Raw genomic sequence first — 54730 nt, 5'->3', positions numbered from 1 at the left:
ATCCATAATCTTAGAACTTTACATCACTTCGTCCCAGATTCACGGAGACATGAACCCACTATCGAGCATAAATACTCCCTCTTGGAGTTACTAGCATCAACTTGGCCGAGCCTCTACTAATAACGGAGAGCATGCAAGATCATAAACAACACATAGGTAATAACTTGATAATTAACATAACATAGTATTCTCTATCCATCGGATCCCGATAAACACAACATATAGTATTACAGATAGATGATCTTGATCATGTTAGGCAGCTCACAAGATCCAACAATGAAGCACAATGAGGAGAAGACAACCATCTAGCTACTGCTGTGGACCCATAGTCCAGGGGTGAACTACTCACTCATCACTCCGGAGGCGACCATGGCAGCGTAGAGTCCTCCGGGAGATGAATCCCCTCTCCGGCAGGGTGCCGGAGGAGATCTCCAGAATCCCCCGAGATGGGATTGGCGGCGGCGGCGTCTCAGTAAGGTTTTCCGTATCGTGGCTCTCGGTACTGGGGGTTTCGCGACGGAGGCTATTTGTAGGCGGAAGGGCAGGTCAAGAGGCGGCACGAGGGGCCCACACCACAGGCCGGCGCGGCCAGGGCCTGGGTCGCGCCGCCACTGTAGTCCGGCCACCTCGTGGCCCCACCGTCTCCTCTTCGGTCTCCTGGAAGCTTCGTGGCAAAATAGGACCCCAGGCGTTGATTTCATCCAATTCCGAGAATATTTCTTTACTAGGATTTCTGAAACCAAAAACAACGAGAAAACGAAGCGGCACTTCGGCATCTTGTTAATAGGTTAGTTCCGGAAAATGCACGAATATGACATAAAGTGTGCATAAAACATGTAGATATTATCAATAATGTGGCATGGAACACAAGAAATTATCGATACGTCGAGACGTATCAGCATCCCCAAGCTTAGTTACTGCTCGTCCCGAGCGAGGTAAAATGATAATAAAGATAATTTACTGGAGTGACATGCCATCATAACCTTGATCATACTATTTGTAAACATATGTAATGAATGCAGCGATCAAAACAATGGAAATGACATGAGTAAACAAGTGAATCATAAAGCAAAGACTTTTCATGAATAGTACTTCAAGACAAGCATCAATAAGTCTTGCATAAGAGTTAACTCATAAAGCAATAAATCAAAGTAAAGGTATTGAAGCAACACATAAGAAGATTAAGTTTCAGCGGTTGCTTTCAACTTGTAACATGTATATCTCATGGATAATTGTCAACATAGAGTAATATAATAAGTGCAATATGCAAGTATGTAGGAATCAATGCACAGTTCACACAAGTGTTTGCTTCTTGAGGTGGAGAGAAATAGGTGAAGCTGACTCAACAATAAAAGTAAAAGAATGGTCCTCCATAGAGGAAAAGCATCGATTGCTATATTTGTGCTAGAGCTTTTATTTTGAAAACATGAAACAATTTTGTCAACGGTAGTAATAAAGCATATGAGTTATGTAAATTATATCTTACAAGTTGCAAGCCTCATGCATAGTATACTAATAGTGCCCGCACCTTGTCCTAATTAGCTTGGACTACCGGATCATCGCAATACACATGTTTTAACCAAGTGTCACAATGGGGTACCTCCATGCCGCCTGTACAAAGGTCTAAGGAGAAAGCTCGCATTTTGGATTTCTCGCTTTTGATTATTCTCAACTTAGACATCCATACCGGGACAACATGGACAACGAGATAATGGACTCCTCTTTAATGCATAAGCATGTGGCAACAATTATTATTCTCATATGAGATTGAGGATATATGTCCAAAACTGAAACTTCCACCATGGATCATGGCTTTAGTTAGCGGCCCAATGTTCTTCTCTAACAATATGTATGCTCCAACCATTAAGGTGGTAGATCTCTCTTACTTCAGACAAGACGGACATGCATAGCAACTCACATGATATTCAACAAAGAATAGTTGATGGCGTCCCCAGAAACATGGTTATCGGCTTATCGCACAACAAGCAACTTAATAAGAGATAAAGTGCATAAGTACATATTCAATACCACAATAGTTTTTAAGCTATTTGTCCCATGAGCTATATATTGCAAAGGTGAATGATGGAATTTTAAAGGTAGCACTCAAGCAATTTTCTTTAGAATGGCGAAGAAATACCATGTAGTAGGTAGGTATGGTGGACACAAATGGCATAGTGGTTGGCTCAAGGATTTTGGATGCATGAGAAGTATTCCCTCTCGATACAAGGTTTAGGCTAGCAAGGTTATTTGAAACAAACACAAGGATGAAGCGGTGCATCAAAACTCACATAAAAGACATATTGTAAACATTATAAGAATCTACACCGTCTTCCTTGTTGTTCAAAACTCAATACTAGATATTATCTAGACTTTAGAGAGACCAAATATGCAAACCAAATTTTAGCATGCTCTATGTATTTATTCATTAATGGGTGCAAAGTATATGATGCAAGAGCTTAAACATGAGCACAACAATTGCCAAGTATCACATTATCCAAGACATTATAGCAATTTACTACATGTATCATTTTCCAATTCCAACCATATAACAATTTAACGAAGAAGAAACTTCGCCATGAATATTATGAGTAGAGCCTAAGGACATACTTGTCCATATGCAACAGCGGAGCGTGTCTCTCTCCCATACAGTGAATGATAGGATCCATTTATTCAAACAAAAACAAAAACAAAAACAAACCGACGCTCCAAGCAAAGCACATAAGATGTGATGGAATAAAAATATAGTTTCAGGGGAGGAACCTGATAATGTTGTCGATGAAGAAGGGGATGCCTTGGGCATCCCCAAGCTTAGATGCTTGAGTCTTCTTAGAATATGCAGAACCACCGGGGCATCCCCAAGCTTAGAGCTTTCACTCTCCTTGATCATATTGCATCATACTCCTCTCTTGATCCTTGAAAACTTCCTCCACACCAAACTCGAAACAACTCATTAGAGGGTTAGTGCACAATAAAAATTAACATGTTCAGAGGTGACACAATCATTCTTAAAACTTCTGGACATTGCATAAAGCTACTGGACATTAATGGATCAAAGAAATTCATCCAACATAGCAAAAGAGGCAATGCGAAATAAAAAGCAGAATCTGTCAAAACAGAACTGTTCGTATTGACGAATTTTAAAATGGCAACATACTTGCTCAAATGAAAATGTCCAAATTGAATGAAAGTTGCGTACATATCTGAGGATCACGCACGTAAATTGGCATATTTTTCTGAGCTACCTACAGGGAGGCAGGTCGAAATTCGTGACAGCAAAGAAATCTGAAACTGTGCAATAATCCAAATCTAGTATTGACTTTACTATCAACGACTTTACTTGGCACAACAAAACACTAAACTAAGATAAGGAGAGGTTGCTACAGTAGTAAACAACTTCCAAGACATAAAATAAAAACAAAGTACTGTAGTAAAAACCATGGGTTGTCTCCCATAAGCGCTTTTCTTTAACGCCTTTCAGCTAGGCGCAGAAAGTGTAAATCAAGTAACATCAAGAGACGAAGCATCAACATCATAATTTGTTCTAATAATAGAATCATAAGGAAACTTCATTCTCTTTCTAGGGAAGTGTTCCATACCTTTCTTGAGAGGAAACTGATATTTAATATTACCTTCCTTCATATCAATAGTAGCACCAACGGTTCGAAGAAAAGGTCTTCCCAATATAATGGGGCAAGATGCATTGCATTCAATATCCAAGACAACAAAATCAACGGGGACAAGGTTATTGTTAACCATAATATGAACATTATCAACTCTCCCCAAAGGTTTCTTTTTAGCATTATCAGCGAGATTAACATCCAAATAACAATTTTTCAATGGTGGCAAGTCAAGCATATCATAGACTTTCTTAGGCATAACGGAAATACTTGCACCAAGATCACATAAAGCATTACAATCAAAATCTTTAACCGTCATATTAATGATGGGCTCCCAACCATCCTCTAGCTTTCTAGGAATAGAAGTTTCAAGTTTTAGTTTCTCTTCTCTAGCTTTTATGAGAGCATTTGTAATATGTTTTGTGAAAGCCAAATTTATAGCACTAGCATTAGGACTTTTAGCAAGTTTTTGTAAGAACTTTATAACTTCAGAGATGTGGCAATCATCAAAATCTAAATCATTATGAGCTACAGCAATGGGATCATCATCCCCAAGGTTGGAAAAAATTTCAGCAGTTTTATCACAAGCAATTTTAGCAGTTTTAGCAGTTTCAGGCAGTTTCTGCGCTTTGCATTAGAAGTGGAAACATTGCTAACACCAATTCTTTTATTAGTAATAGTAGGAGGTGCAGCAACTTGTGTAGCATTAGCATTACTAGTGGTGGTAATAGTCCAAACTTTAGCTACATTCTTCTCTTTAGCTAGTTTTTCATTTTCTTCTCTATCCCACCTAGCACGCAATTCAGCCATTAATCTTATATTCTCATTAATTCTAACTTGGATGGCATTTGTTGTAGTAACAATTTTGTTTTCAATGTCCCTATTAGGCATAACTTTCGATTTCAAAAGATCAACATCAGAGGCAAGACTATCAACCTTAGAAGCGAGAATATCAATTTTATTGAGTTTTTCCTCAACGATTTGTTAAAGGCAGTTTGTGTACTAATAAATTCTTTAAGCATAGCTTCAAGTCCAGGGGGTGTGTTCCTATTATTATTGTAAGAATTCCCATAAGAATTAGCATAACCGTTACCATTATTATAAGGATATGGCCTATAGTTATTACTAGAATTGTTCCGATAAGCATTGTTGTTGAAATTATTATTTTTAATGAAGTTTACATCAACATGTTCTTCTTGGGCAACCAATGAAGCTAACGGAACATTATTAGGATCAACATTAGTCCAATCATTCACAAGCATAGACATAATAGCATCAATCTTATCACTCAAGGAGGAGGTTTCTTCGACAGAATTTACCTTCTTACCTTGTGGAGCTCTTTCCGTGTGCCATTCAGAGTAATTAATCATCATATTATCAAGAAGATTTGTTGCTTCGCCAAGAGTAATGGACATAAAGGTACCTCCAGCAGCTGAATCCAATAAATTCCGCGAAGAAAAATTTAGTCCTGCATAGAAGGTTTGGATGATCATCCAAGTAGTCGATCCATGGGTTGGGCAATTTTTAACCAAAGATTTCATTCTTTCCCATGCTTGTGCAACATGCTCAGTATCTAATTGTTTAAAATTCATTATGCTACTCCTCAAAGATATAATTTTAGCAGGGGGATAATGTCTACCAATAAAAGCATCCTTGCATTTAGTCCAGGAATCAATACTATTCTTAGGCAGAGATAGCAACCAATCTTTAGCTCTTCCTCTTAATGAGAAAGGGAACAATTTTAATTTTATAATGTCACCATCTACATCCTTATACTTTTGCATTTCACACAATTCAACAAAATTATTAAGATGGGCAGCAGCATCATCAGAACTAACACCAGAAAATTGCTCTCTCATAACAAGATTCAGTAAAGCAGGTTTAATTTCAAAGAATTCTGCTGTAGTAGCAGGTGGAGCAATAGGTGTGCATAGGAAATCATTATTATTTGTGGTTGTGAAGTCACACAACTTAGTATTTTCAGGAGTACCCATTTTAGCAACAGTAAATAAAGCGAACTAGATAAAGTAAATGCAAGTAACTAATTTTTTTGTGTTTTTGATATAGCAAACGAGATAGCAAATAAAGTAAAACTAGCAACTAATTTTTTGTATTTTGATTTAGTGTAGCAAACAAAGTAGTAAATAAAATAAAGCAAGACAAAAACAAAGTAAAGAGATTGAGAAGTGGAGACTCCCCTTGCAGTGTGTCTTGATCTCCCCGGCAACGGCGCCAGAAAAAGATGATGGCGTGTAGTTGACGTGGGAGTCAGAGATCTTTGTGATGTAACTTTTATTCAGATTCCCTGGCAACGGCGCCAGAAAAAGAGCTTGATGGCGTGTAACTCACACGTTCGTTGGGAATCCCAAGAGGAAGGTATGATGCGCACTGCAGCAAGTTTTCCCTCAGAAAGAAACCAAGGTTTACCGAACTAGGAGGAGCCAAGAAGCACGTTGAAGGTTGATGGCGGCGGGATGTAGTGCGGCGCAACACCAGAGATTCCGGCGCCAACGTGGAACCTGCACAACACAAACCAAGTACTTTGCCCCAACGAAACAGTGAGGTTGTCAATCTCACCGGCTTGCTGTAACAAAGGATTAACCATATTGTGTGGAAGATGATTGTTTGCAGAAAACAGTAAAACAAGTATTGCAGTAGATTGTATGCGATGTAAAGAATAGGACCGGGGTCCACAGTTCACTAGAGGTGTCTCTCCCATAAGATAAAAGCATGTTGGGTGAACAAATTACAGTCGGGCAATTGACAAATAGAGAGAGCATAACAATGCACATACATGTCATGATAAATATAGTGAGATTTAATTGGGCATTACGACAAAGTACATAGACCGCTATCCAGCATGCATCTATGCCTAAAAAGTCCACCTTCAGGTTATCATCCGAACCCCCTCTAGTATTAAGTTGCTAACAACAGACAATTGCATTAAGTATTGCGTGTAATGTAATCAATAACTACATCCTTAGACATAGCATCAATGTTTTATCCCTAGTGGCAACAGCACATCCATAATCTTAGAACTTTCTGTCATCGTCCCGGATTCACGGAGACATGAACCCACTATCGAGCATAAATACTCCCTCTTGGAGTTACTAGCATCAACTTGGCCGAGCCTCTACTAATAACGGAGAGCATGCAAGATCATAAACAACACATAGGTAATAACTTGATAATTAACATAACATAGTATTCTCTATCCATCGGATCCCGACAAACACAACATATAGTATTACGGATAGATGATCTTGATCATGTTAGGCAGCTCACAAGATCCAACAATGAAGCACAATGAGGAGAAGACAACCATCTAGCTACTGCTATGGACCCATAGTCCAGGGGTGAACTACTCACTCATCACTCCGGAGGCGACCATGGTGGCGTAGAGTCCTCCGGGAGATGAATCCCTCTCCGGCGGGGTGCCGGAGGAGATCTCCGGAACCCCCGAGATGGGATTGGCGGCGGCGGCGTCTCAGTAAGGTTTTCCGTATCGTGGCTCTCGGTACTGGGGGTTTCGCGACGGAGGCTATTTGTAGGCGGAAGGGCAGGTCAAGAGGCGGCACGAGGGGCCCACACTACAGGCCGGCACGGCCAGGGCTTGGGCCGCGCCGCCCTGTAGTCTGGCCACCTCGTGGCCCCACTTCGTCTCCTCTTCGGTCTCCTGGAAGCTTCGTGGCAAAATAGGACCCTGGGCGTTGATTTCGTCCAATTCCGAGAATATTTCTTTACTAGGATTTCTGAAACCAAAAACAGCAGAAAACAGCAATTGGCACTTCGGCATCTTGTTAATAGGTTAGTTCCAGAAAATGCACGAATATGACATAAAGTGTGCATAAAACATGTAGATATTATCAATAATGTGGCATGGAACACAAGAAATTATCGATACGTCGGAGACGTATCACCCCTAACAGGTCAATCGGATTTACTCCGTTTTTCCTGGTATAAGGATCCGAAGCCGTGCTCCCCTCCGACATCATCCACGATTCGCCGCGAGTCTTCGCCTACGATGAAGAAACTGTTGATGAGGCTCGACAGCTTTCTGTGGACCTGATCGAAGAAGCTCGGAATTTAGCTGACCAACACTCCACCATCTACAAGCAGAAACTACGACGCTATCATAGCCGTCGAGTTCGGAATCGCTCGTTCATGGCCGGAGACCTAGTCCTCCGCCTTCGTCAGGTGAAAGGCCACAAGTTGCAATCTCCATGGGAAGGACCCTTTGTCATCAGCAAAGTGCTTCACAACGGATTGTACTACCTCGTCGATTTCCGGGAGTTAAAGGATAGACCTGCTAACTAGTACCGGAAACGCAAGCGAGAGGATCCGGATGACATATACGATGAAACAGACCGTCCCTGGAATATAGCACAGCTACGTCCTTTCCACACTTAGCAAAATTCGCATTACATACCTTGTAATATCTATGATACATGATCAATGAAATAAAGCATCTGGTTCACTCTTTGAGTATTTTACCTCCTTTACTTGTTCATTTTTGGACCGTGTATGTTTTCCGACTAAAACCGCAGAGCTGGATCTTTCCGCCTAGGCGTGTATGCAAGTTGTGATTTTTCAAAATCGTCCTTTAGGACGTGAGCTTAAGTTTTCTGGCGGAAATGTTTTTTGTTGCGAACTCCTGGATTCCTGGTAGCGACTTCCGGCACCTACGCTGGGGGCTTGTTTCCGTGGTTTTTGACGGATCGCCATTGGGCTTCGTCGCGCTGGCGAGCGTCTCCGGCTAAAGGTCCTCCGGCCTTCGTGGAAGGTCAAATGAGCAAGCCGGAAAACATAAAACCAGCACTTGCTTTCAACAAACGAAACATGCAAATAAAATTTAAACGGATAGCAGGATAAGTTTTTTCCACCCATGCATAAGTGTTTCGTCCCTAGCTACTTAAGAATTTAAGTTATATTACAAACCCACTCCGGTGCCAAAATGATACATCTGTTTAATTGTTCGATAGGGTTCACTCGGAGGACTGATCCTCATCAGAAGCAACGTAGGCGGAGCCATCGCCAGAGTCGTCGCCGGAGCCCTCCTTGGAATGATCAGCGCTTGACCCGAAGTCTTCCTCGTTGCCCTCCTCAACACCTTCCTCTTCTTCATCCTCCGCGTAAGAGAAACCCTCGGGAAGATTGTGCTTGTTATACCAGAACGAGTGGTTAACTTGTCCGACAAACAGTCGATCATATCCTCGGGTCTCTGCGATAATGGCTCTCATGTTGGTGCCGTTGGGAGCTCCGCGCGCAACATCCGCAAATTTCATGGTTGGGAAGTGCGCTTTGCACGTCGCCAACACGAGGGAAGCAACTCCGCGGGCGGAAGACTCCTGCCAATCCTTGATGAGTTCCGGCACCTGCCACATCAGCTTGGACATGGTGTCGATCACCGTGGTTCCGGCTCTCTTCAGGGACAGCGATTTGGCAACCCCGCGACATGCCTCGAAGAGGTCATCAATTGAATTCCGCGCCTCATCATACGCTTCAGTCCTTTTGAGGGTCGACTCTTTGGTCCATTCAAAGCCAAGGCTCGCTGCGAAAAGCATGGTCAGTTTCTTCCACGGACAAAGTAAAATATGAGGAAGCCGGAGTTAAACAAAAAGGTCCTTACGGAAAATCATCTGGTCAATAGCCTCCGCCTCCGCTTCATGACTCTTATTCTTCGCCGCCAAGGTCTGGACCCTCTGCTGGCTCTTTTTAAGCTTATCAGCAAGATCCGCCATGTCTTGATCATGTTTCTCCAAGAGTTCCTTCTTCTTCTTGGCTTCCTCCTCGGAGGATTCTTTCAGGAAGTTCTTGAGAGACTCATTCTCAGCCTACAAAACTTCGATCTTGGCGGAAAGGGTGTCGATGGAGGGGCGCTTGGCAATTTCTTCTGTAAGGTGGAAAACCACACAATTATACACTATGTTTGTTCATGATAAGACACGCGTTGATAAGCTTAAAGGGCAACCCGGAGTTCTTACCTTCGTAATTTTTTACGCGGGTCTCCAGGATTGATATAGCTTTCTGGCTATCCGCGGTGTTCTGGCGCAGCCCTTCAATCTCTGTCATTTGCTCCAGCACATGGACGCGTAGATCTTCGTGCAGTTTTCGCGTGTTCTGAGAAGCAGGCAGCAGTTAGCCGGAAATTCAAAATTCTGGGGGCTGGCGAGAAGTTTAAATCCTTAGGTTGAAAAAACTCTAAATTTCCGCTAAGGTGCGCATTTAAAAGCATCGGCTCACACATGTTACTCGGAAAAATGTCCAACCCAATGCTTGGGGGCTAGTGTTACCTGGCGCACGTGCTTGTGCTTGGCAAAGAAGACCTTGACCTCGCACTCGAGCTTTGTCAAAATTTGCTCTTATGTATCCGGGCTTCCCCACACCTCGCTCATCAGACGAGACATTTCCGCGTGGCGTTGAGAGAGGGGAACCTTTTGGAGAGTCGGAAACAGATGTGGGTGCGTCTGGGGTGTACTACTTGCACCACTTAGCAGCAGTTTTTGTTTGGCATCATTAGCCGTAGATTCAGCCGAAGTAATATCTGGTTGCTCGGGTGCAGGATGAGTTGAGGACGCTTCTTTTTCAGATTCACCCTTGCCGGAGCTGCCATGGCCAGATTCGCCCTTGCCGGAGCCGCCAGGGCCAGATTCAGTAGCGGGATCTTCGGGAAGGTCATCCACATTGATGACGTCCTTCCGATTGGATGCAGTAGAGAAGAAGGCTTTGGCGGAGCCTCCGCTTGAGGGGTAACAGGCATCGAAGCCGGAGACGGCTTGGCTTTCTTCTTGGGGATCTTGGGGGGCTGGCTTCCGGAGCTTTTGTTGCAAAATAAAGGAGGCATAACATTTAGCATATGCTGATTCACAGTAGCAAAAGAATTTTCAGACGGAAATCAGGCGCTTACCCGAATGACATGAAAAATTGGTGGATGTTGGGTTGAGCTCGGTTGCTGGTGTCGATGAGTTTGAGGCGCTTCTTCTCCGCCTCCGCCTTTCGGGTAGCCGCGGTGCTAAGCACTTCGCGGGCACGTTTAGCAGCTGGGCCGGAGGAAGCACCCCTTTTTCCTTTTGGAGGGACGCGGAGCTTCGGGAACTTCCGCGTCGGACGCGACCTCTGGGTCGGTGTTGCCCGCGTGAGGGACTCGGAGGAGAGTTCCGAGATCTTTTTCCTCGAGGGCCTCAAGCTAAGTTACCCAGCCAACACTTAGACAAATTTAGCAAAAACTGAAAAGGAATCAACGGTTGAGTCAAGGTAACATACCGCAGTCCTGGAGCCGTTAGTGTGAATATCCATATTGCACACGTGGATCCGGAGATCACGTGGAATTTTGATCAGCACCCGGAGCCGCCTGTCCAAGGCGTCGGCGGAGAGGTTGTCCTTAGAGGCGCGCGTGATATCGTCACGCCCCGTGTACTGGAACAGCAAGCGGTCCCGATGTTGTAGGGGCTGGATCCGCTTAGTGAACCAGGACATAGTGAGGTCTTTCCCCGACAAGCCCTCGCCCGTTAGCTTGCAGATCCGCCTAACTGCCCGAGTCAAATGAGGTGACTCGGATAGATGCGGACATTGAGTCCAGGCCGGAGTCTCACTGGGGGGGGCCGTCCTTGAAATCTGGCAGCACCTTTGGGGAAGCCGGATCAGTCACGTCCTTCAAGTAGAAGAAGTTGCCGAACCAGTACCGCACAGACTCATGGCGATCTATATGCGGATACACGCGCCCGGGGCGGAGCTTGAAGGTGATGCCACCGCAGGTGGCCAGCGTGGAAGTCTGTGAAACTTTCTCCTTTTTGACGGAGAAGTAGTACTGGAAGAGGGAAAGTTCCGGGGTTATCCGGAGGTGGCCTTCACACAGCGTTGTGTGGTTGCTGATGGCCAAGATGCTGTTCGGAGAAATGTGGTGAGGTTGAAGCTCGTACGCCTTCAGGATTTCCGAGAAGAAATCGCTGGGCGGGAGAGAGAAGCCACGCTCAACGAGTGCCTTGGTCACCACCCACTCACCGGCTTCGGGAGCCGGACACAGGGCGCCTGGGATCGTACGCCAAGATCCGGGTTTCAGAAAACCTTCCCCCTCGAGGTTGCGGAGTTCGGTCTCCGTGGTGAAGCTGTTGTGGTCAGAAACCCACCGGCGAGCAATGACGGGCAACACAGTAGAGCCGGGAGGCTCCCAGGACTGCGGCTGGCCCTGGTCCCTCGAGCGACGGCCCGCAAAGACTCGGCACGCACGTCCAATGCTGGTGCAAGGGCGTGCCACCTGACCTATACCTGGTCAGGAAGGTGATGGATTTGCTTCGCTTAGTTTCCTGCATGGCATACACGTAAACATTAAATACGAGCCTCGATCGGCTCTCGAGTTATCCTGTGAATCGGCTCAAGGAGCCGATCCACCCATGATTCGTATGAGGTCTACGATCACATGGTGGTCCTGCTTGATCAATATAAAGCTAAAATGACCTACGACGATTTAGGGTTTTCACCACATAATCGGAACATCCTACGCGTGATTGAGCCTGGCAGCCACGCACGGTGATAATAAACCAACCCTAAACAAGGCCTAAAAACCAACATGAAGTTGATCCCCGGAACATCTTATCTAGGCTAGCAAACTACACCCTACGTGCTACTGGATCCTTCAACCCGTTTGCAAGGCCTAACTATGCAGATATTAAACTAATCCTTGAAGAACAAGGAGCAATCATAACGGATCGGATCTACTAAATAATGATCAAGCGAGGTGCCGCCCTTACACCTAAGATAGGTGTAAAGGCGGCTAGACGTCTAAGGGTTGCATGGACAAAAGCATGTGACACGATGAAACAATGCTAACCCTAACACATCTATGATAACTACGTTGCTCGCCATCAACAAGGCTTCAACACGAGCAACGCATGAACAACGAATAAACGTGTATCGCCTAGATCGCAAGATGCGATCTAGGCAGCATGATGCTTACCCGGAAGAAACCCTCGAAACAAGGGGTTGGCGATGCGCCTAGATTGGTTTGTGATGAACGTAATTGTTGTTTTTCTCAATAACCCTAGATACATATTTATAGTCCGTAGACTTTCTAACGTGGGAATAATCCCAACCGTGCACGAGCCAAATTCTATCTAACCGACACGTATCCTACTATATTTACAGATACATGGGCAAACTAGCCCAAACTTTGTATACAAGGCCGATTCATGTATATCTTCTGTGTATATTCTTCAAGCCCATCTTAATCGCGGCCCACCTCTGATCCGGTCAAATTCTGGTGATAACACATGCCCCCTGGTTTTGGAAATGATAATTCCAAAATCACTCTGCTTTTTCTTCGTCGGGTCATGTCGTGGCAGAGCAGAACCGTCGCAGTACCCTTCATCATGATGCCTTGCCTTCTCAACTTCTCCGTGTGACCTGGCAATTTTTTTTTTCTTTGGGCACCACTTCCTCGGAAACTGCTGTAGCATTGAATCTCCACTATATCCCCTTTATTTAACCGCATCGAGCAGTTTGCTTCTTCATCCCCTCCTCATCCTCTGTTCCTCTGTAGTACTCGAAAACCCTTCTTCCACCATGGACTCCTCCTCCTCTTCCTCCTCTGGTCTTTCCTTCCGGTCTTCCTCCTCCCACGAGCCGACGCCGGAGGACATAAGCGCCCCGGAGCGATGGGATGAGGCGGACTGGGACTTCTCCGTCTGGTCAGAGGATGACGAATCCCTGACCGATGGGGAAGACAACCTCCATTTCCTCATTAATGGGGATTCGGAGGAGGAGGGCGATGATGATTCTCTCTGGGGCTAAGACATCTCTTCCGATGAGGAGGATGAGGAAGCGGAGGAGGACACCTCCTCCGACGAGTACCCGCCGACGAAGCGCTTCCACGCCGGGTCGGATGATGATGACGACGACGATGACGAGGAGGAGTACGGGGTCCCTGCCGAAGGCTACGGCAGCAGCGACGAGGAGCTCGCCGGCAGCAGCGCCGACGGCAGCCACGACAGCACCGACAAGGGCAGCAACGGCCCTTAGACTAGGACTAGTAGCATAGGACTAGTAGTAGTAGTGCATTAGGCATCGGATGATCCTTTTGAGAGCCATTGGCTCTTTCTTGTAAAGCCGTCCCTTTGAATCAATAAGAACTGTTCTTCCAATTTGACTCTCCATTTACCCAATTTCAAGTCTTCCATTTGCCGCGCCAAGAACCGATAGCAACATATCGGACCTTTCCCCTCAAACGCCCATGAGGCCAAACTCAAATACCAATTTAGACAGTCATCCAAGCACCCCTCAAATTCAGACTGTAATTTAATATCTGACCATATCATCGGCTGTTTTGAAAATCCAGTCTCCTTCAGGTTAGATAGTTTTGCCGATGATTTCCCTTCATCTCCTTGCAGCAACAGGACGGTCCAGACCCTGTAGATGATGACGGCTCCCCTTTCGCATTCCTCCCAGCAGCTCCAGTGGCCCTCTTCTGCAAAAACTCGCCACCCTTGAAGAAGGTTGTGATGCAGAGCCAGCCGATGACACCCAAATCGGCTTCCAAAAGCAGAGTGTCTACTAGGTCAGCTGCCCCCCGAGCCTCAGTCAAGGCGAGAACAACGGTGAGGAAAGTAGCTGCCAGGAAGACCCTGAAGCGCCAAAGCCCTACTCCAGCTGAAGAAGGCTCGCACGTAAATTTCGCCCATGCTTTGACTGATTTCATTCATCCTTCTAGGCTTCTGCATCATACTTGTATTTCTTCTACGAACTTCCACTGAAGAAAACTCTAGTGAGGACACACGGTCCAGTCGAAGGGACTCGAGCTCGGGCACTTCTGAGAAAACCACCACGCAAAGCCAGCCAGACTTGCCACCGTCGGCTTCCAAGAAAAGGTCAGCCCCTGAACCTGTCGTTTCCCAAACTCCCATCAAAGCGGGGCAGGGCAGCCTACACACCAAGAACCGAAGCATCAAGAGAGATTGCAAGGAACCACAAGCCTCTCCATCAAACCAGGAGATATCAAACGTAACTCCATCCTCTCCTCGGCTCGCCTTGCATGCTGACCCCTTGTCGTTCTTATCGGCTAACCTCTCCCTCTGCAGACTGATGACACCTCCAGTGGGGAAGTAGAGGAGGTACCCATGCCATCCGCCACTCTGGACCTAGCAACTTCTACGAGTGTAGTTTGAGAAGGTGGACAACTTGGCCCAACCGACAGCAGAAACACCAGAGCCGATCACCTCTTCTGCCGTTGAAAGCCGATATTGCAGACAAATGCCAACGGCTTAATGAGAAAAAGGCTGCCTTGGATGCCAAAACTGACACATCTGACAGCACTGCTGAACTGGCGACCTTGCGCAAAGAGTTGGAGGTTGCCTTGAACACGCAGCTGGTAGACCCTGTGTAATTTGTACTAGAGTCGATGGCTGTGCATCGGCTTTTTACATTCTGAAGTCGATGTCTTTGCATCGGCTGTACTTGTATACTGTTGTCTTCGCATATTTTCTCAAGTCGATGTCTGTGCATCGGCTGTGACTTGCATGTACTTTTTTTTACTGGCCGATTTTTCTATCGGCCCCCAATATTTCACTGCCCATGTATCGCACATGTTCATCGCACATGTTCATCTGATTAGGTGCCCCCCGAGCCGAATCTGTCAGGTAAGTGCAGATATCGGCTCTGTAGTTAGCCAAGGCAGTGTACTTGAACGTCGGCTCCATCTGGACCAATGTTGACTTCTTCTAACTCATCAGCCGATGTAAACCCATACCCTAGCTTTCCGTCACCTGTGAGATCGACACTGAATACAGGGAAAACCGTATGGTAAGAATAATATGGGCCGATTGCTAGAATCGGCCCCCATTTTGATTGTATTGCTCAATGAAGGTTTATGTCTTGGACTTGCTTTACTATAACTACGTGACATGTTTGAGACAAGATTATCCCTTTTTATTTTTTGGGGCCGATCACAAGGATCGGCCTTGCCACGTACGTCCATAGATTTTGCTCTTGTTATACGGTCAGGCCGGTGGATAAGACCAGCCTCACCCCGTCTTTTGTCACGTCGATGCGCTCGCATTCGTCCAAAGTGATGCCTGAGAGTGGCTCTTGGCCTGTCGTCTCCCAAACGTTCATGCCAGCCGTTGAAATCTCGACTGAGTCATCTGCGTGGACGACCTCTACTTCATCTCCATCCCACTGTATTAAACATTGGTGCATCGTGGATGGAATGCAACAGTTGGCGTGGATCCAATCTCTCCCTAGCAGGACAGCATAGGTGCTCTTGCTATCGACAATAAAGAACGTCGTAGGGATGGTTTTTCTTCCTACGGTCGGATCCACGTTCGAACACCTTGTGCTTCGGATGCTTGGCCGTTGAAATCGCTCGGTGTAACGTTGGTCCCGATCAGATCCGAGCTAGAGCGTCCCACCCGACGTAGCATGGAGTATGGCATAATGTTGACTCGCTGCTCCGGTGTCCACCGAGCATCTTGTTGACAGGCTGCCCATTGATATAACCTCGTAAGTACGGGGCCTTCAGGTGTCCGTAGCTCCTTTCTCGTGGCTTCTCAAAGATAATCGGCCGTGGGCCGCAGTCAAGTTGTGCCACAGGTGCTTCGTCTAATCCTGGAGCACAAAACTCCGCTGGAAGGATGAACACCATGTTTGTGCCAGTCGATGTCTCATCATCGGCTTTCCTTTGTTTGGGGCGCCACTCTTTCTTTTGTGGCCGACCCTCTTCGTCCAGAGTTCGCTGAATTTTCGCGGCCAGATCAGGCCGCGCCTTCCTTAACGTGTGCAGGTACAACCTTTCGGCTTCCTCCAAACCACGTAGTCGCTGAACCCTACGCTTTTGGGAACGGCTGAGTCCATCAGGGCACCACCTTGGCCGATGGTACTTATCTTCTTCTTCTTCATCGTTGTCTTCTAACTCCTCGAGATCTTCCACCCGAGAGGACTCAGCGTGCTTGTTCCGAGATGGGAGAGGCCCTAGACGTTTGAATACTGACACGTCTCCTGCACCCTTCTTCTTCTATCTACATTCTGGGCAGTTGCCGATTGTAGGCAATCGGCTCATTCCTGAATCCCAGCAGTGTCTGAAGAAGAGACTGTCCCAGTGTCTATCCACGTCGTCTTGCTCTCTTGACTTTTCCTTGGCATGGCGCTCATATCTTTCCTCGTCACGATCATGCCGACGATGTCTCCTAGCATCCCTGCTAGCCAGATGATCTCTTTCGTCATCGTCGTCGTATCGTCGGCGTTGGTCGTATTGACTCACGTATTTGTTGAGGAGGTGATTAGAGAGAGGTCGCTGATATCGCACATTCTTCACTTCTCCCTCTGTGATGTAGCGCTTGCCATCGTGCCGGAGCCAATCGCGTGGAACGGCTTCCTCTTTGTCCTTGTTATGAGAGCAGCTGCCCTCGTCTCTGTCGTTGCCAGAGTGGTGCCCAGGTCCTACCATGTTGATGCTGAACGAGAAATCTGGCTGGCACCTCCCAGGGTAAGTGCACTCCACCATGTTAACGGCGGGGAAAGGGTGTGTGTCGACTTTCATGGCGTACTGGCTGAAAATTAGACGCCCTTGTTCTATCGCCATTTGGATCTGCTGATGCCACACCCTGCAGTCGTTGGTGGTATGGGTGAACGTGTTATGCCACTTGCAGTATGGCTTTCCGTTCAGCTCCTGTGCCGTGGGGATTTTGTGGCCTTCGGGTACCTTTAGCTGCTTCTCCTTAAGTAAGAGGTCGAAAATTTGCTCAGCTTTGGTCACATCGAAGTCAAACCCTCTTGGAGGACCTTGTGGCTTAACCCATTTGCAGGACACGGGGCTTGCCCCCCGAGTCCATTCAGCCACTACTACCTCTTGATCTCCCGCAGAGCCTTCATCTTCATCTGCCTCAACCAGGACTACTGCACGCTTGAATTTATCCTGGTACAACTCTGGGTGGCGCTGTTCATATAATGACAGCTTCTGAACCATATGCGCCAGCGAAGGGTAGTCTGCTTGGGAAGCCATATCCTTGATCGGTGATGCGAGACCCACCACCGCCAACTCGACTGCTTCTTTTTCGATCAAACGAGCCGAATAGCATCCGTTCCTAACGGTCCTGAAGCGCTCGGATGTACTCGACACTCGTTTCTCCGCGCTTCGTCGTACTTGTGCTAGATCGGCAATGCCAGCCTCGGAAGCCTTTGAGTGATACTGCATGTGGAACTGTTCTTCCAACTGCTTCCAAGTCCGGATTGAGTCTGGTGGCAGCGATGTGTACCACCCGAAAGCCAATCCTGTGAGGGACTGTGCGAAGAACCTCACACGTAGTTCATCTGATGCTGAGATCGTGCCCAGCTGCGCCAAATATCGGCTCACATGCTCGATTGAACTGGAGCCATCCGACCCACTAAACTTGGAGAATTCGGGGAGCCGATATTTGGGTGGTAGTGGGATCAAATCGTACTCGTTGGGGTACGGCTTGGAATAGCCGATTGCCCTCCTTTTCGGCACCATGCCGAACTGGTCTCTCAAGATTGTACTGATCTGATCTGCGGTGTTGGCTGCAGGAGTCGAGCTCTGAAGATTCGCTGGAGTGGCGTACTTAGCCAGCCACGCCCGCTTCTCAAGCTCTGAGCCAGCTGCAGGAGTTGAGCTCTGGAGGTTCGTCGGAGTGGCATACTTAGCTAGCCACGTCTGCTTCTCAAGATCTGATCCAGAAGCTCCTCCTGCGGTCCCAGAAGTCCCTGCTGTCGCAGTCTGGTTCGTGAGTGCCCAGTTACTGCAGTCTGGCACGTAAGTGCATGTGTACCCGTGAGGGATCTCCTTAGGCGCCTCATACAAGAACTGGTAATCACTAGGGTCACCACCGATCTTGTAGACGACGAATGCCGGTGAACTCGGCACTTCTGGTGCTGCCAACGCGAACGGCAGCGGTGGTCGGGACTGGAGTGGTATCTCTCCTCGGTGAGTCCCTAGAGCAGGTCCTGACGGAGAGTACTGATGCCTCATGATCTCCTGGATCACCCGAAGGGCGACACGCTCCAAAGTGTTCACCAGGTTCTCAGAATGGCGGTGCAGCGAATGAGCTACCATGAAATTAATCTCCTGGCGCAGAGACCAGGTGCGTTCTTCTGAAGGGGTGGACAAGTCCACTCCATCGAGCGCGCCTTCAGGTGAGAACCCTTTCCACCTAATGCCGTGTCAGCGGGTCCTCTGGAAAGAGCCGATGAGGTCGGCTTCGAGGATAGCTTTGACCTCGTCATACTTCTTCTTGAGCTCCTCGGCCGGATCTTCGTACGTGACCGGAGTACCTTCCGCCATCTCGGACGTAGATGGCGATGCGGTTGATGTCGAAGACTGTCCCACCGGGCGTGCCGGAATGTGTTGCGGTCGAAACCCACCGGCGAGCAACGACGGGCAACACGAGTAGAGCCGGGAGGCTCCCGGGATCTGCGGCTGGCCCTCGGTCCCTCGAGCGACGGCCCGCAAAGACTCGGCACGCACGTCCGATGCTCGGTGCAAGGGCGTGCCACCCGACCTATACCTGGTCGGGAAGGTGATGGATTTGCTTCGCTTAGTTTCCTGCATGGCATACACGTAAACATTAAATACGAGCCTCGATCGGCTCTCAGGTTATCCTGTGAATCGGCTCAAGGAGCCGATCCACCCATGATTCGTATGAGGTCTACGATCACATGGTGGTCCTGCTTGATCAATATAAAGCTAAAACGACCTACGACGATTTAGGGTTTTCACCACATAATCGGAACATCCTACGCGTGATTGAGCCTGGCAGCCACGCACGGTGATAATAAACCAACCCTAAACAAGGCCTAAAAACCAACATGAAGTTGATCCCCGGAACATCTTATCTAGGGCTAGCAAACTACACCCTACGTGCTACTGGATCCTTCAACCTGTTTGCAAGGCCTAACTATGCAGATATTAAACTAATCCTTGAAGAACAAGGAGCAATCATAACGGATCGGATCTACTAAATAATGATCAAGCGAGGTGCCGCCCTTACACCTAAGATAGGTGTAAAGGCGGCTAGACGTCTAAGGGTTGCATGGACAAAAGCATGTGACACGATGAAACAATGCTAACCCTAACACATCTATGATAACTACGTTGCTCGCCATCAACAAGGCTTCAGCACGAGCAACGCATGAACAACGAATAAACGTGTACTCGCCTAGATCGCAAGATGCGATCTAGGCAGCATGATGCTTACCCGGAAGAAACCCTCGAAACAAGGGGTTGGCGATGCGCCTAGATTGGTTTGTGATGAACGTGATTGTTGTTTTTCTCAATAACCCTAGATACATATTTATAGTCCGTAGACTTTCTAACGTGGGAATAATCCCAACCGTGCACGAGTCAAATTCTATCTAACCGACACGTATCCTACTATATTTACAGATACATGGGCAAACTAGCCCAAACTTTGTATACAAGGCCGATTCATGTATATCTTCCGTGTATATTCTTCAAGCCCATCTTAATCGCGGCCCACCTCTGATCCGGTCAAATTCTGGTGATAACAGAAGCAGGGCCACCATTTTCCCTTGGCCTCGCTATCTCGCGTGCGAGCCTTTGATTTCTTGGTGGTTGTTCCTCCACCTTCTTTTCCACTTGTTCAGCACCCGCAGTTTTCTCCGGGTTGGCTGATGATCCTTCTGTTCTTGTCGGAGTCTTTTTGAGGCTCCAGATGAACTGGGACGAGGGGAGGAGGGGCGGAGGAGATTGGAGTCGCCATGATCGGCTCGGACGAGGGAGGCGGAGTAGAAGAAAACATCTACAAAGAAAATGCAAGTTGGTTAAACTTAGTCGGATCCAATGTTAAATACCCTAGTCATCCCTACCGACTACGGCGAGAAGGCAAAGCTCGAAGAGTTTACCGGAATGGATTCCGCGGTGGTCGGAGTCGCCGGCGGTGAGGTTTCGCTGCGGTGGCTCGCCTAACTTAAGAACACGAAGAACAGCACGCGGCGGCGATGATGCTCCGGCGGACTCCGGTGCGGCGGAGGAGGAGCTCGGAGGCGGCGCTGTGCAAAGAGGTGAAAGGGGGGGCGAATGGGGTGATTTAGGGTTGAACGACGGATATTTATAGGCTGAGGGGAAGAGATTCGTGCTCCGCATCCTGTGGTCGGAACGCAAGCGTCGCGCCGTTGGATGGTTGACACGTGTCGAAAACCCTAAGCGGTAAAAATGGCTAAGGATAAGTTACCGCTCAAATCGCCTGAAAATGGCGCCAAAATTGGCGGAACCGTTTGAACCCTTCGAGGTTCCGGGTAAGAATTTAGTTGTTGACCGTTATGTCAGCAGAGAAGTAATCCGGAGACGCGTTGTAATAATGATGTCGATGGATGAAGTCCCGCGGGATAAAGGTATTTTCCGACTAAGAGTTGGGAAGGAAGAAAATATGAAGTTGGAGTTCTTCAAGTTTCCCCAAGTTACCAGGATTGTCGGAAGCTATAAAGTTTTAGCAAGGCGGAAACAAGAGGTGAATCTCGGAGAACTCTGGGGGCTACTGTTGTGGGTATACTTCATGGGTGTACCATCGACAGTGCCTAGATCCGGCAAGCCCGGGTGGTCCACAGACGGTGATGTGGCATGTGGCCCATCGGGCGGCCCAGTTGCTGTTGATCATAAAGGATGAAGTCCGGCCCAGGATCAGGAAGCCGGATCCTAACCGACCTTCGGATGAAGCCGGATACGTGAAGGCCCATGAGGGACCCGGATCCAGTACGACGTAGATGGAAGGCGGATCCTTGACGTACACGGCAAGATATTGTACCGTAGTTAGGCAACCTGTAATCCGGGTAGGACTCTCCATGTAAACCCTAGATCCGTGCGCCTTTATAAACCGGATCCCGGGAGCCCTAGAGGCACAACCACAACTCATTGTAACAACGCGAAAGCGCCCAGATAATTCCAGACAAGTAGCAGTAGGCCTTGCCATCGTGCAGGTGGTCCGAAGCTGGGTAATCGCGTACCACCGTCCCGAGGACTCTCCGCCCAATGGCCCCTACTTATTCTCCCCTCCATGAGGATCCCTCCTCTGGAGTACCGTCGGATAGGCAACGACAGGAACCACCAAGCAAACCTTACAACATCTCACGTGTGCCTTCACACCAAAAATCACAGGTGGTCATTACAAAAATAATGAGTATATGCAACATCGAAAATTTCGAGAGAATTCACCATGAAAACCTTACAACATCTCATGTATGCCTTCACAACAAAACCCGTAGGTGTTTGTTACAAAAATAATTAGAGTATACATCATCGATAATTTTGAGAGAAAATGAACTTGTAGAAAACGCACAGAAAAACCTTACAAGTTACAACATCTGGAGCATTATTTCACAAAAAAATTCATATATGCGTGTTACAAAAGTAAAGAACATATACAACATCAGAGAGTTAACGAAAAAACTTTCTTGGTTGTATCATCTTCCATGGCAGATTTTTTTGTTGATTTGGCATCGCTGACCAAGTGTCTGGCTTGCCATACAAGATTTGTTTATATAGAACGTAGCGACCTCATAGCATCGACACAACCTCCTAAAGGTTCAGTGTCGGTTTGCATCGTTCCGACTTGAGTAGCGACGCCAACTTTGGGCTGACGACACCAAGTTCAAGAGACATGGCACATGCTGCTCATGGAGTACCTAAGAATGTAAAAGTAGAACGTGTGGACATAGCACAAATCAACACTACTACATGCATAGGGTACATTGGTTAGTAGGTCAGTGCAATTCCTCCTTCGGAGCTTATTCTTCTCCAGTGCAGTGCAACAGTTTGGTATATGGCAAACTTTTTCCTCTTAGTTCATCTTGAAAACAGAGTACTTTAGATAGGCTCATACATCACTGAAAGTCCTCCGTCACAGTTCATTCTTCTCCAATGTTGTGTAGCCCAGTAGGAGTTCAGGGTATGAGTATATGATACACTTTCTTTTAGTGAAAACAGATAGTTCTTTTAGTGGGTTCATATGCCAGCTCATTATTCTCCTATGTTCTATAACAATTTGGGGTATGGCAACTGCTCTTTCCTTTCTAAGTTTTTTTGCCTAGGTTTGATTTCTTCGATGGTATATCCATATATGAGACTTCAACTGTAGCTAACAAGGACTTGGCTGTGCAAGATAATGGACACTTTCATACAGGTGAATAAACAAAAGTTCATTCTGAAGTCACTTTCAGGCAGTCGAGTGTCCATCCCTCGAGATACATATAGTACATAATTTTCACAGTGGTCTTACTCGCGTTCGTATCTTCACAGGTCATCACATAGAAGTGGTTTTTTTTCTTTCTAATAACCAGATATCATTATATCAGAGCAGTATATTCAGCTTTTGGTGTATTTTGGATTAATCATCACATAGATGAGAGTTGTCAACTGAGAGCATGCTCATGTTCATCGTGAGGAGTGAGGCAGCTAGACAGTTTTTCATATATTCGAAGAACTGCATCTTTACATATTGCAGATTTTGCATCACTTGGGCTGTAGACTTTCACCACATGCATGCAACTGCTGCAAGGACTTAGTTTCTACCAGCAGTCAGCTGTTACAACTTGACTCACCTTTTAGTTTTTTTATGTCCTAACAAAATACCATTTCTGCACCAACATTTTGCCTATTCATAAAGAAATACTTTATGTCCATGGAGAATGGAAACGACATTGTCATTTTCGAATTTAACCAATGATGTGACTCAAGTACCTTCAATTGAATCATTGTCTTAGTATATATGCAGATATGTAAGTTCAGTACAGATGTACCTTCATTTTTCGCGCTGGAAAGGTCTTTGGCAAAAAGGTTGTTTATTCAAATTCATTTCAAGTAACTAAACTTCAAGATAGCTAAACTGCCGCACTCGTCACCATGGGCCCTTCCTGTTTGTTTGGCTCCACCACTAATCTATACTACTCCCTCCATCCTCAAATAAGTGGACATCTAGCTCTAAACTTTGTTCACAAAAGAGTGTACTTCTATCTTCCCAATGTACTTTAATTTCTTCTCTCTCATCGCACAAAAATCAAACGCAATAATATTAAGGACATATCCTTCGTGTTTTGTACATGCACTTAGCTTATTGAAGGTGAAAAAATTAAAGAGGAGAGATGCATGTTCCCAATGTATTTTTTACTACATTTCATAATTTGTCTTGGAAAATCCGCGTGTACACTTATTTATGGACGGGGAAGTACACTTTTCTGACCCAATATACATGTAGCATTTGGTTTATCCGTTTGACGAGTTTTATCTCCTTTATCTTTTGGAGCTCATTGTAGGTTTTAGACCGCAACCTGTACCGAATGACTTTATTTGTTGAATTGTATTCCCATTTTTGTGTGCAAATATTGAATCCTATTTTCTAACAGATGTATTCATTTGTATCTATTCAAACTCCTCTACATAGTACACTTCTTTTTTCTCCTCAAAACTATTTATGCTGATTTCGCATAGTTATTGCTCTTTATGTCCGCTGCAACGCGCGGGGCATCATCTAATTACAATAATAGTTTGAAGCAAATAGAACATGAATAAGTGGCAGCTTCATCTTCATTTGGTAATGACGGAGGTAGTAGTGTGGTAGGGATGCCCTCATCATCTCCCCCCTTTCAAAAGGCGTCGACCTCGACGCTCCAAGGTCTTCTCCGTCATATGGTGTCAAATCAGCAACATTGAAAGAATTACTGACACCAAACTCATCAAGTGGAAGATCTATCGAGTATGCATTATCATTGATCTTGGCAAGCACTTTGTAAGGACCAGCACCACGAGGAAGCAACTTGGACTTCCGCAGCTTCAAGAACGTATCCTTGCGAAAATGTACCCAGACCATATCATCAGGCTTGAACAACATCTCCTTGCGCTTCTTGTTCATCCTTGCAGCATCGCTCTTGCCTTTCTTTTCTATCAACTCTTTAGTCTTCACATGTATCTTACGTACAAAATTTGCCCTCTTTGATGCCTCCATATTGACTCTCTCATGTATGGACAAAGGAAACAAGCCAAGTGGAGTAATGGGTTTGAAACCATACACCACCTCAAAAGGACACAGCTCCGTGGTAGAATGTACCGCCCTGTTGTAAGCAAACTCTACATGCGGCAAACACTCTTCCCACTCCTTCAGGTTCTTCTTGATCATGGATCTCAACGGTTGTGACAAGGTTCGATTCACCACCTCAGTTTGACCATCAGTTTGGGGATGACAAGTAGTACTGAAAAGTAGCTTTGTCCCTAGCTTTCCCCAAAGTGTCTTCCAGAAGTAGCTCATGAACTTCACATCACGATCAGAAACAATAGTCTTCGGGACTCCATGTAGTCGTACAATCTCCCTAAAAAACAGGTTAGCAATATGCGACGCATCGTCGCTCTTGTGGCAGGCAATAAAGTGTGACATCTTAGAAAATCTATCCACTACCACAAATATAGAATCATGGCCTCTCTTAGTATGCGCTAAACCCAACACAAAATCCATACTTATATCCTCCCATGGTGTAGTAGGTGCCGGTAACGGAGTATACAAACCGTGAGGCTTCAGCTTGGACTTGGACTTGTTGCAAGTAATGCACCTTTTCACATACCTGTCCACATCCCGCCTCATCTTTGGCCAATAAAAGTGATCAGCGAGCATGAGTAGCGTCTTCTCACGCCCAAAGTGACCCATCAAACCTCCAGCATGTGATTCCTGCAATAAGAGCAAACACACAAACGATTCTGGAACACATAGTTTGTTAGCTCGAAACAAGAACCCATCATGTGTGTGATATTTTTTCCATGATTTACCAACAGCACACAAGCGATATGGTTCAGCAAAATCATGATCAGTAGCATACAAATCACATAGCACTTCTAATCCAGGAATTTTAACATCAAGTTGAGTTAATAGCATATTCTTCCTAGATAGAGCATCAGCAACAATATTATTTTTTCCCTTCTTATGCTTAATAATATATGGAAAATATTCAATGAACTCAACCCACTTAGCAAGACGCTTATGCAAAGTAGACTGAGCTTTCAGGTATTTTAAAGCTTCATGATCAGAATGTATGATAAATTCTTTTGGCCACAAGTAATGTTGCCAAACCTCAAGAACTCTAATTAAAGCATACAATTCTTTATCATATACTATAGGATTGTTCAACTTAGCACCAGACAGTTTCTCAGAAAAATATGCAATTGGGCGACCCTCTTGCATCAACACACCACCAATTCCAATACCACTAGCATCACATTCAATCTCAAATTGTTTATTGAAATCAGGAAGTGCAAGCAACGGTGCAGAAGTTAACAATCTCTTCAGTTCATCAAAAGCATGATCTTGGGCTGCGCCCCACTCAAATATTACACCCTTTTTAGTTAAGTCTTTCAAAGGTGCAACAATAGTACTAAAGTTGGGCACAAATGTTCTATAAAACCCAGCTAGACCATGAAAACTTCTTACTTGACTCACATTCATGGGAGTAGGACAATTTTGAATTGCTTCAATTTTAGACACATCTACTTCTACTCCATGCTCAGAGACAACATAACCCAGAAATATGACCTTATCTTTGCAAAATGTGCACTTCTCAAGATTACCATAGAGTTTATTATCACGCAACACTTGCAAAACATGTCGAATATGTATAGTATGATCAGATTCACTGCAGCTGTAGATTAATATGTCATCAAAGTACACAACCACAAACTTGCCAATAAAATCACGCAAAACATGGTTCATTAGTCTCATGAAAGTGCTAGGTGCATTAGTCAAACCAAAAGGCATTACTAACCACTCATATAAACCAAATTTTGTTTTAAAGGCTGTTTTCCATTTATCCCCTTCTTTGATCCTAATTTGATGATAACCACTACGCAAATCAATTTTAGAGAAAACAACAGCACCACTCAATTCATCTAGCATATTCTCTAAACGGGGAATAGGATGACGATATCGAATACTAATGTTGTTTATCGCTCTACAATCTACGCACATACGCCATGTACCATCTTTCTTAGGAACTAGAATAACAGGAACGACACAATGACTAAGGCTTATGCAGATATAACCTTTGTCGAGTAGCGCTTGTACTTGCTTCTGTATCTCCTTCGTTTCTTCGGGGTTCGTTCTATATGGTGCCCTATTGGGCAGCAAAGCTCCGGGGATCAAGTCGATTTGATGCTCAATAGCTCGTAACGGTGGTAGTCCTGCGGGTACCTCCTCCGGAAACACGTCGCCGAATTCCTGCAAAACATTAGAAACACCAACAGGAAGAGGGGTCATGTCGTTAGAAACCAAAACCGTACCCCTGTACAAGAGCACAAGAGGCATGGTTGTAGGATCCTCACTAAATTCTCCCATGTCTTCTTTGGTGGCTAATGAGACTAAGTAATTCACTTTCTCACTTTTCGTTATATCACTCACGACATTATAATTCTCTCGCCTATCTAAAGAAGCATCCTCCAAGTTTACTTCAACTTTCTGACGAGATTCATTGACAATTTGTTGTGGTGACATAGGCTGTAAGTTGATTTTCTTGCCCTTGAACTCCAAGTGATATGTATTGGCACGGCCATTGTGTTGCACAGAACGGTCATAGAGCCAAGGCCGACCCAATAGTAGGTGACACACCGTCATAGGAACCACATCAAAATCAATGGAATCCTTATACGGCCCAATCGCAAATTCAACACACACCATGTGGTTTACCTTCATCTCACCATTGTCGCTCAACCACTGAATATAGTATGGATGCGGGTGCGGTAGATACTTCAACTTCAACTTGGTACACAACTCCTTGCTTGCTAAATTGCGGCAACTCCCGCCATCAATAATGACCTTGCAAGTCTTGTCAGGACCAACTAAAGCTTTTGTTTGGAACAAATTGCAGCGCTGAGTAGATGCACTAGGCAACACATTAAGAGCACGCTGAGACACAACAATAGTGCGAGCTTCAGACAGATAAGCATCTATATCATCATTGTCATAGTCATCATCTTCTGGAGCATTTGGATCAACATCATCTCCAGTCTCATACTCATTGTCCTCATTAATAATCATGACCTTGCGGTTAGGATTATCCCTCTTGAAGTGACCCTTTCCACCACATGTATGACAATTCATATCGCGGTTGCACGCAGTAGACATGCTAGAACCACTCGTACTTGCAGCAGATTCGGACTTCTTTGCGTTAGACACATTGGAGACCGGCTTGCTAGGCGGAGTAGAATAAGGTGCGGAGCGCGTCGATGGCGCCCGCGCCGTAGATGGGGGTACCCGAGGCGTGAAGCGCCCAACTCCCGTAGTACGGCCTTTAACCTTAGCTTCGTCAGCCAACTGTGATTCAACTTCTCTTGCATGATGTAGCAACTCATTCAGAGTGGTGTAACTGTAATGATGAACAATGCCTTTGATATCATATTTCAAACCATTGAGAAAACGAGTCATTGTCATCTCAAGGGACTCACGGACACGACCACGCTGCATGAGCATCTCCATCTCCATGTAATATTCATCAACAGTCTTCACACCTTGTCTCAATAGGGTCAACTTATCAAATATATTGCACACATAATTAGTGGGCACAAAATGATCATTCATTGCCGCCTTCATTGCATTCCATGCGATAATAGGCGGTTCACCATCTTCTTCGCGAGCACTAACAAATCTATCCCACCAACGCAATGCATAACCATCAAATTCAGAAGATCTTCAGTGTAATTATGTAGGCGCCATAAATTCTCAATTTTCAGCTCCCAAGTGAGATATTCTTCAACATCAGCACCTCCTTCAAACTTGGGTATGGAGAACTTAGGCTTACCCAATCCATCTTCTTTCTCAAACCCACGACCTGGACGTCGGAGTTCAGCATACCCACGAGGGCGATTACCACGTGGTGCACCACGATTAGCATTAGGTGCGTCATCTTGAAGCTCAGGATTTTCTTCATCTTCTTCTTATTGTTGTTGGGTCAAATTCTCAACAGCTAGTCGCAAATCTTGAAGACTGCGCTGGATATCTGTCATTTGATCTTTCATTGTAGTGACGGTCGCACTAGTGGCGTCCAGCTTCTGGGAGATCCCTTGGACCGTTCCCCTAAGCGCATCATCCTGAGTGCGGAATTCACGTCGCATCTCATTACGAAGAGCCTCATACTCCCTCCATGTCATTAGATCAGCAGCATCCTTGTTTTCCTGGTTAACAATTTTGGCATCACTAGCAGACATGGTTAGTAGGTTAGTGCACTAAATAAAAAATATATGGTGGTACTCTCACAACTCACTCAAAACTGATAAGAAAAGGAAATCTTACCGCTCAAAGTGAATTAGTATTGCTTACCACTTGTAGTAACAACTAGTGCACGGATGTAGCGAAGCGAATATCAAGGGTATAAGAACAAATCACATGGCAAAGCAGGATATATGTGGGGCTGTAGGTGGGCTACCTATTTGCACCAATAACAAGCTCTAGCGCTGACCGTAGACAACCAATGATACTCACACAATGCGATAAATGTGGCAATGCAACTATATGTAGGAAAGGTTGCAATGCACTAGAGAGACGCTAGCAAAGCTCAACGAGACAGGCACAAGATTACTCAACTACGGGTGCAGTAAAGTAAACTTAGGCCTTCACTTGATTCTTCTAGCACTTCACTTTTTCTTTTTCGATTTTTTTCTTTTTGTATAACACGCAGCTATGTAGCTCTTTTTTGCTTCTTTTCTATTTTCTATTTTTTTTAATATTTGACACAACTCCTTGATAACACGGCCAACAGAAATTGCAAAGAACCAATAACCTAACGAGCAGCCTGTCGAGCGGTAAAACTAGTCTCTTCTGGGAAAGTTCTTAGTCACTTATATCGAAAGGTTGTGTCTATGGTTGGAAACAAGCACACTGTACGCTATGTGGACTCGGAGTAACAAAAACTGACACTAGATGATAGTGGAAACTCAAACCCTAACAATACTAGATGAAAGAAAAATATACGCAAAAACAACTACGAAAAGCAACTAAAACTCGAAATTAGTCCAATCTAAGGCTATGGCAAACCCTAACCCTATTTTTTTTGGCTTTTTCTGGATAGAAAACACTCACAACTCAACTATGGGGCAGATTGTGGATGGCTTACCGAGGAAACACTGAAATCTGATACCAAGATGATAAGGGGTGGCCTGATCTTCTCAGTAAGCAATGGTGGTGATGATGATCACGGGGTGATTGCAGCGGAGGTAACTTGATGAAGTGGATGATAACTTGTATGACGCAACGAGATCTCTCGATTGGTCCCTGTCGCCAATGCAACAGCTCTCAACCCTGCAAGATATTCGCAACTCCACACACTTGCGCACGTAGCCGCCGACCACGAAGCGGTAAGTTGCAACCTTCTAATTCACAATGGAACAACAGATTACACAAGACTTTCAGATCTACACCAAATGAAACAATATGATGTAGGGGGTTCAATAGTTTTGCAGAGCAAACAACTAAGAACTAGGGTTTATCTTAAACGTGGTCTAAAGCAAGTTTGGGGGCGTCCTGGGCACTTATATAGGCGTCCAGGACGACCTCAGGTCGAAAAAGTACGAAAATAACCGACCCAGAATAGATCTGGTCGAGACAGAATCGGACACGGCCGGTCTGGGGGCCGGTCGACCGGGCCTGGGACCGGGCTGGCCGGTTCAAACCAGGCTAGGGACTAGGTGCTGACCGGGCGTGGGACGTGTCGCACAGTAACCCGCCCGGTTGGCATCAGCCGGACGTCCGGTTGGCGCCGGGTGGGATCCGGCGTGCCGCCCGGTTGAACCGGGCCATGGACCGGGCGCGCCGGCGTGGCGGCCGGTCTGACCGGGTGCTGAGCCGGCCTGGACTTTGGCTTCTCCTCTCGCGCATGCCCCCCGCTCCTCCCTCGCGCGTCCATGGGATATCTTCATGTCCAGCTCCATGTCCAGCTTCACGTCCATCTTCACGTCCAGCTGCTCCTCTCCAACTCGTGCGATGCTTGTCTCCTCTTCATACCTGATTATACATAAGTAACAGGACTTAGGCAGTATAAAGTTCTCATCAATCAAAGTATCTTTTAGGAACAAGTTCACCCGTTGTTTAAGTAGCTTCGCACGAGCCCTTGTAATAGGTCCAATCCGAACTTCATTGGACTTGAGCTTCACAGCAGCTTCATCTTCATTTGGTAATGACGGAGGTAGTAGTGTGGTAGGGATGTCCTCATCAGGAAGTGTCCTGAACTCATATAATGGAAAGGACGAATGAAACAAAAATCTGCGGTGGAGGCCTTGGACGGAACAGACGAAACCACGGAAACGATTTGTACTTTATTATTAGGTATAGATATAGATTATAGATAAGGATGTTAAGTGTGTGTCAACTGAAAAAAGCACACCTTCTGTATCTCCCACGAGCCGAAGTTCATGGTACTCCTGTCGACAATGATGTTTGAGCTGAATGAAATTGTAGGAGTTAATGTAGGAATAATGGTAAAAGATAAAATTTTATTGCTCTACTCAAAAAGTATACTTCTACCAAATATTAATGATTATGTGTCAAGAGGAGTTGTGAATGATGGTAACCTTTATGCTCATATCTATCATATGAACAATCATGAAGTTGCTGCAATTCATGTACTCCACTTGTAGAGCAACCAAGGAAGATTCATGGAGGAGAGAGATTTATTCGATATGGATCCGACCGCCTTATTATTCGTCGGGGAGAGAAAAGCTGAAAGCAGACCTACTACTAAGAGAAGCCAGACCCCCTCCCACTCGTCGCCGGCCACCATGGCCGTTGGCGATCAGGGAGAGAGAGGCCGGCGAGGAAGTCAAGAGAGGAAAATCTCAAGCCGAGCACGTCTCCACATGGGTATTCTCGAGAGGATGAGAGGAGTCTGTTGATACCTCCCTTTGGGTAAGTGAGGCTAACTCAAGGATTGGTGGATGAAGTTGTTTTTTGCCACCGTTTACTTTGCTCTTTTATCTTTCGCCCTCTTCCAAGCTTATGTACAATGACATTTTTGCCCACATGGATACTCTGATACAGATAGAATCGAATAAGGGAGGCAACTCCTCTTCTCCAAACACGATCTCCCCTTGGCAGCGATCCCGAGCGCGAAGCCGCGAACCCGGCCGAGCCCATCGTGTACCCCGTCGTTTGAGCCTCCTAGAGGCTGCGCCGGTTGAGGTGTTGGCGCGGAGTAGCGGGCCTCAAAAGGGCACATCGAGGCAACCTGCGCCCGCGGTAGCGCGGCGAAGTCAAGATGGGCGAGTTCTCTCGTTCTTTTCGGCAAGGACTCTGTGGGGTACTCATGTTGTGCCGTCACCTTCTCCAAGACCACCACCGCTTAGTTCTTCCTCCCTGTCTCCCCTTGATTCCCCTCTCCTCCCACTCATACCGCCGCTCGTCGTCCTCGTTGGCTCGTCGGCCTGCCTTTGTGAAAAGAGAAGTAGATACCGTGGGGTAATTTAGTCTTTTGTTTTTAGTCTTGTCCTCGAAACAAAAGAAAATAACTTAGAATAATTCGAAAGGGCAAAAGATAAAAGACCAAAGTAAACGGTGGCAAAAAATCAATCACAAAGTAAACATGGGGAAATAGTAGAAAGTTCCAAGTTAATGAGGGCAAAAGGTAAAATTCCTTGATTTCCTCCCGTCCAAGAACCACCTCGTTCAGTTCCGCCTCATGGAGGTTCAGGCTCCTCAGGAGCTCCTGAACGTCGACATCCTTCTTCCCCTGCCCGCCCCTCGCTTTGGAACTTTCAGCCATAGCGATCGATCCACACCAGTCTGTGCCGCGCTAGGAAACCGCCGCCAACCCTAATCTCCCAAGGCCGGGTAGTCGGGCAAGCCGACCCCTTGATCAGCCCGAGTCGACAGGGAGGCAAAGAGGATCCCCGCGCCGGGGAACAGCCGGAGAAAGGAACTAAGGCGGTGATCGCCGCCGAATCGCCTAACCCTAGAGAGAAACCCTAGGTCCTCCTTTCCTTACACCTAATCTGGTGGGTCATACTAACTTCTTTTACTACGTGTGGGTCACCTCTATCGTGTCGGATGGCGGAATCGGGCCGTGCTTTTTCGTGGAGTGAGGCATGCGAGGCCTCGTCCGGCCCGGCACGAAAAAATCGTGCCCACCTGGGCTGTGCGTACCTGGGCCGTGCCGGGCCGGGCCGATGCCACCATTAGATGTGCGAGTGGATGAAACGTAAAATAGGACAGACATCCTTTTCTCCGTTCACCCAACTGCGCCTCTCATTTTCTGTCAACCAAAAGCAAAAGGGATTTCTAGTTTCGTGCCCCTGGTTCGTTAGTTGTACTCAGTTTTCCCCAGCCTCTTAACTTTTCCTCAGTTTTCCCCTCCCTCTAGTTTGAAACCCCTTCCAGAGGCTCGGACGGGAGGGTTGCCGTCTGTTCGGAGGCCTTCCGTTACCGGTGACGGCTAGGGAGCCGCGGTGGTTTTGACTTGACCGTTGCTTTCGAAATGTGTTGACTATTGACCGGAAGAGCCGACCCAAAGCTTTCCCCTCCGTCCAAGACCGGAGGAGCTCACACACCGCCCCTCCGCCGCCACGCCATCCTCGCCCACCTACCTTATGGCGTCGTCCGCCGCCGAGCCGGCCCCGCCCCCACCACCACCCCCGGGCTCCGCCCCCACCGGATCGGGATCTACCCCTGTCCTCTTTGTAATTCCGTCCGGTGTGCGGACTATTCCCGCCAGCCGTGGAGAAGATTGGGAATCGGAGGGATCTAACGCATGGATTCCATCTGGGTAAGCATCGTCTGCCTATCCCATGTGAATTAACAGTAGGCAGTTTTTGAGCGCCAATCGTTGTTGCTCAACTAACTCCGTTGCTTTTCGAATAGGATGGATCCAGCGCTGGCTTTTCGGCTGGTGGTTAGGCTGGATTCTAGCTTTACGCGTGATTCTAAACGCTGTAAGACTGGGTTTAACTTCCGTGCGGTGGTTGCAACCACCATCTCGTTAACGGATTTCAAAGCTAACATCTACGATAACTACACCTGGAGCTCTCTCGATGCAGTTCATTTCGAATATTTCAACAGCTCGGAGGGAAGATTTGTTCCACTAATTTCCGAAGACGATCTGGGATTTCTTTTTGCTTTGAATGCTTCTTGCCGGCCAGGCATCATCTGGTGCTGGGGCATCATCAGGTGGTCGGGCATCATGTCTCTCTACTGCTGCTGCCTCTGCTAATAGTGTGCGCCGTGGCGCTCCTTGTAGGTCCACAGCAGCACCATCTGTCCCCGGTGCTAGTGGTAGCCAGATCGTTCGTACGGTCGATGTGGAGGACGATGCGGACATTGAGGATCAGCCTCCTCAAGATGATGAGGATGAGTTGATGTTTCCCGAATTGGTAGATCGATGCGATAAGCGGGCAATGGAGGATCAATACATGGAAGATATGGCTTTTGGTGCCGGATTTGATGACACCGATGATGAAGAGAAGAATGAGAATGATGACAGCCTCGTTTTAGCCGATTACGAAGGTGAAGACTTGCCAACAATTGAGTGGAACAGGAGAAACCCCAGCTTGTAGAAGGCACCGTGTTTCAAACGATGATGGACTCGCCGTAATGCAATTACTACATATCACATTCTCACTAAGAATAATTTCGAGGTTATTAAAAGTGAGCCGGGTAGGTTCACAATTAAATGCCCATACCCAAGGTGTAGGTTTAGGCTGCATGCATCCACAATGCGCGAAGTAGCTTGGTTCGGGTACTACGCCAACCGGTTGTGTATTTAGATCACGGTGTAAAATTTGTTATCTATTATCGACATCCCTTATCATTATGTTTCGGATAAAGAAGAATAATGAGATCCATAGGTGTCCACCTCTAGGGGAGAGCCGAGCTGAAAACAAAGCTAGCGAAGACTAGGTGGTTGGCGGATGTAATCCTAGATTGGCTGAGAGAAGATCCTTCACTTGGTCCAACAAGCACTCGTAAAAAGGTGGTTGAGAAGTATAAAATGAAGGTACCTTACATGAGAATGTTCTATGCAAAGGAAATGGCTCTTGACAAGATCAATGGTCCATGGAATGAAAGCTTTCGAGTTGCTTTACACTTTCAAAGCTGAAGTGGAGATGGCTAGTCCAGAGCAGTGTTGTAGCGATAGACAAGCATACGAGTTCCCTACAAATTGAAAAGCGGGAAGGTAATGCACAAGGAATGTTTCAGAAGGGCTTTTGTTTGTTTCAAAGCTTGCTTGGAAAGGCTTTTTGGACGGTTGCGTGGCCTTATTTGGCCGTGGATGCATCAGCTCTTCATGGCAGGTTTAAAGGACAGCTAGTTGTCTGCTCATCTGCGAGTTGATGGACATAATTGGATGTTCCCTGTTGCTTATGGGGTTTTGGAGGTTGAGTCACGGGAAAGTTGGACTTGGTTTCTGCAGAATTTGCGCGACCTTATAGGTCATCCAACAGGACTTGTTATCCACACGTGACGCTTGCAAAGGTTTGGAGACTGCGGTAGAAGCGAGTATTCCCTGGAGTGGAGCATAGGGAATGTATGCGACACTTGGTACAGAATTTTACAAAGAAATTCAAGGGTAAAGTTTTTACCGACAACCTATGGCCGACTTCATACACATGCGGCTCTAGGAAGCATCTGTTTCATTTGGATGTGTTGTATAAACAAAAACTCAGGGTGAAGGAGTACTTGGATGAACATCATGGTAGGGTGTGGTCAAGAAGCCAATTCAATGAAATTTGCAAGGTAGACTATGTAACAAGTAACCTTGCGGAGAGTTTCAATTCAAAGGTCAAGTCATTAAAAGGGCTTATGCTCTGTGGCAAATATTTGATAAGATTAGGCGGATGATCATGATAAAGATCGATCGCGTCAAAGAATTGCATCCACAAATTATGTTGGCCATCTCATGCTCCCGTCTTTGATTAAGTCTTTGCATGCCAGGGCAAAACAATTGAGGATGCGAAGTGCGTCGAGAAAAGGAATGGAGGTCGAGGTAACCTACACTGACAAAGAAAACAGGCAGTGGAGGTATCCAGTGAGTTTGGTTGATAGGACATGCCATTGTAGGGGATGGCAGATCCGTGGGATACCTTGCATACACGCATTGTTTTTCATGAGTGTTATAGGGGGTAAAGATGGTGAAGTTGATCGGTATGTGTCGAGTACTTCTCTGTTGCCAAATTTAGGGCTGCATATGCTATGAATGTTCCTACCTTGTTGGGAAAAGACCAATGGATGAAAGTCGATCCGAGGCTTCAAACTCGTACTCTCCGAGTATTGACTAGACCGGCAGGTAGGCCGAGGAAGAATAGGATCGGAGCTAGTGCGAGAGGGTGGTGCACCGATTCGAAAACGTAAGTGCAAACGTTGTGGAATCCCCGGACACATTGCTAGGCTTTGTAAAAATGGAGTTGACCCGAGCTTTTGGAATGGAAGATCAGAGCGGGAGCGAAAATGCGAGAGGAGAATGAAGCGGCAATTCAACTTGAGATTGAAGCAGCGGTTCAACATGATGTGATTGAAGCGGCAAATGCGAGAGGAGATTGAAGCGACGAGTTCAACATGAGGAGATTGAAGCAGCAAATGCGGAGGAGATTGAAGCGAGCAGTTCAACATGAGGAGATTGAACCGATGGATCGAGAGCGGGGGGAACAGATGGATGTAGAGTCTGCTTGAACCATTGGATGGAGAGCAGAGGGAAAAGATGGATATAGAATGGCTTCAACCGATGAGTCTAGAGGAGAGGGAACAGTATAGTCGAGAATGCCACGAAAGTGGTAAGGCCATGATACAAGCTAACTTCGAAGAGTGCATGGCAGAAGAAAAAGCACAAGCTTTGCAGAAGAAGAAGAACAAGAAAGAGGGCAAAAGGAAGGTAGACACCGGTAATATCCCTGGTTAGGGTTACCCGGAGTAAGGTGGTGGCCCGGCGAGTCACACCGGGAGCAAGAGAAAGATTTTATTCCGAACAACTAATTTGAATTTGTATGAACAATTTGTATTGGGGTTCCCTTTGTATTGGCGATCCCTTTGTGTTGAACAATTTGTATTGGGGATGCCTTTGTGTTGAACAATTTGAATTTGTATGAACAATTTGTATTGTGGTTCCCTTTGTATTGGGGATCCCTTTGTGTTGAACAATTTGAATTTGTATGAACAATTTGTATGCCACATTTAAGCCACATTTATCATTTTAGGGTTTTAGGGTTTTAGGGTTTTAGGGTTTTAGGGTTTTAGGGTTTTAGGGTTTTAGGGTTTTAGGGTTCAATTCAAAATAATTCAAAACATGGTGGAACCTTCCCATGGAGCCTTATTATGTTACCTACAACCTAGAGAAATAATAATGGAAAAGGAAATATAGAGATATGAAGTTTTTATGCCAAAAGCTTCAAAACCACTTCCTAGTCCATGAGCTACTAGATATGAAGATGCAGGGCTTTCTGCTCAATACACCTCACAAATACCCACTATGCTTACAAACTTTGTCCAAATGAGTCCAAATTCGTCACACTTGTGTATCTTTGAGTTGCAAACAATATCTAGTCGGCCAAAATGTAATATATTGTTCAAATAACACAATTTTACAATTTTTATGCCAAAAGCTTCAATTTCCCTTAGTCCGTTTATTATTTGGGTGCCCCTGTTTTACTTAGTGTTACTCGGCTTTCCCCCTCCGGGCCCACTTGTTTTACTCGGTCATACTCGGTTTTGCCCTTCCGATAAACATTTCCTCACTTTTCCCCCTCTTAGTTCTACTCGGTTTTCCTAACTTGTACTCACCGGCTGATCTCCGATTGGTCGAGATGTATGTCACACGGATCTTGGTTAGTTGAAAGCTCAACGAATGCTTGCACCGTTCGATCATTTATGATCGGACGGCCTGTATCTCTCTCTCTACCACGATGGACGCATACGGAGACAAGAGCGAGCACATACCTACCAACCCCGGCGGTCGCATATTCCGGTCGCATCCTCCTCTCTCGTATTTCCTCTCTTACTACGGCGGTCGCGGCGGCGCGGATCTAACCATGCGTGCGGCGGCGTGCGGCGGCGCGGATCTAACCGTGCGTGCGGCGGCGTGCGGCGGCGCGGATCTAACCGTGCGTGCGGCGGCGCGGATCTAACCGTGCGTGCGTCGGCGTGCGGCGGCGCGGATCTAACCGTGCGTGCGGCGGCGTGCATCTAACCGTGCGTGCGCCGTGGATCTAAGAGTGCCGGTGAGGATCTAACCGTCGAAAATAGTTGAAATGTCTCTCTCTCGTCTCACTTTCGATTCTATTCTCAGATCTGTTGAATGATGAAGAACACCAAGACGGCGGCCGTGCCGATCGGTGGTCATCGATGCCACGAACATTGAAGCCATCGCCTACAACATCGCTTCGACGGCGCAGACCCGGCCTTCAATGTCGGAGCCTCGTTGATGTCTCACTTCCGGTGCCGAGAGTGCGAATCGATGCCAAGACGATTGAAGCCATCATCTACAACCGCGCTGCAAAGTCGCCGATCCAGCCCTCCGCAGATCCGTCGGCGATGAAGAACACCAAGACAGCGGCGGTTCCGACACTCGGTCATCGATGCCACGAACATTGAAGCCATCGCCGATAACATCGCTTCAACGTTTGATGGCGCAGATGACCACCCTCAGCCGCCCGTCGTCCCGGCCTTTCTTGCCCATCGGCTGCGCGACCGTGTTCGACGCCGCAAATTGGGATAAATTATTATAAATTTGTATTTTTCAATTTCCAAATGGGATAAAATTGTTCGAACTACTACCTCCGTCTCAAAAAAAGCTTCTTCACGTTCTTGATGTGTCCATGTACATCCGTATGTATGATTTGAATTCTATCCCAACTTGATTGGGAAGATATTGATATGTATTTGATCCGGAGGCTGGTACATGCTTTCACTTTTGGGATCCCTTGCTAAAATTATCGTGCACATTACTTAGCACAAGTAGGAAATTGTACACCGAAATACGAGTGCTTAGAGCCACAACAAAATACGGTGGTTAGAGCCATCTACTCGAATAACAATTCTATACTAAATCGTCTACCGTAACCACATAACCTGCTAGGACAGGGATGACACCTAATAAAACTGCACGGATGAATCTACTTTTCTCCTCTCCCATCACTTTTAGTTCATGTTCTAGATTTTCTACCACTTGATCAAATACGGCAAGATCTGTCTCAACTCTCAACTTCTCCTTGCGAATAAGCTCTGAATTCTTCTTTTCTTCATCCACAATACGCTTCAGCTCGAATATCATCGGGTTTTTACGGGCCAATTCATCACCTAAATTGGCCACCTTCTCCTCCAAATCCATCCTCCGGCTACACAACCGGGTTGATTCATCTTGGTATGCAATGTACCATGGATCATCGGCTTGCCCGGCTAACTCGTAACAATAATGGAAAAAGAACAACCGAAATCACCCCAACAGGCCATGGCGGAACTTCAAATTCAACGGTAGTACAGAGAGCTGAAGCTATATACCCGCACTTCCGACGAGGTAGGAGAAGTAGAACGTGGCCACGACATGATCGAATCCCCACCCTCGCCGGTGTACCCGCTACGACGAGACATTGAGGACTATTTCGTACACTGCAAACTCCAATAAATTACGGGAACCGAATCGATTAGGGGCGGGGGAGGCGCGAAGCGGAGGTCTACCAATTGGTGCGCGGAACAAATCCCGGTCGTCGTGGGCGGCGGATCCGCTTGCGGCGGACTTTCCTGCGGTGGGTACAATGCGTGCGGACGAAACAAGTCGCTGGAGCCGTGGTTGACGTGCGGCGCCGCGAGCTCGTCCGACGCCGCCGGGGACGAGCCGGCGGCGCGACGAGGCGCCGGCGCGCCGCCGGCGATGGCCGCTCCGTCCGACGGTGGGAACGAGCCGCCGGCGGTTCTCCGGTCTAGCTTAAGAATAATTAATTAGCGAACTTGTTGCTTCTCTCTATGATATTCTCTAAAGACATATATCGAGCGGCAAGATATGATTTTTTCTCTCTAAATAAATAGACGACACCACTCGGTCATTGGTCGCAGCGGCCCACGGAGCGGCAATATATGAGTTTCTCTAAATAAATAGACGACCCCATCGGTCATTGGCTGCGCGGCCCTACGGAGCGGCAATATATGTCTTTTCTCGAAAAATAGACTACCCCACCGGGTCATTGGCTGCGGAGGCCCCACGGAGCGGCAATATATGAGTTTCTCTAAATAAATAGACGACTCCACCTGGTCATTGGTCGCGCGGCCCACGGAGCGGCAATATATGTCTTTTCTCGAAAAATAGACGACCCCACCGGGTCATTGGTTGCGGAGGCCCCACGGAGCGGCAATATATGAGTTTCCCTAAATAAATAGACGACCCCACCGGTCATTGGTCGCGCGCGGCCACGGAGCGGCAATATATGTCTTTTCTCGAAAAATATACGACCCCACTGGTCATTGGCTGCGGCAGCCCTATAGAGCGGCCCCATTTGTCATTGGCAGCACCGCGTATAAAATCATGAAATAAAATGGCCCACACGTCGGCGATAGATGGATGGGCTGCTCCGACGTGTCTCTCGACCCTACCCGTCGGCGACGAGACGGTCGGGGAGGAGCTGCCCTCGTGCAGCCCCACCCGGTCAGACTAACGGTCAAGGCCTTCGACCCGACGGCTACCGGCCGTTCCAGCGACTTGTGCGTGTTTCAAACTAGAGGAGGGAAAAGCGAGGAAAAACTAAGGACCGTAGAAAACTGAGTACAACTAACGAACCAGTGGCACGAAACTAGAAATCCCAAAGCAAAAAAGAAGAAAAGAAAACTTCGTCTCATCTGTAGGGACAGAAGGGAAGGGAAGGGGATCCAGAGAGCGAGAGAGCCACCGTGTTCTAGGGTTTTCTCGCGCGGCGATGGTGATGGCGGCGGCGATGGCGGCGGCCAGGGCGGCGGCCAGGACACCCGTCAGCGCGGCGACGAGGATCGTGCAGCGGAGGCTCGGCACCTCATCCACCGGCAGGAAGGACGACGCCGACAACGTCGACATCATCAACGTATACCCCCCGCGCCTCCTCCTCCCTCCCCCCTCTAGCGCGACTTATGGCTGCAAGATGATTATTCCGGCGACGCGAATCCGTCTTTGAAACTTCGGTTACTTCAGCCTGTGTAGGGCTTGCGTTTTTGATGTTTAGGCTCGAGTTTCGTCCTCCATGAACCGTCTGCTCGTGGTGACCTTCCAGGATGCGTGGAAAGTTCCATCGGGTTGCATAGTTGGTATGTCGAAGATGGATTGCTGTTTGATTGTGTAAAAACCCTAGTAACAATACCCTTATTTGGGAGTTTGACTGTACCCTTGGCAGCAAACCAGGCACACCCTGTAGATCCGTCTCTGATCTGATGTTCACTTCTTCCATTGTTAATCTAGGGCAATTTTTCGCTGGTAGACTTGGATTTAGTGCACCATTAGGCGAGGCTTCTACACTACTTGTTTTGTACTTCCGTGTGTCTGTTTGTGCGCATGCTGCATGCTCAAATGTTACCTTTAATTTCATTATGGTGTAACACAACTAGCAAACAGTCACTTGATTGTGGTAATTTTCTGTATGTTACTAGCGGTTGGCTTTAGCATTCCGATAGGTTTCATGATCTTGTTTGATTGGTTCACGGGCTCTGTGAGCAGTAGAGAATGTCTTGTGGAGTATTTTTGATTTTCTACTCCTGGGTGCTATTTCGGTGAAGCTATTTGCTGCTTTGTTTCAAGCCAGCAAAGTAGTTTCCCAAAAATGGAATATACTTAGGGTAATGTTTCTACTTCCTTGTTCAGGTAACTACTGAATGTAACACGGGAATGTGGTCAGCTAGTTCAATCTGTAAACTGCTTGTCCTGTCACATACGGATACTATTGTAGTTGTCAGATTAGAAATTTCTAAAGGAAATTTTGGTGTTCCTGGTCTTCAGATATTCTTTTAAAGGAGTGATCTTCAATATTGCTCTCATTATTTTTGTACATCTAGTACTTAAAATGGTGCCTTAACTGTTCTAAGTGCTGTAGTGTGCAACTGTGTAGCTTGGTGTGAAACTGTGATCCTTCATGGGCTTGGTTTGCCAGACATAGTTTGATTGTATGTCTAATGTCAAAATCTCAAATAGTGCTTCCCTTGTGCCGGACTTTGTCCAGGAATGTTGATTTTTCCATTGATAAAAGAAACGCGTTTTGACTCTCACGGTCAAAGATAACTTGTACTTCTGCTGTTTAAAATTATGCTGCTTGAACCTTCCAAATAGTTTGGTATTCCTCTGCAACCAATTACTTGCATCTAGTATATGATAGCGTCAAGATTTGCTTTCAGTTTAGTTCTAGTTAGTTTAAGCTTACTCTGCTATGGCCAATTAGATGGCCGTATTATTCTCATGTTCCTCATTGTTCCTGTTGACATGGCTCTTTTGAATATTTCCACTGAGTAGTGAGTACTGAGTACGATACACTTGTAGGGTAACTGTGAGTTTTGTTCTGCTTGTCCTGCTCCGTGGTAATTAATCTATAAATACAGTTATGTCCATACCAACGACGTGATTCGGTAGTTACAATAGGCTTGAAATATGTCCCAATGATATATGATCTTGTTTCTTTCGGTTTCATCAATGATTTAGTTCCATTATCAGCGTGTTTTTCTTGATTAACACATCTGTAGATTGAAAACAATATCAATATTTTTTTGTTTGCTTCCTTGATCTGTTAGTTATATCCGGGGCTGGTCCTTGAGATTTTTGGGGCCCAGGGCGAAGCTAATGCCCAGTGCCCTTGATATAAATATCAGTATATAGCAGTTATATTTACATGTTAAATGCTACCTTGTCTGGTTTCAGCTAAGACTTATTGATGGACAGTTAATCTACTCAGTTCATCCATTTTCTTTTCTCACACACTTATTAGATGATGTGGCCGTGCTGAAATTTAAAGAGACAATTAGTAAAAAAGCTAGCGCAAAGCTCCAAAGACACTGGATCATCATGGCAAAATTGCATACTCCCTTCGTCCACAACTAAGTTTATTTCTAGCCTTTGTCCTAACTCAATTTAATAATTTTTTACCAACTTTACAGGGAAGCATAGCAACATTTATGACACTAAATTAGTATCACTAGTTTCATTTTAAAATGTAGTTTCATAATATTTTGATTTGATGTCATATATGTTGCTACATTTATTTTTGAAATTGGTCTTTAAAAGTTTGACTTAGTCCAAAGCCTAGATTGTACACTTATTTGAGGACGTAGTGGGTAGGGTTTAGACAGATCAGAGTCTTAGGATACTGCACAGAGCTACAAAGACACTTAGGATACTGCTGTGACTTCTATATTCAGCTAAGACTTAACATAATCTTGTGGTAATATGGTCACTTAGTTCACTCTGTCGTGGTAATACGTTTTGGGAGTTCAATTGATTTCCCAAATGTCTATATTTAGGATAGAGGTAGTACTATAGTTCTCAGACTTGTAACATCTCAAGGACATTCAAGTGCTTCCGGTCTTCAGTTATTCTTTTTAAGGATGGTTCTTCAATATTGCTTTCCTTATTTTTACAGATCTGATGGCACCTTAAGTGTTCCAAGTTATGTAGTGTCTAACTGTGTAGTATGCTGTCAAACTAGGATGCTTCATACACCTTCTTTTCCAAACTTAATTTGATTGTATGTTACACTGTTGAAAAATCTCAAATAGAGCTTCCATTCTTCCAAACTTTGTCCAGGAATTGTGATTAAATTTGTTTTGACAGTTGCTATAAAATTTACCTTTGTACTTTTGCCGTTATATTTTTTTTGCTGGTTGAACCTTCCAAACAGTTCTGTATTTTTCTGCAACCATTTACTGGTATCTAGTGTATCATAGTGCAAATCAAGATTGTTTTTGGTTTACTTGTTAGTTTATGCGTACACACGTATGGCCTTTTGCATAGATTTATCAGTCATAAAACCTTCAGGATGACATGTGCTCATATTAGTTGTTGTCGCTGGGTGTGTATGCCTATATCTGAATGTCATGCTCCCCTTTGTTCCTGCTCAATATTTCCAGAGTAACTGCTGTGTGGTAACTTGATTATCTCATTTGTAGAGTAGGGACAGTATCGATAATGTTTTTTTGTTGTAATACTTGTAGTGTTTCTGTAGTTGTTAGTTGATGAGTGGTAAATATTTGTATTATTATAGAGTTGTCTCTTGTTTTATCTTTTTTTCCCTTTTTCTAATGTTTCAGCAAGCAATTACATTGGCAAAGAGTAGTGATGGAAAGAAGGTGGTGAACAGCATTCTGATCACACTTGGAATCACTTCTTTCGTTCATTGGACTGTGTCGACACTTACAGCTCACGCTGAAAATGAAACTGGTGAGAAGGTGATACAGCAAGATGAGTCCAATAAAGCATTTCAATTTGGGATCGAAAAGGAGCCGCTGCAGCTGGATACCAAACTCTGAATCATTCTCGGATGAGAAGGTTGCCGCTCAGTCATCAGCATGGTCGCCTTGAGAACAACAAAACATATAATTTGTACTAGCAGTTCGGTGCCTGGTGGTGTTGGAACCGCATATAATTCCCAGGATGAGAACATGTTTATTATATTTCTCTCTGTTAATTCAAACTTCGGTTACTCTATGCCTATTTATCTCGTGTTGGCTGTACTAGTAGCTTACACTTTGGTTGTTGTAGAGCCTATGCACTCACGGTGCATCAAACTGAGTTATTTTTGCATGATTAAGTTGGCAACCACTTGACCCACGTCCTAGGCTGCATATTCCGCAAAGGTCTGGAATTCCAAGGAGGAAGGAGGGTCGAGGGCTCAAGGCTCGGGTGCTTGGCTAGGAGATAAAAGCGCTGCTGCCGGAGATGATCAACGTCCGCAGCCACCATGATGTTGAGATGGCCGATTCGAGACAGGTGCCATGGCCGGATCGGTACCGGTGGCGGCCGATTCGAGGCAGGGACAGCGGGATCTGCACTGCAGGTGTCCGAATCGAGGTTAAAGAAGGTTGGATCGACACCGGCGGTGGCCGAATCGAGGTTGGATGAGTGGAGTCCGGTCGGGGGTGCACGGGGACGACCTTGGTCGCGAGAAGTTGCAGAGAAGACCGCTGACCAGGAGATGCTATCTCTATGCGGGCACAAACGGAAGCCGCCTAAACATGATCAGTGTTCCAGGAGATGCTATCTCTATGCAGGCATAAACGGAAGCCGCCTAAACATGATCAGTGTTCGTGACCTGCCGCAGATGTCCTGTATTTAATTGCAGGTATATGCAAAAATACATGGGCCCCGCATGATGTCCCACTTGCAGCACGTACAAAAGCTGATGTGGTGGCTCCTGTATCGTTGTGGTTTTATCGTGTGGTTTTATCGGGAGAAGAGGTGTAGGCTACAGGAAATACTCTTCCATTCGGAAAAATCTAAAAATATATTTACTATTAAGGTGAAAGATGCGGTAGTGTCACACTTCACACAAATTACAGGCTAAATACCATCCCACACATATCAATTGCCCGGAAAAAACTCTCACATTAAGTAGATCACGGCTGAGGTGAAACGCACACCTTTTTTTTCTGTCATGGGACCATACAACAAGAAACTTCATAATACTTTTTCTAACAAAATCAAGAGACGAAGGTTATCCGTCTTTCCCACTGGCCAGCCGCAATTTCGCTGTCCAATCCATATCTGAACAAACGTGTACCATGACCGAGGATAAGCAATGGAAGAGGATATGGCGGAGCAACAACATCTCAAACCAGGGTGCCTAGAGGGTGCACAACAGTTTTTGAACTTTTTAGGGGGTGCATGTGTGGTGAAAAAATACTATTTTGCAAAGGATTTTTTCTAGGGGTATCCTGTGCAGCCCTTAAGATACTTGTAGATTCGCCGAGTGGAAGAGGATGTCCTCCAAAGCTAATCACGAGTAGCTTGTGGAGTAGAACTGCCTAGGCTGAGGAAGAGGAAGAGGATGGGCGACTCCGCCTCCACGGAGGTGCCTGAGGAGGTGGTCCCGTGGGAGGCTTCCTCTATCGTAGCCACAACCACAGATAGCAGCCCTCACATCAGACTACATCGCATGGTGAGGAAGAGGAAGATTGAGGCGATGCCACTGCCACAAAGGCGCCAGAGGAGATGGCCGCGCGGGAGGCTTCCACGGCTACCGCTGATTCAGCCACATCCAGCAAGATCGAGAAAACAAAGGAATTCATCTGCTCCAGTGGGTTCAGGATCTACAAAGATGACTACAACTTCATCGACGGTCTTATGGATCAGATGGCAACGTAGGATGTAGTCAACTCCTCGTCCTCCACACGCTCCGGCACCTCCACCTTCTCTGACCAGGTCCTCGTGCCAAGGTGGCAGGGTACGTTAGAGCTCACCCCTCCTTTAATTCATCGGTTCTCTCTATTTGAGCACGCTCGCTCGGTAGACTAGTCTAAAAAATATTGGGGGGGGGGGTGCGGTGACCCATCATACCACTACATTTTGTAGTATACAAGTCGTTGATATGACATTCATAAAGGGGCTTCTTCACAAATATCACATCCCTCAGAGTGGTACAACAGAAACATTGCAGGTCATAACACTCCACATATTATTACAAACAAGGTTCTTAACAACTTGGTATTCTTGCAGGTCCGATGAGAACACCCTAAGATCTTACTTAAGTTTCATTACAACTTCGAATCAAAAGTAGACATGACGAGCTCACCAACTTATTTAAGTAAGTCACTACGCTGCTCGGCTCTGATATGTCTACGGTAGGTCTTTACTCCTCCGCCTTTGTGCCATCTGCTCCGTAGACTATTCTATAGCCCACGCCCTTAGCTCCTCCGGAAAGATCTAGTTCCTCGTAGAACAACTCATACTCCCTTCTGGTGCTCCGGTGTAGGCCTCCTCTTCGGTGTCACAATATAGCAAGGTGTCGAAAGAAAGTAAGTACAGAGGTTGACGTGGGCATAACCCTTCGGGTACTCGACATTGCCATACCCGGTGCAAACTATGAAGATGGACCAGACACAAGGACTCAACAAGCTGGACCTGCAAGCGTTAACAACTTGGACTACAAGGAAAGAAGACTTCAACACGAATCCTACTAGGACTCTTGTAAACCCTAACTTGGCTGATATATAAAGCCAGGCAGGGGCACCCTTAGGGGACAGATAATCGAAACATAAAAAATAGAGGCGACACGCGTAGACATCGCAACCCGTGAACTAGAACTAGACTAGATACAACTACTCCGCCTATGGTGGCCCCCTCGTATCCATATATTCATATACTGATCGGATTGCTAGCAGGACGTAGCGATCCTCCACCGCGAGGACGTGAACCCGAGTACGTCGTGTACCGCTCGCTCCCGGAACTTCCATCGTCACCTTTTCTAAAACCCAAGCCCCTCATGGTGGGCATTGCCGAGGAAACCGCCTCGTCAATTGGCGCCGTCTGTGGGAATAGCGACGCTAGATTTTCTCATCTGGGCGGGATCTTTCGTCATCAACAAATGTTCGTCCAAGTTCATCATCGACAACGTCATCCGGCGGTGATCGGAAATTTGCACGTAAGGAGCGAATTCGGCAAGGCGCCGTCCAACCATGTTCTAGAGCCAAACAGTCAAGACGAGAATCCTAGAGCCAAACGGTCAAGACGAGAAATCCTAGAGTCAGCGGAAGTTACTAGGAAGTTACAAGTACATGCACTAGCTCCGCACAGAAAAGGCAGCCTAGAAATCAGGCCGTGTGTTAAAGCTAAGTTTCCTTGTCCACTTTCCTTTGATTTAATTACCAATGAAGCAGCTACCTCGTATATGCTCGGTCTACATTTAGTAGATTTTGGCTGATCCTTTTTTCCCTTCTAATCTATCACACTATGACACTACGTTATCTTATTATCATTGATGTATACTCGGTACAACGCACTCTGAGGGGAAAAGCAATTAGGACCCGATACGTGAAGTCGGGCATTCAACCTAACGAACCTCAGGTTCCGAAGGAGTTTTTCCCCTAGCGTAAAAACTAGGGTTTCGTCCTCCGGCGATTCTCGCCGAGAGTCTTTCGGGGTTCATATCAAGCAGACGTCTCCCTCCCTTCGGGCTCTCGGTGGAGGAGAAGACGGATCAAGTGATCGAAAGCTGGATGGAAAGAAGACGTTGACGATCTTCTCGGCAGATTGAATCGCATGAGGAGGATGAAGAAGGGTTTGTGGGAGGATGAAGCGCCTGATCCACAGCGACGAGGGCTGTGGCCGGCGGTCGCGAAGGTCCACACGACGAGGGGGCTTAGCCCCTAGCGCCCTATACGCCGATATGAGATCGGCGTGGGAGTCCCGGCAAAGAGGTAATCCTGGAGGAAACTTGAAGATAATCTGTCTCTCTCCACCCTAGGTTGCTTGGCAGATTGGGATGTAGGCAATGAATATGGGGCCTTGGCTATTCCGTAATAATTTTGCTTTGATAATGGAAGAATATGATGGATTCCAAAATCCTAGGACCATTGTTCTTAATAAAATCACAGTCTAGGTGCGAGTACTCCAACTCCCGGACAACTATCTAAAGGAACCGTGATTCAGAGGTATGTGCAGACCGGTGGGTGATGTTAGAGGTCCAGATTACTCTACCTGTAGGGTTTATTGGTGAATTTGCTAGAGTAAGGGTCAAGATTGATGTTGGAAAAAAGTTGTCCAGATTTGTGTCGAGTAACGAAAGATAAGAAGAAAGACCGGTACCAATTGAAATATGAGAAACTACCTATATTCTGTGGTGCCTGTGGTATTCTAGGGCATTGGTACAAAGAGTGCGGGACATGCGAACATGATGAAGCTAAACTGGAGTGGGGTGATTTTATGTTGGCAGATGGTGGTCGTGGTCGCAGTAGAGGTTGGAGTGGAGGAAGAGATGCACATGGAGGTAGAGGATGGGGCAGTGGCCGTGACTCTCGATGTAGTGGCGAACAACACCAGACGAGGAAGGGGGCGCTCTACTCAAAATGGCACAGGAGAACCTCCATATCGCATGGGCACTCGAGGCTCAACGTGATGATGAAGAGATGGCTGATGTGATCAATGCAAGGAAGAGAGATGCACTGGTGCGGGTGAATAGTGAAGGTCCGGCGATCTTGGGAAAACAAGTGTCGTTGCAGGAATTATAAACCAAATTGAGCCGGGGAAGGAGCTGTTATTGGTGCTTAAGGCGTGCGCGTAGAAAATTCAACCACTAAACGGACACTGAACCTGCAGTGTGATGGTATAAATCAACGAAAGTTATCGCGTCCGGCCTCTGGTTCGGAGGCTGTCCGGGAGCAATGAAAATCTTAAGTTACAACGGCCGTGGGTTCTGAAAACTACGGCTGTTACGTGCGCTTGTGAAAATTCAGAGCGTCGGAATGCGGATATTATATTTCTTATGGAGACACATCTGGAGGAGTGGCCAGCAGAGTGTATGAAAAAGAAGACTAAACATGGATTATAAGGAAATTGTGGGGAGTGATGGAAGGAAGGGTGGCCTGTTACTTATGTGGAAGAAAGAGGTGGTTATGACTCGCGGTATAAATATAGAAAATTATATTGATATTTATATTGGAGTAGGACGAGGATAACATCCTGAGGTTTACAGGATTTTATGGTGAACCTAGCTGGGCAAAGAAAGACCTATCTTGGGATCTGTCTTAGAGAGCTGAAAAGGTGTTACATCAATGCCCTGGGTGGTGATGGGAGATTTTAATGAGATTCTCTATTCTTTTGAGAAGGAAGGAGGAAGGACCAGACCCAATAATTTTTTGCTTGCCTTTCAGAGGCTTTAATTTGATTCTGGGCTTTTCGACCTAGGGTACGAGGGGATAAGTTCACTTGGCATAGAGGAGGTATAGTGAACGCCCGGATAGGGCAGTAACATGTGATGTTTGGAAACAAAATTCCTCGATGCTACTGTTGAAAATCTTGAATATAGCGAGTCCTATCACATGCCTATCCTTTGGCAACTTGGAGAGGTGCAAGAACAGAGACACAGGGCCGCTGATGCTTCCGCTTTGAGGCTAGATGGTTGAAGGAGAAAAGAACTTCCGAGAAGTAGTCAAGGATGCATGGGATTCATCAACTGCACCTCCGGTAAACAATGGTTTAGCTGGGAGGTCGGCTCTAGTTCATGAGAGTTTACACAAATGGGATCGGATGATCCTCAAGAAACCTCAAAGAAAAATTAATTCGATTAGAAAAGAAGTGGAAGAAATTACTCGAAGTGAGAGTTGCAGCATGAGAATATTGCCGGGGAGAAAGAGTTGGTATGCGAATTGGAAAAGCTTGTTAGAGCAAGAAGAAATTTATCGGGCTCAACGTAGCGAGTGAATCATGGCTATAATGGGAGATAGAAATACAGGTTTTTTCATAAATCGGCAACCGTAGGCGGGTTAAAAATAGAATCGTAAGGCTTAGTGATTCGAATGGGAATATTTATGAGGGGAAGGAGCAACTAATCCGATGATATATGAATACTTTGCGGTGATTATTTGCTCACAGAGGTTGCCAAACCAGACCCGGCCCTATTGGATAAAGTGGTACCCTGTGGTTACTACCGAGATGAATGAAAATTTATAAAGGCCATATATCGTGCAGAGAGGTAAAGAAAGCTTTATTCTCTATTGGAGATATGAAGGCACCAGGAGGAGATGGTTTACATGCACTCTTCTTTAAGAAATGTTGGCACGTCCTAGGGAGAGTCCGACAATGGAGGTTTTGGAGGCAATTAACCACACAATCTATACCAACATTAGGATATGGAATGACACTGGCCATTGTTCTAATACCAAAGGCAGAGACTCGCGAGAATATATCTCAGTATAGACCCACCGAGCCTTGTAATGTTCTTTACAGGTTACTTCCAAAATGATAGCGTGCTGACTGAAACTGATTTTGGATGAAGTTATTTCTCAAGTTCGGAGTGCTTTTGTACCGGGTCGCCTCATAACTGGATTAATATTCTTTTGGCCTATGAATGTATGCATAAATAAAGAACAAAAGATGGGCGGCAGAGGGCTCGTGTGCAGGAAATTGACATGCACAAGGCTTATGATGAGTGTTGAATGGGTTTTCTTGGACCGAATGCTTACAAGGCTTGGTTTTGACAGAGGGGTTGTGGATCCGTTATTGGCCTCGTGTAAACTCGGTAAATATAGAGCGAGGTACAATGATCGGAGACGGAAGAATTTATTCCCACTAGGGGCCTCCGCCAAGGGGATCCCCTTTCACCTTACTTATTCCTTATTTGGCGGCAGAGGAGCCTGCCTAGTGCTTTTGGCTCATAGGAGAGGGTGAGGTTTGTGGCATTGAAGGTATACGGGTGTGCAAATGCACCGTCGGCTTCCCATTTATTATTTGTCATGATTCTCAATCACGTTGAAGGCAAATCTTAACTAATGCAACCTCATTGAGACAAGTTCGGATCAATCATCCGTGCAAGTTCCGGGCAATTGGTGAGTGAAGCAAAGTGTAGTATTTTCTTTAGTCCTACTGTGGAGGTGGATGTGAGCTCGTATTTGCCAAGAGTTGAATATTATGACAGTAGCTATATCGAGAAGTATCTTGGGCTTCCCGCTATGGTGGGGCTAAGATCGTATCGATAGCTTTTATCTATTTATTGGAAAGAATTATTGAGAGATTGAAGGGATGGAAGGAGCGCTTCCTGTCTATGGGAGGCAAGGAGATTGTTGAAGGCAATAATTCAGGCTATTCCTGTGTTTGCAATGGGGATATTCAAAATACCAAAAAACTATGCAAGGACATTAATGATGCTGAACTGGCTGGGTTTTGGTGGGGAGATACAGAAGAACATAGGAGGATGCACTGGTTTGCCCAGTGGAAAATGTGTATTTCAAAAACATGGGAGGTATAGGCTTTCGAGATCTTCACTCATTCAATCTTGCCATGTTAGCAAAGCAAGTTGGAGGCGTTGCATCAAGACCAGATTCTTTAGTGCAAGGGTGCTCAAGGACAAATACTACCCAAATACTAACCTTTTATATGCGGGTCCAAAGAATGGTTCATCTCATCCGGCAAAGCATTGTGGTGGGGCTACAAACTTTTAAAAGGGGTCATATATGGAGAATTGGTACGTGGGGAAAGTGTGGAATATCCGGGAGGATCACTGGATCCCATCAAGCTCGACAAGGAAAGGTACACAAGAAGGGGACATATTCCGTTGGAGGACAGCTAATGAGCTTATTGATCCGGCTACTAACAGTTGGGATGAGGAGCTTGTAGAGATCTATATTCTGCCAGCAGGTTGATGTGGAAAGAATACCGAGATCCCACTCGCCGGCAAGATAGGTCGGATGATTTTGTGGCTCTGACATAACACAAAGAGCTTGTTTTAGCGGTTCGCTCTTGCTTATTATATTCAGTGGGAGCATCTGTTTGGACATTAAGGACAAGAAGAAGAGATATGGTCAGTGGCTCCTGCCAAATGAACTCAAGTATGGGCATACTCGTGTGGAAAGTCAACATCTCCAGCGAGGCAGAAATTTTTTCTTTGGAAGGCTGCTGCTTGCATGGTGTTCTCCCCGGAATGGCTATTTTGGTCGGGAGGCATATAAAGGTGTCTCCTACAATGTCCAATATGTAAGAGTGGCCTCGAGGATATTGGCCATATTCTGCTTTGGATGCTTAAGAGCAAAAGAGGTATCTGGAGTGAATTGGGGCTCTGATGGATGACATACAACATGCACTTCTTGAGTTGATCGATCAAGTCCCGTTGTCCTCAGAGCGCATTCTTCTGCATCTACCCAGTAGAGATGCCCCTAACCTTGAGCTGGGTGTCATTACATGAATTAACAGCCATGGGAGGATGGCACATTTGGTGGCAAACGTAAGAGAGCGAAGTGAAGGGTGCGAGGGTCAGCCCTCCAAAGAACTCAGTCTTTTGCTATAAAAGGCTCTCACCGCAAATTTTGGAGCTAGGCCGGGGGAAAGGCAACAAAGGAGTTCAAGTGGGTGAAACCAATGAAGGACGAAACTCGTGACTGAATACCGACAAGCATCTCCATCTTATGCGATAGGGTCGGGGGCCGTCGGCGGAGTTCGAGAAACGAAAAGGTGCGAGGTTATGGCGGCTACTATTGTACCTCGAATAATATGACCAGCTCCGGCGCAGCGCAGGCAAATGCCGGTCCTTAAGGGTTTTAAACTTCTCGAGAGACTGGGGTCGTGTACTTCCCGCGAAATAGGAACGGACTCCCTGTGACATTGTCCAAGAATGCACCCGTGAAGTGGAGATTAATTGCCCCTATGTCGCTATTTTAGGCCGAATGTTTCCGCATAGGCGAGTGCAGGATATGACGGAGCCTCGAGTATACACTCTGTCATAGGAAAGCAACTCATGTGGCCCATGAGTTGGTGCAAAGTATGCGTATAGATCAAATTGAGAATCTGCTTTTGGGAGGGTGATAGTCCAAGCTTTATTTTCCTTTGCTGCAATGAATGATGTGACTATGTTCACAACAATGAATAACAGCATTTCTTTGTTGAGCAGGGCAGCAAGCCTCCCGTGACGCACTCTTTCTCTTCCGTGGCACCGAAGGGGGCCGGAAGGCTTTCAATGAGGCGGCTTGCCGACCTTAATATATATGTGATTTTCGAAAAAAAAAAAACCTCAGAGTCTCCGAAGACCGGCCACATGGCTAAATCTGCTATTCACGTGGGGGCCGAGTTCAGCAGGATGAAAACAGTTGTTTGAATTGAGTCTGCTTCATGCCATGGATCATGTCCGAAGCGAAGATAGCACACGCCTGGATATAGTCTTGCATGAAGAAACGACATTGCATGAAAAGAGCCTCAATTCGGCGCGCAGAACAATGACCGGTGCTTAACAACGTCCGCCCGGCAACGTTGGGGGACACCCTAAGAATCATGACTCTTCGTGACGGGTCTCTTCCTGATGATACTGAAACAAAAATCTCTACCCTGGACGACCGCGCCCGCCATCGCCCAACCGGCATGTGCCTCTGGAGGCTCGCCCTCGCCGCGGGACCCGACATTACGGGACCCGGGAGAGCACTCGGATGCTCACCCGCCGCGGATCGGCCATATCAATCGCTGGCCCTCTTCATCGCGCCGGTCATCGGCCAGGTGCCGCGGGACCAGCATCAACTTCTTCCCGCTAAACGCCCCTCCACCTCGTCAGAAAATACTGAGGTGTGCTACATTTCAACTAAAATTACTACTCGCAAAATTCTATTTTCGCACAAATATTTTTTTGGTCCACACTATTATTTGGTGCACAGTTTTTTTTGCGCTTGTAACATGACCGCAGATCGGAACAAGATTCGACTCGCTTCACCGCGCATTTCACCGCTTCATGACGCTGCGCTCGCATTTGTTGCATCAAGGATTTCACGAGATTCGGGAGTCTCAAGCCCGTCAACCCCCCCCGGCTTGGCTGCGACGCCCGCCACCTGCACTCGCTCGCCTATCTTGGACCCAAATATATGCATATTCAACTTCTCGGGAGCTCTCGCTCGCCGCGGACCCGACGTTACGGCCTCGATATATTCGGGTGCTCTCAATCTTCCGCTCTCTTCCATCAACTAGCTTGCCCAGTCATGAAACTATTCTGCCAGGCGCCCGCCGCATGGGACTATCTCTTGGTGGCGCTAACTGTTTCGCATCGCGCCGCTGCTCGCCTGGATTTATCTTTGAATTCATTGAGTGCCGGAATTCAGCAAGAAGATGTGAAGACCACTACTCCTATCGTGGGAGCGCCGGCCCGCCGGAACCCGAAGGAGATAGGAAGACCTCAAGTTTTGAAGAAATCGGCAGCACTCCGGGACACCCGAACTACACTCGTCAGAACCCTCGTTGTTCGCATATTACAACGAACATCGGTGCGATGAAAAACACGCCCAGCAGATTGCACTCTAAAAAGCCTCGAAACCACGAAGAGCCATGATGCAAAACTCAACTGGCGGACGTTGCTCTTTTCCTTTGCCATAGATGCCTCGAAGAGTGCCGCGTACAGCAAGGACCATGACAAAGCCTCCTGAGAATTGCTGAGTGCTATGATGCAAAATCGGTCCGGGACCGTAGTTTTCTTCCTTTGCTATAGATGTCCTCAAAGAGTGCCGCACATAGCATTACGGACTGCGAAACAACGGGGGACCTTG

General features: G+C 46.4%; 1 long non-coding RNA gene across 1 annotated transcript; it reads left to right on the top strand.

The window, feature by feature from the left end:
- Positions 1–40503: 40503 nt before the first annotated feature.
- On the top strand, positions 40504–44213 carry LOC124681689. Its single transcript, XR_006995996.1, has 2 exons — positions 40504–40617; positions 43817–44213. It is a non-coding gene; the product is annotated as an uncharacterized LOC124681689 (long non-coding RNA).
- The last annotated feature ends 10517 nt before the right edge of the window (positions 44214–54730 follow it).

This window comes from Lolium rigidum, unplaced genomic scaffold (genome assembly GCF_022539505.1).
Source record: "Lolium rigidum isolate FL_2022 unplaced genomic scaffold, APGP_CSIRO_Lrig_0.1 contig_52229_1, whole genome shotgun sequence".
Classification (NCBI taxonomy): domain Eukaryota; kingdom Viridiplantae; phylum Streptophyta; class Magnoliopsida; order Poales; family Poaceae; genus Lolium; species Lolium rigidum.
The sequence above is the reverse complement of the archived record's forward strand: the minus strand, read 5'-3'. Positions and strand labels throughout refer to the sequence as shown.